This window comes from Vitis riparia, chromosome 13, assembly GCF_004353265.1.
Source record: "Vitis riparia cultivar Riparia Gloire de Montpellier isolate 1030 chromosome 13, EGFV_Vit.rip_1.0, whole genome shotgun sequence".
NCBI classification, from domain to species: Eukaryota; Viridiplantae; Streptophyta; class Magnoliopsida; order Vitales; family Vitaceae; genus Vitis; species Vitis riparia.
This window is the reverse complement of record NC_048443.1, coordinates 13832958-13905046: the sequence shown is the minus strand read 5'-3', so window position 1 is coordinate 13905046 and position 72089 is coordinate 13832958. Positions and strand designations below refer to the sequence as shown.

The following is a 72089-nucleotide window of genomic DNA, read 5'->3' as shown; positions in this document are numbered from 1 at the left end:
CTTCGTTTATTTGATCAGCACTAAACTCTCCAGATTGATCATTTCTAAGTTGCATAAGCTGTAAGGCGACATCAAAGTAAGATGCAAGAAATTTTGAAGGTACATGTTGAAACTAAGAATATCGCTAAGGTAGAATTATGACATGTATGTCCAGAACAAAGATCCTATACTATATTTGAGAGTGAAAATTATATCATTATTTACGTTCATCAACCTGGAACTGTTGTAGTGATTATAAGACTTACATTATGTCCAATCACAAAGAGTCCACCAATCAGATTCGCCAATCCCAAAGCTAAAATTTTCACTGCAATAACAAGACACAAAAGTTGATGATGACATATCATCGATGGGATATAACTATTCAAAAACAAGGAAATTAAAGGTGGCTGTGCTAGGTTTCTATATATGGTGCGTTAAATACAAAAAAACCTTACAAGCGGTAGCATCAGCACCGGCTGCAGATGTTACAATGTTGAGGCTTGCAATTGATTCTAGTAAACCACCATACACAATGCTTTCTAGAATGTCCCATTTCTTTTCAGGTACGCCTGGAACTGGAAGAGGAGTAACTTGTGTGGTTAGGAACGCAATATGCATTCAATGTATATATATATATAGTTATAAAACATTCTTTCACTAATTATAGGTAAATGAGGTAAAAGAGATACTAAGGGGCCATTTAACTATGTTTTTTGAAACTTGTTTTTAAAAATTGTTTTTTATGCTTTCACTTAAAAATACTTTTTAAAAACAAGTTTTAAATATGACTAAATGGACTCCTAATTTTTCGTTTTATTTTTAAAAACAAGTGAAAATAACTACTTTTTCTTTAAAATTATTACCTATTTCATTTTATTTTTAAAAATTGTTTTCAAAGAATACCCAACAAACATTGTTAGAAAACTTTAAGTTGTAATATGATATTATTTTATCAAACATACTTAATTTATTTAATAACTTAAATTAAGATATTAAATCATATTAAGTTATTAAATTGATTTACCAAATATTCTCGTAATCATTTTCTTCCCGTGCAAAGTAAAGAAGTTAATGGTAGTAGCAAAAGAAATAAACAAAATGTAAGCAATGCTACAAATTAAAACAAACTTCCTAAACAAAATGATGAAGCCATCACTTTCCACTTTTTATTTCAGTAAGCACTTGTTGAAAAGAACATTGATACAAACTTTAACAGATTTAAGAATTGGATAAGATATATTACCGGGCTGCGCCGGGGCCGTGCTACATTCCATGGCATATCGATGCACTGTTGAATTGAGGAAAAGAGTTAGACTTTGTTTTTTGGCTTTTTGTTGAAAGTAATTTGTTTTCAGAATTTAGGTTATTTGTTTTTCTACTTTTTCATGACTTATTATAAATTTTTTACTAAATAGAAAAAGTCAAAATATGTAATTTTTTCTAAATAGAAAAAATAACATATTGATTTTTTTTTTTTACTTTTTAATACTTAATAGAAATAAAATACTACAAAAACAAACAACATAATATTTAATACTATTAAGCATTAATGTTATATTTAGAATTAAGTAAAAAAACAAACACCATCTTAGTGCCCTAATTATAATACTTAATTAATCAAAGAAATGAAGGACTTGGAAATTCCAATACTCATGCATGCATACATGCAGGCCATATAGAAGGTCATGCATACAGTTACCTTCTATTATGATAATCCTTCATCCAATACTATTTCCTATTTTTAAATTTTTAATTACAAGAATAAAATTAATTAGATTTTTATTAATAATTGGAATTTTATTTTATATCATCCAATACTCTTTTTTAGTTTTTAATTTTTAATTATAAGAATAAAATTAATTAAATAAATTTTTATTGATAATTTCAATTTTATTTTATATAGCAAAGATCCCATTTTAAAATAAACACAATTTTTAATTTTAAAAAGGATTCAATATTATTCTCATAAGTCATAAATCCATTTCTTTTGTTACCATATTTTGCATCTCAATTACATTTCATCTAATAATGTATCTTAATTTCAAATTTTCAATAAGAATAAAATTAATTAAATAAATTTTTATTTACAATTACAATTACAATTTTGCTTTATATAGTAAAGATTCTATTTTAAAATAAATTCAATTTTAAATTTTAAAAAGAATTCATATTGTTCTCATAAATTCATAACTTTTATTATGAATTAAAAAATAAGAATAATAGAAAAGAAAAAAAAAAGTATTATGAAAATTTTGAAAATATTTTCTTTAATATTTTCCTCAAATAAAATTTTAAAAAAATGAAAAATATACTTGTTAACAAATTAATTTTTATGGATAATAAATTAAAAGAAATTTTATTTAATATTTTCTTTTCTTCTATTTTTTCTTTCTAATTTCTTCGGTTCAAATTTTCTAACTTCCAGATATAGTATTAAGTAATATATAATAAGAAAATCTATGAAAATAAATTATAATGTAAAAGATTACAATAGGAAAGAAAAAAAAGAAAAGAAAAGAAATCTTAAATACATAAATAGTTGATAATAAATAGAAATGATATATTAACCATCATTTTTATTTTTTTATCAAAATCATTTAAACAAATATGGTATACTTTTTAGTTTTTATCAACCATTTAATGAAAACGTAATTCTTATAAATGAATGAAGTAGATGTTATTTTAATTTTTAATTTTATTTCGATAAAAATCAATTAAAAATAGATTTTAGTTTAATATAATTTTTATAAATCAATTAAAAAATTTGATTTCGAAGAAAACAAATTTTAAAATAAAAATATTTATTCTATAGCAATGATAAATATGAAATGCAAAAGGTTATAAAATTTTTAAAAGAAATTCACTAGAAGTGAATCCCATAGATCAATTAAAATAGATAATTTTTATAGTTTTGATTTTATTTCATTAAGGAATTAATAATAAAAATATTTAATTTAAAAGAAATTAAATTTTATTATTAAAAAAATTCAACAATAAAAATCTTTATCTTATTAAAAATGATAAAAATGGTTTGTCAAAAGAAAGATGACTTAAGTGAGTCATACTCTGGGAATATCACAAAGTCCATGTTAACATACTTACACCGGATTATATTTGGTTCCTAAAACATGCTTAAAAAAAAAATTGATTAGGAAAATAATTTTTTAATTTAACAAAGAAAGATGAGTTAACTGAGCCATACTCTAGGAATATCACAAAGTCCATGTTAACATACTTACAACCGGGTTATATTTGGTTCCTACAATGTGCTTTTAAAAATATATATATATATATGAGGAAAATAATTTTTTAATTTTGATTAAATTATAAAAAATAAAAAAATAAAATATAATTAAAATCAATTGAAAATATATGTATTTTTAAATTATTTAATTTTTATATTAAAGAGTTATAATAAGTCAACATATTAAAAATAATTTATTAACTTTAATTTTTTTTTTTCCAATTTTCCTTTCTATCTTATTTCCTTGACATTTTTTCTTAAATGTTTCGAAAACCAAAGCCCTATATTATAATTAGATTGAGTATCTGTGAAGTTTCAATCTTTTATATATGTGATAAAAGGACAGATTCTTCATGATCATGCAAATAAGATAAGCGGAAGGTACAGTAACTTTTAGACAAGGATGGGAATGGGATACAAGACTCTACCTGGAGGGATCAGAAAGTTGGAGACGAATGCGTATTGTATTGGATTCAGTTCTTCCCGACGAACGACATTAATATTTTCGATGCAAGCTTTACAATTCAGACAGAAGAACGTATGTGAATCCGGCTCCTCTAACAACTTCTCAAGTTTGAATTCTGTATCTCCATCAGTTTCTTTTATTAAGTCAATAGTTGCTTGTCCTATCCCCGCAGTGTCGGAAGATCCGCTCCCACCTGCCACCATGAAACAAAGAAACACAGCTTTTTTCAAATCTTTGTTTAATTATCCAAACTTGTATAAAAGATCGAATACAATGAATTTATGTAAAGAATTCTTGCTTTTCTCTTTCTCCCAAATCCACAAACCCAGAACAAAAATGAAGGAAGACTTAAAAAGATAGAGAGATCTTACCACTACCATCCTCCACCTTAATCTCGTACTCCAATAGCCTCACTTGTTCCATTTCTTCTCTCTCTCTTTCAGCTGCTATGGCATTATTCGCCTCCATCATCATCTTCGTCACTGTTAATGCTTCTTCCCATATCTCATCTCATACAAATATAGACCAAAGGTTGACGAGGAAGAGAGCGGCATATTTAATTTTGATCCTTTCTGCCTTCACACTTCACGCATTTCACATGTGCTCCTCTCCTCCCTCTATTAATTTGGCCCTGACTGAACGTGGGAGCTCATACTCCAAGGGGAAGTGTTCCCATCTTCCCAGAGAAAGATCCATTTCAGTTTTTTTTTTAATTTTTTTTTTATCTTTTGAATATTTTAATTTTCAGTTGTAAGGTTTGAAAACAAATCACTGTATAAATTTCTTCAATTTTTTTTAATTCTAGTTTAAAACTAGATATTTTTTAAAATATATATATATATATATATATATATATATATATTTGAGGCTTTTTAACGTAGTTTAAAACAAAAATTAAAACTGTTTTAAAAATAGACTTTAATTATTTTATAAACAAAATTTTACTTTAATTATATTTACTTTTTAATTGGATAGAAAAAGATAGAATATTTAATTTTTTTATTTAATTAAAAATATAGTATTAATATCAATTAATATAACTAAATCGAGTCTATTTATAATAAATTCATTTTAATTATGTTAATTGATATCAATAAATTATTTGAGTTTTTTTTATTCATTCAAAAAACAAACAGCACTCTAAAAAATAATAATATAATTAATAAATTATTAAATTATTATTTATATTTTTAACTAAATTTGTTTTGAAAAATATAATAATGACCATTAATGTTAATAATGACTTAAATTTGTTCCATTTCTTCCTGATCAGTCTCCCTTGCTTTATGCACAAGGAAGAAAGTAAATGTCAACTTAAAGAACTTTTTAACAAAAAGTTATGAAATATTTTTTAAAAATTATAAAGAATAGAATACTATTTTCAAAAGAGATCCAAAGCAAGTCGTTGTTTTTAATAAAAAAAAAAATTGTGTCAGATCTGGAAGATGGTGTGAGAGTGACTGGAATCAGATTAATTGCTTACCTGGCAAAGCTGAGCTGGTCAAGTTGACTTGCTTATTAATTAGAGAAAAACGATCCATCATGCGATACTATGCCATCACATGCAGCCCGAGAGGGCAGACTAGGTCATTAGGAATAATAATAATAATTGGAGGAGGGCTGACGTTGATTGTGAGAGCAGTCATGCAATATATCTCCACTTCTGACCATCTTCGTGGGGCTTTCTCCCTGCCTAATATGACAACTTTTAATTGATAGCTGACGTAGTTTCTCCTACGTCACCCTACAATTTTATATTGAAAATATGTATAAAGGGAAAATAGAAAGGGGATGATGCAAGTTGCAAGACAATATTAATAGCACATGGGCCGGAGCCTTACGTTATTAATTTGTTTTTGTTTTTGTTTATTTGATTTTTATTTTGCTTATAATTACTAAGTAAATCATTACATGTTATGCATGTGAAAGTGCACGTAGATGATGTCCTAATTTTTTTTTTTTTTAATATTAAACATATACATTTATCATCAAAATTTTTACTTCTAAATAATATATTTATTACATAAAAGGAACATGTACTTATTTTTTTTCATCATCATTTAGCATTTTATTTGATCATTATTTTAATTAAATTGTTTAAATTAAAATATATTCCGGTAATTTTAGATATCAAATTATTTAATATTTGAGAATTAATTTTAATTATCATTTTTAATAATTACTAATGTTTCGTATTATATTATTTAAATTATATAATTATTTAATGTTTAAAAATTAATTTTAATTATTATTTTTAATAATTAGTTGAAATAATAATTAGTTATGATTGATATTATATTATTAAATTATATCATTCCTAATTGATTGAGAAATTCAATCGGTATGTCATCATTTAGGTGGAGTGGGCTAGACAAGTTATTTCCTTTGAAACATTTATAAATAATTTAAACTAATTAAGATAATATATAAAATAGCATAATATAAATTATATTAATCATGATATTTTAATGTACATATCATATCAAATACATTATCCAATTTTTATTAAATTAATAGATAAATTGCAGTTTTTACAATAAATTTTAGATATGTTTAATATCATTAATATTATAATGTTTAAAAATTAATTTTAATTATTAAGTTGTGTTTGGCTTAAAAACTATTTTTCTAGTTTTCATTTTCTATTTTCATTTTAGTTTTCAATTATGTTTTTTTCCTTTCTTAAAAATATGTTTGATTATGAAAAGTAAAAAGATTGTTTTTAAAAAATAAATTTATAAAATCTTGTTTGATTAAGCTTTCCTTAATATAAAAACTTGTGAAAAAAAAAAAGAACCAAAATTTGTATAGTTTATATGTAATATTATGAGATCCATTATTATAATGAATAATATCACATCTTTTACAATATACACAATGTGATGATGATAATGATAATAATAATAATAATAATATTGACAATAATAATAATCATAATGATCTATATTATTATATTATATATATTATATACCTTAATATTATATTGCATTTGTTCATTATTTTTAATTTTTTACTATATTTTTTATTTTAAAACATTTTGTTAAAATATTCTAATATATTTATAATTAATCAACTAAATTATTTTGATATAAAAATATATTTCTTTATTGTAATCTAATCTAATAAATAAAGAAATATTTAAGGTATATAATCTTTGCTTTCAAATATATATAAAATAATATTTTATTTATATCAATAATATTTATATTTCTCATATTGGTATATATATATATATATATATGTATATATGTATGTATGTATGTATGTATGTATTGTTTTTGGAGAAACTAATATGTAATCATATATTGTTTTACTGTGAAATATGAAAAATTATATTTTATTCAATATTCTTTTTATTGATTTAGATGTTTTGTAAATATTTTTCAAAATTTTATTAAAGTAATCTAGAAAATATTATTTTTAAGATAATACATAATCAAATAATTTGTTTTATTTTGAAAAGTTGTTATATCATGATTGATATTTATTTATTAATACAATTTTTTTGTAAACATTTTTTCAAAATTTTAATGTAATCATAAAAATGATTATTTTTAGTTTTTTTAACAATATAAATGTTTAGATATTCTTTTAAGATAGATGTTTATATATTCTATTGTAGTGAAAAGCTTTTGGTTTATCATATTATTTCCTTTTTGTAATTAAACTGTATGTATTTTGTAGTAATTTATTAATATTAAAAATGTTTTTTATACTTATGCAACATATTATCAAAAATAGTATTAGAGTCACTTCTTTTTATTCTCATAAAAATATTTTTCACACAAACATTTTAGAAAAAAAAAATATTCCCAATAAAAACACTTCCACTAGAATCATTGTTAAATAGACTCTAAAGGAAAAAAGATGAAGGTCTAACCCTAATAAAATAGGACAAATTATTCTCATGAAATTGTTAAGTTTAGAGTCTCTTCACTCAATCTACTTTTAGAATTCGTAGGAGTTTGTTAAGATATAATTTTAAAAAGCAAGATATAATGTAACAAACTTAGCCACGACTTTCCACTTTTTATCCATTAATTACATTAAGGTTTACTTGAGCATTCAAGCCTATATCATTTTCATTGTAGATGACTTAGATGCATTAAGAGTAATCACAGAAGATCCAAATCATATATTTCTTGCAAATTGATGAGTTGTTCATAACTAGTTCATGGATTTAAGCAATCAATTTGAGATTGTATTGCACTACTTTCTAACTAGAAGGATGACTTGTCTTGGATATCAAGATAAGTTTTCCATGGTAAGTGCACTAATATGCATATATAATTACACATTGAATAAGACTTATGATGAATTATGACAGTGGTTATTAGGTGGTCATTTCAATGGTTTTTATTTATGGGTGAGACTTTAAGGTAATCATAGATTCCTTACAAATTGGGTCACTATTGATTAAGGCAAGTGGCAAAAGGTATTCTTAAGATTGACACCATAACTCTTTCTTCTCTTAAGTGCATTTAGAAAGTGCACCACTTATGATGGGGAAGGGTGCGTCACCTTCTCAAACCAAAGGTGCACTAACCTAATTGCCCTTAACTGTGCCACCGTTAACAATTTCCAGTTGGGAATCAATTGTGAGATTCAAGCTTATCAAGTCTAATTTATCCTATTAAGATGTCAAGTCTCGAATATCAATAGGGTGTAATGAGGTGCACTAGTGTCACAAGGATGCACCAAATCATGATATTTAATTAGACATGGACTAGTTCTATTTATTAGTTGTGTTGCTTTTATTTAACTTATACCTAATTAATGGGGCATTACTTACTTAAGCCAATTAATGGGTTTTTAGTCATCCAAGCCTAACCAATGGCCCCTTAGTAACTAAAGTCGGTTTATATCTTTATATAAATTCATTATGGGTTCAGGGTTAAACATATGGTAATACACACAAGTTCAATTGAATAGAGCCTCCATTATGTTTTTCCCAAGAGGTTTCCCACACTACCTTGTGGAAGATGATTGTGAGTCGAGTCATCATGGTGTGTCTCTCTTAAACTAGCAACACCAGAGCCTGATCAAACAATTTGAATGGAATATCGGGATTACTATGTTGCATACCTTTAAGAGCCAAAATAACCTAGGCAATATGATAAGATCAAATTATCCAAATCTTTGTGGTAAGAAGGAATTTGTTTACGAGAGGTATATGAACAATGGATGAGATCCAACTAATTAACAATCTCAGTGAATATATACATAAAAAAAAGTACACTTGGAAACCCACATCAGGAATGTAGTTACTTATTATATACTCATATCTCCAACCTATTAAACTAGTTTTTTTTTTAATATCCTTTCTGTAGAACCGAGTACAAAAATATATAGATACAGAGATAAAGTTTAGGGAGCTATTCTAAGCTATACATTGTCTAAGGCTAAAATCATGGAAGACCCTTGAATGAAGGGATTTTACAATTAAAGGTTTCCTATAAAAGACTCTATTCGGTTTCTTGTTAATAGCTCACACCAACATTCCCCCTCAAGTTGGTGCGTAGATATCTCTAATGCCCAACTTGTCAAGTGAGTTGTAGAAGTCTTTGTTGGACACTGTTTTCGTGAGTATGTCTGCCAATTGGTCTTATGGCTTGACAAACAGGAACTGAATAATTTTTTCTTGAAGGTTCTGTTTGATAAAGTATCTGTCGACCTCAACATTCTTGGTACGATCATGTTGAACAAGATTATGGGAGATGTCGATGGTCGCCTTGTTATAGCAAAACAAGTTCATTACGAAGCTAGAAGCAAAGCCGATTTTAGTCAACAACCTTCTTAGCCAAAGTAGTTCGCATAGATCTTTAGCCATTCCTCGGAATTTTGCTTCAGTGCTGGATAATGCTACTACCTTTTGCTTCTTGCTTTTCCATGTAACTAAGTTGCCTCCTATAAACGTAAAGTAGCCAGAAGTGGATTTCCTATCTAAAATGTTTCTTGCCCAATCAACGTCTATATAGCCATCAACATTCAGATGATTATTCTTGGAGAACATAAGCCCTTTTCGAGGAAAGGACTTTAAGTAGCAGAGAATCCGAATTACTGCATCCATATGCTCTTCACTAGGATAGTGCATAAATTAACTCACTACACCTATTGCATAAGCGATATTCGGGCAAGGATGAGATAAATAAATGAGCTTACCAACTAGCTTCTGGTACATTTCTTTATCAGCTGGCACCTGATCTGTATGTTCTCCAAGTTTATGATTCTAAACAATTAGAGTATCAGCTGGCTTACACTTCAACAATCCCACTTCGGACAACAAGTCCAATACATATTGTCTTTGCAAAAGAAATATGCCTTGTCTTGATTTGGATATTTCAATTCCCAGAAAGTACTTAAGTCCTCCTAGGTTCTTCATTTCAAATTCAGTTGACATTTGCTCTTATAGTCTGGAGATCTCTTTCACATCGTCACCTGTAATAATGATGTCATCTACATAAATTATTAGAGCTGATACTTTTGTTGAACGATGTTTTAGGAAGAAAGTGCGATCTAAGTTGCTTTTTTGGAAGCCATATTTTCTCATAGCCAATCCGAATCAACCAAACCATGCTCGAGGTGATTGTTTCAATCCATACAGAGTTCGTTGCAGCTTACATGCCATTTTCTCCTCCGAAGATGTGGTGTACCTTGGTGGAATATCCATATAAACCTCCTCTTCAAGATCGCCATGGAGGAAGGCATTCTTTACATCAAACTGATGCAATGGCCAATCTAAATTTTCTACAATAGATAACAAAACTCTAACAGAGTTTAGTCTGGCCACCGGTGAGAAAGTTTCTTGGTAGTCTATGCCATATGTCTATGTATATCCTTTTGCCACGAGTCTCGCCTTATATATCGATCAATGGACCCATCAGCATTGTATTTAATGGAGAATACCCATTTGCATCCTACTGTCTTCTTTCCTTCAGGTAGTGCGACTAACATCCAAGTGATGTTTTTCTACAGAGCATCCAATTCTTCTTTTATTGCTTGAACCCATCTTGGATCTAATAAGGCCTCCTCAATGCTCCTGGGAATATGACACGAGGATAACTAATGCACAAATGCCTTGAAAGGTTCAAATAATCTTTGAGTAGACATATAGTTAGCAATTGAGTACTTGGATCTTTTTTCTCCTACGTCCGGAGAGTACTAATTTGGTGGTTTGCCATGGTTTTGTCTGAAAGGTAAAACATAACTCGCAGAAGTATCCAAGGCATTATTATGTGTAGGTGTGGTAGGAGAGCTTACCTCAGGAATATTCTCAGGAAGAGGTGCTTCAGGTACAAAGGAGTAAGAGGATTCATTAAGCTCCACATTTTAGATTCCATTGATGTAGGTTCGGTTCTTGGAGACATCTCACCTCTTAAAGAAATCTCAACGTTTGGCTCTGACTCTATTATTTCATTTCCAACCCTTTGTTGTATTGAGTTATCTTGATCAAATTCTAGTTCTGGCCACTGAACATTAAGCCAATTTGGCTCTTCATCTCGGAGCACCCCCTAAAGAGAAGAATTGGATACCTGTAATGGGAAAAACGTGCCTGACTCTAGGAAAGTAACATCCATAGTAACGTAGGTTTGTTTAGTGATGAGGTCATAACACCGATACCCTTTTGTATGTAAAGCATACCCCAAAAAAAGGCAACGGACAACACACAGGTCCAACTTGGTGCATTGATTCTTATGAAGATGAACAAATGCAACACAACCAAAAATCTGGGGAGAAATCATAAAAAAAGTGGGCTAGGGGAACATGTGTAGAAAGAACCTACAAAGGAGTCTTAAAATTTAAGACTTTTGAAGGCATATGATTCAGGAAATGTACAAACGTAGAGACGACATCATCCCAATAGCGACCGAGCACATGTGCCCCAATCAATAATGCTCCAATCAATAATGCTCATGCAGTTTCTAAGATAAGTCGATTCTTTCTCTTAGCAATGCCATTTTATTGTGGAGTCTGAGAGCACGAGGTCTCATGAAGAAGACAAATACGCTGGAAGTAGGCCTGAAATTGCTTGTTGACATATTTACCACCATTGTCAGTATAAAGGATCTAAATCTTAGCTGAAAATTGTGTTTGAACCATGACATGAAAGGCTTGGAACACGCCAAACACATCACCTTTACGTTTCAGCAAATAAAGTCATGTCATTCGAGTGCAATCATTGATAAACAACATAAACCACCTAGGACTAAACGAAGTAGTCATTGGGGAAGGGCCCTACACATCAGAATGAATTAGAGCAAAAGAGACATCACTTTTTTTCAGACTCACTGGATAAAGAACTCTATGACTTTTAGCTAAAATGAAAGTATTACACTTAAAGTAAGAGGACTGTAAATTTGAAAACAGATATGGGAACTAAATGTTTCAAATAGCCAAATGATGGGTGCCCCAAGCGACGGTACAATAGCTAAATTTGTCTCTCGTTGTCAATGGTTGTGTGGTGCATGTGGTTAACTCGCCTGCGCTGAAGTCATCCATGTAGTATAATCCTCCCCTCTTAGTACCACGCCTAGTGATATTCTTGGTGAGAATATCCTAAAGAAAACAAAATGTAGGATAAATTAACACCGCACAGTTGAGATTTATAGTAACTTGACTTACATACATCAATATGTTTGATAGGGAAGGAACAAGTAGAGTGTGAAATAATGTGAGAAAGGGTGATATAGTCACTGTTCCAGCCCTTATAATTGGATATATGACCCCATTAGCATTTGAAATACATGTTCTTGGTTGAGTGATATGGGAGAAATCATTGGAGTCAAATGTCATGTGGTCTATAACCCTAGAATCAATAATCCAAACACCATCATCATGCGGAGTAGAGCTAAGAAGTACATGCCCACAGTTACCTTGATTGTGTGGAGACGTGGGATCATTTGGTAACTTTAATTGGGAGAGAAAAGATAACTGAGGTTCAGCATTCACCACAGCAGTGTGACTCGTGCTTTCAGCAATAGCAACATCATCACGTTTTTTCTATGACTGAAAATCATTCCACCAATCTGGATACTCGATTAGTTTGAAGCAAGCTTTCTCGAGTATGTTTGGTGCTCCCACAGTGAGTACATTTTCCACCATCAGATTGGACCTTAGGCTTAGAGAGTGGGTTCGTCTTTCCACCAGTCTTGAATCCTTTAGATGCCATAACAACACCAAGGATAGGATCTGCACCAAAAATCATTACAGCCTGTCTGATATCTTCTCTTCAAACATGAGCATAAGCATGTTTAACTGTAGGAAATGGTTGTAATTACAGCAAATCACTCCGATCCTTATCCAGTCAGTCATCCAATCCATCGAGAAAGATGTAAACTCTATCTTCTTGTGGGATTGAATTATACTGCTTGATATCAGCAACACATTTCATTAGGTTAGGACAACAAAAATTAATTTTGCACCACATACCCTTGAAGATCATTATAATATATTTCAATTGGTCCGCCAGCTTGTCTCGTGCGAGTCACATGACGCCAGAGATCGATCATACACTTGAGACATATCAAGTCCCATCAAAATAAGTTATAGCAATAGAATCTCATACCTATTTTGTTGTTGGGAAGCGAATAAAGTTACCTATCAAGGTAGGATCCATAGAGTTGATCAGCCATCCCTTGACAACAACATTCTTGGTTCGCCATTTTCGAAAAGATGGATATGTTCACTACAAGAAAATTGACTTTCAGTGATAAAATATTTTGTCACTAAAAGTCTAAATTTCGTCTACAAAAATATTTCCCAACGAAAAATGTTTCGTGTCACATTTGTCGCCTTAGACCCGTCGCTAAAAGTATCCCGAAAAAAATCATATTTCGTCGCCCAATATTTTCCCTGATGAAATGAAAATTTTGTTACTAAATATTTTCCCCAACGAAATTTTTCATTAACAAAAGTAAGAATTTTTGCCACTAAAAAATATAAATTTTTGTCCTCAAAGTCGTCAATATTTAGTGCTGACGAATTTATTTTGCTGCCAAATATTTTTTGTAACAATTTAATTTCGTCTCCCTAGGCTTTGCAATCCCAATAAAAGTTCCATTTTGTCACTAAAAGTTTTTCTTGATGAAATAGATATTTCATTGCTAAAGGATTTTTTTTCAACTAAAATATTTATCATTAATACTGAAAAATTCATTTCGTTGCTAAATCCTTTTATTTACAAAATGATTTCGTCCCTAAAACATATGCCAGTGAATTATAAATTAGTTGTGGATGATACAACAATCTTCAACAACAAAAATATTTCATTAGGAAATATCTTTAGTAATAATTTTTTTTTTTTTTTGTCAGGAAATGTATTTACATTTTTTATTTTTCATATTACAAATGTATGGTATTTGGTATTTAAAACATTAATTATAATAGAAAAGTTAATTCTGAAACCTGCTTACAAAAATCAAAATATATATCACATAACTTCATTGGTAATTAATATATGTAACCATAACATGTGATCATAGTAGTATAATATCTATGCTAATATAACTACATAACAAATAAAGTATTAGTTTAACAAAGTGTCTATCACAAAACAACTATATTAGCATAGGCAAAAAAAAAAAGAAATGAACGTCCATCATATGCACATCATAAAAAAATGGATCATGAGGACCCTTGGCTTGATCGTAGATGACGCAATATTTCTTCAAATTGTTGATGATGTTGTTGGTTTTGTTTTTGTACCAAGGCCTCCAATTGGTCAATTCGATCTTGTTGAGTCTCAAGTTGTTGTTGTTGAGTCTCCACAAGTAGTTGAGTCTCAGCAAGTCTATGCTCCAACTCAATTTCACGCTCAGAAGATGATGGTCTAGATTTAGAAAATGAGATTGGTTTAGGGCCAAAACCAAGACCCTTGACATATCCTGATTTTTGTCCCAAAACTTTCTCACAAATTTCTGCCTCAGTCATAGCCACAACTTCTTCTGCAATAGGCTGGCATTGGAGCTCCAACATCTTCTCCTATATATGCAAAATAAAAAATAAAACAAAAAAAAAAAAAAGAACCAAAACATAATTAATAAGTTAGTAAATTAAAATTTCCATTAAATTTGGGCATGATCTCCCATATTTAGTAGATATTTTTTAAATTATACCTACTATATATAATAAATATAAGCATTGGAATTTCAAATTAGTTAATAATCAAATTGATTTTTAGCACAACAAAACATCCAAGTGTCTTAATTTGTTATTATATGGCAAATAATAGTAGATTTCAAACAAAAATATAGTATTTTTTATACAAACATTGTAACATCCCATAAGCACACATAATCCTAAACTACCTAAAAAAGTGTTTATAAATATGTTATCACATAAACAAGAATACTATATACATACTAAAATGGTGAAAATTCAAAAGTAGTTAGAATCTTAACTTAATTTTAAGTAAAGAAAATTATAACAAGAAGTTAGTAAGTTAAAAATCCTATTTAAATTTCAGCATAGTCCCTTAATATTATATTTCAAACAAGAATATGGTATTTTTATACAAACATTGTAACACCTCATAAACACACATAATCCTAAACTTAATTTTAAGCAAAGAAATGCCTAAAAAATTATCTAAACTTGTTATCACATAAACAAGATTCCCATATACATACTAAAATGGTAAAAATTGAAAATTAGTTAGAATCTCAACTTAATTATAAGTAAAGAAAATTATAACAAGTAGTTATAAAGTTAAAAATCCTATTTAAATTTTGGCATAGTCCCTTAATATTAGATTTCAAATAAGAATGTGGTATTTTTATACAAACATTGTAACACCCTACAAGCACACATAATCCTAAACTTAATTTTAAGCAAAGAAATGCCTAAAAAAGTATCTAAACTTGTTATCACATAAACAAGATTCTTATATACATACTAAAATGATAAAAATTGAAAAGTAGTTAGAATCTCAACTTAATTATAGGTAAAGAAAATTATAACAAGAAGCTGACAAGTTAAAAATCCTAATTAAATTTTGGAATAGTCCCTTAATATTAGATTTCAAATAAGGATATGATATTTTTATACAAATATTATAACACCCCACAAGCACATATAATCCTAAACTTCATTTTAAGCAAAGAAATGCCTAAAAAAGTATCTAAACTTGTTATCACATAAACAAGATTCATATATACATACTAAAATGATAAAAATTGAAAAGTAGTTAGAATCTCAACTTAATTATAAGTAAAGAAAATTACAACAAGAAGTTAATAAGTTAAAAATCCTAATTAAATTTTGGAATAGTCCCTTAATATTAGATTTCAAATAAGGATATGATATTTTTTATACAAATATTGTAACACCCCACAAGCACATATAATCCTAAACTTCATTTTAAGCAAAGAAATGGCTAAAAAAAGTATCTAAACTTGTTATCACATAAACAAGATTCTTATATACATAATAAAATGGTAAAAATTGAAAAGTACTTAGAATCTCAACTTAATTTTAAGCAAAGAAAATTATAACAAGAAGTTAACAAGTTAAAAATCCTATTTAAATTTTGGCATATTCTCTTATATTTCTTAGTTTTTTTTCCAAAATTTGACCTATTATATATTCAAGTTAATAATATATTAATCCCTCTTTAATTCTTTACTATTTCCACAAATTTTTACCAACCACATAATCAAATATTTAACAATAAAGATTTATGATTAGTTAATGCCCAAACAAAAGTTTACTTCAAGGATTCTACCTAAGAAGAACCTAATTAGCTTGTAATCACACACTAAATAATATAAAAATTGAAATAAGAATCTAGTATACAAGTTGATATAATAATACTTTACAAGTACTAATAATCTTAAATGTAATTTTGAGTAAGAAAAGTTATAATAATAAGTTGGTGAGATAAATTTCAATAGAAATTTTGGCATAGTCTCCCCTAATTTTTAGACTTTGCCAAATTTTCCCTGCTATTAATCAATTTAACAACATTGAACACCCAAGCAATCAATAACCAAATCAAAATTTAAAGATTTATGAAAACTACCAAGGAAGTGCCTTATTTATCATCACATGGTAAATAAACTATCACGATGACACTTCCACAAAGATTCATAATCCCAAACATGATTTAAACATAGAAAGCTATCAAAATAATCTTACATAATAATCTCTAGCCTCTTGATTTATCCATCCATCTTGACTTTTCCAATGAACTAGTTTGAATAGTTCAATTTGGCCAACCATCTCTCCATTCTCTGTTGACTGTCAAGTATTATGCATTAATATTAAGAATTATAAGTTATATGAATAACTAAAGAACCTTAGTTTTATATTTTACCACTTGTAGACCATGTTGGATAAATGAATGAGAGCCTCCTCAATGATGAAAAGGCATCTTTGATCTATTTACTGAATTGATTGCTGAATGATGCTGTAATAATAGTTATTATTGAAAATAATATAAATATAGTTAGTAGAATATTCAATAAGAAATAGGTTTGAATGATTATTCATTGAAAACTTTACCTTAAATTCTTCACTTGAAAATCTATCACAAAGATAGTCCCAATCTTCCTGATTTGACACAGATTCATGAGGATTTCGCTTAGCCTCCACCACAGTTGGGAACTTTTTGAAGTGCTTGTGCAAATCGCATCTCCAATTTCTAAAGCGGTTAGATAATTGTTTTTCTAAACTTTTCTTCACATGCTCTTATGTCAAATCTAGGGCAAACTTTTCCTTCATAGTCAAACAAGGGAAGAACTAATATGAGGTAAAGTAAGTTTAGAGATAACCAACAATTAGTTATAATTACAAGCTAAAAAAAATAAAAATTTCAAGCAACTTTACTTTGATTCGATCAAGCATTGTATTGATCTCAGCTTGAGGCATTTGCTTCCATTTTTCCACTCTAACAGGTGCATGTTGTCTCACTGTTAACCCAATCTCATTTGACAATTTCTCACAATATTTTCCTGTTTGCTTCCCATCTGATGGCTTGATTGTGATCGGAAGAGGTTTGCCCCCATTAGCTTCAATAAGTTTGTCAAGAATGACACCTCTAGTTTTGCCTCTTACATTTCTTTTATTAGGTGCTACCATGAAATTATTGATTAAACTTTAACAATTAATAAGAGTTAATAAAAAGACTAAAAATAAATTACATCTCATTACAATTTAAAATTAAAAAAATAAAATAAAATATCTTACAAAATTATAATAAGTAAAATATATAAATGTAAGAAGTTTCTTACAACTACTAGTGCCCTCATTGGATGTGTGCATTGGAACATCAACATAAAAAGGAGTCATGGGTGTTGTTGTGGGTGGTTGAGTTAACTCAGAAGGTGACCGCTTTCGTCCAGGAGCCATCTATAATAAAATAACAATAAAGACAAATAAATAATAATACAAAAGGAATATCACAACACATAACATAAATTTAAAGAATTAGACCTAGATTACATTATGTTATTTAACATATAATAAAGTAAATAAAATGTAGCTTACTAGTCTCTTTAATCACTTTCACTTTCACTATCACTTGAAAGCCACATTTCATTCTCATTAGCATAATCATCTAGTGTTTCATCTTCTTCCTCAATGTCATCACATCTGAAGTTATCATCATTGTCATTCATGTTCTCTAAATCAAAACATTATCATTAACAACTTCTGGATCAATGTTTAAGCGGTCAGATCATTGAAATTCAAATCCATCATCTTGCTCTACGAACCAGTTAAGCTCATGAGATTCATTATCTTGGTAAGCTTCTTCATCACTTCCCCCGCACACTTCTTCATCGATTTCTATATTAGTATCCCTTTCAGTACATCCCACATGTGTCTATGATTCACTTTTTGTACTACTTTCCAATTATGACCATTTTTGTAGTCATCTAGGTAGAAAACTTGTTGTGCTTGTGTAGCAAGTATAAAAGGATCATTGTCATACCAGGTGGAGGTAACTTGGATTGTGGTAAAATTATAGTCATGTTTTATTCTCTTCTTCTTTTGGTTTGTGTCGAACCATGTGCACTTGAAAAGAATAACCTTATACCCCAAGACATAGTTCAAAACAACCACATTTGATAAAACACCATAGAAATCAATCTCCTCACCATCATGCTCCCAGAAACACATATCCCACTATTTTGGGTGATACGCCGATCATCACGATCTTTTGTATGGAAGCGAACTCCATTAACAATACAACCCATGTATGTGTGGACTCGATTATCTGGTCCACATGCTAATGAGTATAGTTCATCAGTTGCTTCTGGTGATTGTTTAACACGCAAAGCTTTCATCTACAATATAGATATACATAATTATTTATAGTTTAATATCAAATCTTATTAAAATTATATTAGTTCATTACAACTATATTGTAGCAAGCAAATTACACAAATAAAACTTACACGATCTGCAAGCCACTTAGGAAACTCTTGTTCTTGTCGTTTCTCTAAGTTATGTGAACTTGTCCTCTCCAATTCTTTTGTATGTTCACTACATCATTAAATAGATATTAAGTAACGAGGTACTAAAGAAATATCTTTAATGTTGATTCTAAAACTTACTCTAAGTATGGTCTCAACTCTGGGCAATTATTCATGATATACCAATGTGCCTTAGTTAACTCTTCCTTCGAAAATTGGAGATGTTGTCGACTGCCTAATGGTCGAGCCTGCTGTGAAAATATGGAAAGACATCCTTGTACTCGATGTTCAAATCGATCTTCATTCCTTTCACTTCGATTAAAACGTGTTTCAATTCCAGTAAGATACATTGAACAAAACATTAAAGCTTCATTCACGATGTATGCCTCTGCAATTGAACCTTCTGGTCGAGCTTTATTTCTCACATATCTTTTCAATGTTCCTAAGTTCCTAAATAGAAATAGTGTAAATAAATAAGCCTTAACACATGTATTGTGTAACATAGTTAGATGAGAATATTAATAAACAAAAAAGGTAAAAATGTACCTCTCAAATGGATACATCCATCGATAGCTAACTGGTCCAGCAAGTTTGGCCTCACGTGGTAAATGTACCATCAAGTGAACCATGACATCAAAGAAAGCCGGTGGGAATATCCTCTCAAGCTTACACAATATTAAGACAATCCTTCTTCTAATTTTTCCAAATCATTCACGTACAAGGTCTTTGCACATAACTTTTGGAAAAAACTACACAACTCAACCAGTGTTGTACACAAATCTTTATTAAAATATGGACGAATAGCGATAGGGAGTAATTTTTGCAGCAAAACATGACAATCATGACTCTTTAACCCTGAGATCTTCCCATCATTGATGCTAACATTTCTAGATAAATTTGCAGCATAACCATCTGGAAATTTAACAGACTTTAGAAACTTACAGAACTCTTTCCTTTCCTCTACAGTCAATGTGTAGCATGCATGGGGTTTTACCAATTTGTTCCCTTGTATTTGCAAATGCAATTCTTTCCTTATATTCATATCAGCCAAATCTAAGCGAGCTTTGTTTGTATCTTTTGTTTTTCCTACAATATTTAACAAAGTTCCCACAACACTATCACATACATTCTTTTCAACATGCATAACATCAATATTATGTCTCAACTTCAACTTTGACCAGTACTCCAACTCAAAGAAAATACTCTTTTTTGTCCAATTTAATTCTTCAGGCACCCGCTTTCGCTTTCTATCAACGTTGTTTGGATGCTTACCAGGCTTTCGATGTTTAAGACAACACAATTGTTGCAATATTTCATCACTAGAGAACATTCTTGGGGGTGGTCGAAACTCCGGCTTACCATCGTGTTGTCTACTCCTTCGCCATCCATGATCAAGAGGTAAAAAACGTCGATGGCCCATGTAACATATTTTACTTCTAATACCTAGTGACGATGTGTCTTCATTACAAACTGGACATGCTTTATATCCTTTTGTGCTCCACCCAGCCAAGTTCCCATAAGCAGGAAAGTCATTTATTGTCCATAAAACACATGCATGCATGCGAAAGTTTTCTCCTGTTGACACGTCAAATGTTTGAACACCTTCATGCCATAACTCTTTTAATTCTTCTATCAAAGGACGTAGGTATACATCAATATCTCTCCCTGGGGCTTGTGGGCCTGGAATTAGTAATGATAACATGAAAAACATCTCTTTCATACATCTCCATGGTGCCATATTGTATGGCACAAGAACAATTGGCCACATGCTATAACTATTACTCATGCTCCCAAATGGATTGAAACCATCTGTTGCAAGCCCTAATCGAACATTTCGAGGTTCTTGCGAAAACCAAGGGAATTGGGTGTCCATATCCTTCCAAGCTTCAGAATCTGCTGGATGCCTTAGGACTCCCTCCTCACTGATTCGTTTTTCTTTATGCCACCTCATATCTGATGTTGTATGCCTTGACATGAATAACCTTTGTAGCCTTGATTTTAGTGGAAAATGACGCAATACTTTTTGAGGAATTTTTTTACCTTTTCCATTACAGAACTTATATCGTGGCTCATCACACACTGGACATTTATCAAGAGTCTCATTCTCCTTCCAAAACAATGCACAATCATACTTGCATGCATGGATTGAATCATATCCTAAGCCCAAATCTCTTAACATCTTCTTAGCATCATAGTATGTCTTTGGAATGTTTGATCTTTTGGAAAAGCATCAACTAAAACTTGGAGTAACATGTCAAAAGACTTGTCACTCCAACGATTGAGGACTTTAATATGCATTAACTTCACAAGGAATGTCAAAGCAGAAAACTTTTTACAACCCGGATACAATTCTTTATTAGCTTCACCAAGTAAGTAATCAAATTTTCCATGAGTAGTGGATTCCTCTAAGTTAATATCATTGTCTATGTGTCCACATGCATCATTTAATGCATCCACAACTTCATTAAGGATATCAGCATCAGTAGCGTCAACAATTTCTGTATCAACACCAATATCATTTTGCTCATTAGGTTGAGATTCATGTTCTTCCCCATGAAAAATCCATTTTTGATAACTTCTAGAAAACCCAAACCTAATCAAATGACGTTCAATTGTCAACAAATCATTGAATCGTGCATTTTGACAATCTCGACATGGACAACGTGTCTTGTTATCCCATCGCAAGTGTTCTTTTGCAACTTGAATGAATGACTTGACCCCTTCAACATAATCTCTAGATAACCTATTTGGCAACCACATCCAATCCCTATCCATTCTTATTATCCTGTAAATTAAAAATGAATCTCATATTCAATAAAGATAAAATATTGATTTCTATTTCTCAATCTTACATTGTTTTTCTCATATTATTTCATATGCCCAATATTGAATTCCATGAAATGTCATTTTCCCCAATATTGCACTAAAATTCAATTACCCAACTCATTGGCTTGTTTTGAATAAGATGGAAACTTGGGCTTAACCAACATAAAACTCTAACTCACCTTACATATTTTGTTATATACATGTAAATGTTAAAATCTAATGCATGAGTTGTACTTCCTACATAAATTAGGTGGTGGTTCCTATCCCATTTAGGATTGCATAATATCTAAGAGTCAATCACCAAGTTGCTTAGATCCATTTTGAGAAAAAATCGGCAGCATTTCACCATAGTTCTCCAAGTACACGACTTGGTCAAGGCACAAACAAACTATTAGTTAGCTTAATTAAGCAACTAATAATATGTCACCTTGTCCAAATATGTACCCAGAGAATAATAGGAATAACTGTCATAATCTTTCAATATGGACAAAGCACCAATAAGTGATTGAATAAATATTATGCATTCCTAAACTGTCCAAATGGACAATTCAAACATCATTTAAAGACAAATCACTAATCATATGCTAGACATATAAGTTGTCAACTTGAATTTGGCTCAAAGAGAGTCATTTTCATAATTTTACAACTTATTTGTCTTTAAGTATATGATAAGATACACTTGTCCTACACTAATACTTGAACGAGATATCTAAGGTTTCATGCATGTAGTTTCATTATTAATAAAAAGATGTTTGTTGTTTTTCCTAAACTTATTTTATCAAGTTTAGTTCTTCTAACTTATATTGTCTTAATATGAAAAAAAAAATTATAATTACAAGATAAAAATAATGGTATAATTAACATTCCAAGATATAATACATAATAAATAAAATAATTAAAAATGATTTTTTTAATTACAAATTATAAAGGGAATTATGTAATGTACCATTTTAACATAAGTTGTTGAAACTCTAAATAATTCATTTTGTGATAATAAAAATGTAAATGAAAAGCACTACATTTTTACCTAATCCTTGAAGCAAATCTAGGCAACAATGTGGTAAAGCACAAATAAATAAAATTATATAAACATGTCATTTATAAATTTAATTGATAGAACATATAGATGATATATAATATTAATCCATTATATAATATCTAATATATTGAAATGGATAGGTCAAAGGTAACAAATCAGATTTTATTTATTAGCTTAAAATTCTATTTTCTTATCAAAATGTATTTTCCTTAATTAAATTAACTTTAAAAAAATAACAATTTTATTTTAAATATTATTCTTTTGATTGAAATTACTTAATCCATGCAAAAATTACTCCTCCCTAATAACTACTTTATTATTTCGTATTATTTTACTAATAAAGTGAAATTAAATAAATTAATTAAAATGATGACTTTTATTTATTAATATAATGTTTGGATTAACTCACAAAAATTATTTCATTTTTTAATAGTCTTTTTTTCATTGAAATTACTTAATCCATGCAAAAATTACCCTTCCCTAATAACTACTTTATTATTTTTATTATTTTACTAATAAAGTGAAACTAAATAAATTAATTCAAATGATGACTATTTATTTATTAATATAATGTTTGGATTAACTCACAAAATTATTTCATTTTTTTAAACTACCATAAACTAGCATTATTTTAACTAATTTTCTATAAACTAATTTTTAATAACCTAATTTATATTCTCTCACATCTAGATTTTTCTATATAATTTGCTTGTTTCCACTAGTCAAAAATTTTATTCTACTCTAAAAACCTGAATTTTAACTAAAATTATTTTTACATTAGTTTACATTTTCAATTTCAAATTATTTTTAGCTCAACTCAAACCAAATTATTAGAAAATTTTGTTAAGAAATTAAGTCCATTGGAGAGAAAGAAAAATAAATACTTATTAAATTTAAACACAAATTATTTCAACATTTTAAGTGAAATAAAGAGAATAATCAAGTATTAACAAACATGTAAACAAATAAAAAAACCAATAAAAATTATAAGGGAACATACCGGTGGTAGATTTCTGTAGTATAACAGACCTATGAAAATGCAGATAAGAAGCTTTGCCGCTCGGTAAACTTTGGTGGAGAATGGTGGATATGGCTTGCAAGTGGGAAACGATTTTTTAAGAAGGTAGATGAGATGGTGAAAATGGTGGAAGGTTCAGGAGGTTATGGTAGATGTTAGAGATGTGGTGGGAAGTGATGCTCTTTTCATTTTCAAAGTTGCAGGCAAATGATGGAGAGTTGGTGAGAAAGTCTTCTCACTTTTCAAAGTCCCAGTGCTACGTGGGTGCTTGGGAGATTTGTTTTTTTCTTTTTTATTTCACTTTCTTTTCATTTCATTTCCCAACCAATACTCCACACCATCCATTGTGTCGTCTCTACAACCAAATCTCAGTAGCATGCTGCTACAACTCGGCGCATTTAATGCATTTCATGATGTTATATGTTTTATATTATTTAAAATTTAGAATTAAAATTTTAAAATTAAAAATATAAATTAAAAATTAGATTAAAAATAAAATTGAAACTTTATTATTTGCCTATTATTGGGACTATTTATTATTTAAAATTTAGAAAATAAAAAAAAAAAAAATTAGAATTTATAAATTACAAATTTGACTAAAAATAAAATGTAAGATTTATGAGTTTTGTATTATTTAAAATTTAAAATTAAAAATTTTTAAATCAGAATTTATATATTAGAAATTAGAGTAAAATAAAAATTGAAATTTAAAGTAAGGAATAAAAATCATAGATTAAATATTTTATTAAAAAACATATAAAAGTGTAAAACAATCCTTAACAAATTAGTAGCTATAATAATTGCTACTTTTGTGGCATAATTTATTATCTTATTTTAGTAGTTAAGCTAAAGATCATTAATACATCATAAAATTATTTAAAAATTAAACTAATCAATTGTTAATTAAGAAGTGGTTAGATACCTTACAATTTTTTTTTTATGTATATAATATATTACTAATATATAATGCATTTTTTATTTTCTAAAATAATAATATAGTAGTTATGCATATGGTACAATGTATTGTATCATATGATATTTAACTTACAATCATATATTCATTAATGATATATGATATCTTTATAAACATAAACCATATTTGGAATTTACGTCAATAGAATATCTTGACAAAAATTAGGTTATTATTTGATAATTTCTAATATTAACAATTATTTAAAAACTAAACAATAATTAAAAAAATATTTTTATTAGGTTAATCTAGGTAATTAAATATTAGTATAAATTTACTTTCAAAGTGAATAAGCCTAAGTGCAACAATTCGTGTCAACAAGTCATCTTTATCTTTTTTCATTTTCTTTCTCTTATATTTCAAACAAAAATATCAAATGCAATAAAACACTATAAATATAAATGATATACTATTTTATGATATGTTACAATTATTTTTATAACTATATTTGTTTTACATGTTTTATTAAAAAATTGTATACAAATATAAAAACTTCTTTACAAGTTAGTGTACAACATTTACTATTTTGTGATATAATTTATGATTTTATTTTTAATAAGTAATCATTTATGATAAATTAATATTTAACAATTAAAAATAAAAATTTATAATGAGATCAATAAAGTGTTCAGACTTCCCAAGCTTACAAAGTTAACTATACACCACTAGGATAGTCATTCATTTGAGTTATTAAAGTGCCTACATTATATATAATTATGTTTACACCTAAATTTTATATACATTTTAAATATTAAAATATTAAGATAAAGTTTTAATAAGTCTATTAATTTTAAATGTTTAATTTTATTTTCCATTTAATTTATTATTGAAAGCACAAAAATCATGAATGAAATAAAAATATAATAATTATTCACATATTATAAAGTAAATAAATTATCATTTTAACATTAAATATGCTTTCAAATACTGTTGATTATTATAAAATGTTACAATTTATATCATTCATATATTAATTTCTTCATATACCCATTATAATATGTGTATATATATATATATGACACATTTTTTATTTTGTTATTAATATTATAGTAGTTAGGCATATAATGCCATATATCATATCATATAATATTTAATTGCAATCATATATGTATTGATAATATATGATATTTTTTATACACACAAGTATTATTTGAAATTCTATGCAAATATAATGTCTTTATAGACATTAGGTAATTTATTTGATAATTTCAATTATGAAAAACTATTTAAAAACCAAGTAATAATTATAAAAATCTATTAATTTAAACTAGGTAGTTAAATATTAGTATAAATTTACTTCAGACGACATGATTTTGAATGAGAACAAATTAGAGGATCATTACTTATTCATAGCTAATTTAAGTTCAATACTACTATATTAAACTTGCAAAAATAACTTTTACATTGTATAATAAAAAAGATTTAAAATTATTTATGTTTGGTTAACATCATATAATAATATTGAAATTTAAATAAATTTATATTATATCTTGGATTATTTGTTATTATCTATATAAAAAAAATATAACATATATATTACACTATAAAAATTAATTGCTTAAATAATTTACCTTTTTATTATTTCATAACAATACTATTATTACATAAAAAACATTTAAATTTCTATAAATCTATATTCTAGTATTTAATTTTATGAATCTTTAATTAGTATTATTATTATATATATAAATAAAATATTATAATTTAAATATCAAGTCTCAAAAAATATGTATTATATTATTTTATAGCATAAACCTTTTATCTATTTGTCAATATGACTTATTACTATTACAATTTAGCAATACTATTCAGTGACAAAATTACTCATTTTGTCAGAAAATAATATATTTACTGATGAAACTATTTTGTAAGCAAATATAGATAAAAATTTGTAACTTTTAGTAAGGAAATTATTTTCGTCACAAAAAAATTGTATTTAGTAACAAATATTTTCGTTGGTAAATAGTCTTTTTTTTCATTATAATAGCGTTTACGCCAAAAAAAAGCCGCCAAATTTTCCCGCCATATCTTTTGGCAACGAAAAATTCAAATTAGTTACAAAAAGTTTTTAGAAATTTGACATTAGCAACGATATCTAAAATTTCATCGGTAAAAGTTATTTTTAGCGACAAAATTACAATTCGCCCCTAAATTTTTGTCAGGAAAAATAAGTTTTCTTGTAGTGGTTTCTGGAGGCTGGGGAGAGTCTCCATTGATGTATCCTAACTTATCTTTGCCAGAGATATACATCTCAACAACCTGGGACCATAAGGCATAGTTGGAGCCATCCAACTTAATGCCAATTGGGGCAGCGGGAGAATCTAATGGGTGGATGAGGTCTGGGCTTTGTTCAAAGCTTCTGTCATCTTGATTGTCCAGTTCTCAAGAATGAACGCAGTCAAGTCGGTGAATTCCCTCATGGAGTCCAAGTAGTCAATGATTTTTTTCTGGTCAATGGGTGGGTGGATCAGAGATCTTAGGATCGTGCTCTAATACCATGTTAAACTGGTCTTTTTTCTATATCCTTTCTGCAGAACCGAGTACAAAAATATATGGATACAGAGAGAAAGTTTAGGGAGCTATTCTAGGCTATACATTGTCTAGGCTAAAATCATGGAAGACCCTTGAAGGAAGGGATTTTACAATTAAAGGTTTCCTATAAAAGACTATTCGATTTCCTGTTAACAGCTCATGCTAACACAACCTCCCAAAGAGAATAGGAAACCGTTCCAGAGGAAGGCATTTTAGTCTCCTTTGTCACCTATTTCTTTTTAAATATCAAGTGAAATTAGATGCTCCAATATATACTTTTTCTTCTTTTTCTTTGGTCCTGAAGCTTCTGTCATTTTGAAAAGGGAAGAAAATCTGGAATCTCAACATTTGTCAGATTGAAATGGTTGCTATAGTATCATAGTCTTTTCCTCTGCTTTCCCAGAAACCAAATCGAACATGGGTTTTTCCTCTCTTTTTCCTTATAAGATAGTCTCTTAGTTTACAACTCCATCTTGTAAATTTGAACTTGTTGATTTCTTTGCCACAAAGACTAGAAAGAACAAATTTCCACATTGAGTTGTAAACCATCAACAATAATGTTGTGGATATGGCATTCATCTTATGTAGGTTTTAGCATCAGGGAACGAAGATCATCCAGGCTTGTAGCACATGGAGTTGAAGAATTAAAAGAAAAATAGCAAATTTTCAGCAAAAAAATTAAATCACTAGCATCCAGGTTTGCTCATGTTTCTCGTCCATCTAAACAAATAAATCACAAGCTAACAAAATCTAGACGTAAAAAAGCTAAAGCAATACTACCGATACTAGTATCGCAAGGCAAATATATCTTACCACCAGTCCCAATCATTAATTTATTGGTTGGATCCTCTAGATTTAACAGTCAACTTGCAGCACTCCTCAATAGAATCCCCATCCGGACTCTGGTGTTGCAGTCCCAGGAAGGGACAGGGCGAAAGCTGAACTTGACTCAAACAAACCCAGCTTCTCCAAGAGCTTCTCGATTAGATCACCAACTACGTAAGACACTCCTGATGCCATAAACCCGGGAATAACAAAAGACGACACGGTTTTGATGTACCCAAAAAAACCGGATGCCTTTTGGGTGTAAGCTTTTCCAATAGCAAGCACAGTGATGCACACCAGAGAAGCTGCTGCAACTGCTACGAGCTTGAGATCCTTGTTGCCGCTCTTAAGAAATGAGAAGCTGTAAGTCACAGGAGCCACTAAGCCGAAAAGGAGAAATGACAAAACGGCCACTGTTGCATGACGTATGAAATTCTCTTTTAGACCCAGTTCTCGGTGATAACGACCCGTTTCTTCATTAGCAGTACTAGGCCCTCCAGATTGATCATTTGATTCATTTCTAAGTTCCATAAGCTGTAAGGTTACATCAAAGTAAGATGCAAGAAATTTTTAAGATGAGAGTGAAAATCATATCATTATTTATGTTCACAAACGAAGTGTTGTAGTATTGATTGTAAGCCAAATTATTGAAATGGAAAAGACTTACATTATGTCCAATCACAAAGAGTCCACCAATCACATTCGCCAATCCCAAAGCTAAAATTTTCACTGCAATATGTCCCAAACTGATTATGTACCATCTTATATAGTGAAAACAAAAATGGAAATAGTTGATGGATTTTCCCCTAATCAAACAATAGATGAAAACTTTTGTTACATAAGCTAATTTCATTGCTAGTGAGACCAATTCCAGGTACATGGACTATAACCATATTACATCATTCATGTCATGTTGAATGCTTTGATTTAACATGATTCCACTATCACTATACCTACATATAAAACATTTTTCTTCGTATTGTGTTAGCGAAAGCTTTAATGCCACAAGTTAATTTCGTAATAAGATATAAATAAATTCATCAACACATAGACACAAATAATATTACAAAGGATAATTATTAAGTTTATTTCATCTCTGAATTATAAGCCTCCATTTTATTGGATATCTTTCATATTTTCTCATCTCTCTATCTATTTAGTGTAAACTCTATATCTTCATTTTTATCTCATAATCAATTTTTTCTAATAACCTATAATATTTATAAAGATATTTTTATAAAGAAATTATAAATATTTATTACAATATTCTTTAAAAAGGAATATACCAAATAAAAATTTAAAACACTTTCTAATAGTTAAAAGAAGAAAGTTGATGATGACATATTGTCCACGGGATGTAACTATTCAAAAACAAATAAATTAAAGGTGGCAAGAAAAAATAATAATAGATGGGATTTTGGCTATACCTAGAGTAGCAAAGTTTAACACAATTTGTCAATACGATACGAACTCAACATATTTTTCGTAGGTTTTGGTTGAGTATAAATAGGTTTTGATCAAATTTGTGTCGACTTGCATAAATCATTTAATAAATAAGTAATTTTAGGTCAACCTGCGTAACATGAATTTGATCCGAATTGACCCATCTATAATCTCGATATTAATTTAATTACATCTTTAAATTATTCAACCCATATTTAGCTCATTATAAATTTATTTTTAAATAAATATATTGATTGAGTCATAAACATATTAATTGAAACATTAATCATATAGATATATACAATATCTAACTTAATCTAATTATTAAATAAAAAAATTTGATTATTAAATAGGTAAAATGGAATACACGACGTGTTACCTATTTAATAATTAGATAATATTTGGGTTTATATTTTTTTACATTATTATTATCTGTGTCAAGTTTAGGTTGAGTTATGTAAAAGAATACCTAAACTTTGACATGATATGAAAACAACCCACCATCACGAATTACCACCCCCAGTTATACAGTGTTTTAGATATGGTGTGTGAAATGCATAAAAACTTACATGCGGTAGCATCAGCACCGGCTGCAGATGTTACAACGGTGAGGCTTGCAATTGATTCTAGTAAACCACCATACACAATGCTTTTTAGAATGTCCCATTTCTTTGCAGGTACGCCTGGAAGAGGAGTAACTTGTGTGGTTAGGAACGCAATATGCATCACATAATACAATGCATTCAATGTATATATAGTTATAAAACTCACTAAACATAGCTAAATGAAAAAAAAAAAAATACTAAAGGATTATTTGGTAAAACTTAATACTTATTACTTAATGACTTAAGTTAGTTTTAAGTCAAATTATATTTAAATTATTGATTTAAAACTTATTTAATTCTTATTATAAGTATTAAGGTTGTTTGATAAAATTAATTTAAAATTTACTTTAAATCATCAAATTGACATATTTATTATCATAAATTATAACTAAGATAAACAAAGTCTAATAATAATTGAGGTCGTAAAATAGCAAAGGGGATCGTAAAGGTAATTAAGACAAATAAGGATAAAAAGGTAAAATAAATTTACGAATTTAAAAATAAGTTAATTATTTTTACTTATTACTTAAAATTGTTTTTAACTTTAAATCATACCATTAAATTATTTTATTAAACATACTTAACTTAGTAACTTAAATTAAGTTATTAAGTTATTTTAACTCATTAAGTTAGTGTACCAAACACCCACTAAGTTGTAATATTAAATTAATTTACCCATTATGTTTAATTTATTTAATAGCCTAAATTAAGATATTAAATCATATTAAGTTATTAAGTTAATTTACCAAATACTCTCGTAATTTGTTCCTTCCTTCCCATGCAAAGTAAAGAAGCTAATGATAGTAGCAAAAAAAAAAAAAAAATTAAACAAAATGTAAGCAATGCTTCATATTAAAACAGACTTCCTAAACATAATGATGAAGCCATAACTTTTCACTTTTTATTTCAATAAGTACTTGTTGAAAAGAACATTGATACAAACTTCAACAGATTTAAGAATTGGATAAGATATATTACCAGGCTCAGGCTCCGGGTGCCGCTGCGGGTTACACATAGCGGTGAGTTTATCCCCTGTTGGATTGAGGAAAAGAGTTAGACTTAGTGCCCATAAGAAGAGTCCTAATTATAATAATTAATCAAAGAAATGAAGGACTTGGAAATTCCAATTCTCATGCATGCATGCATGCAAGCCATATAAAAGGTCATATGGTTACCTTTCTATCATGAAAAGAGTAGATATCAATCCTTCATCCAATACTATTTCCTAATTTTAAAGTTTTAATTCTAAGAATAAAATTAATTAAATAATTTTTTTATTTATAATTACAATTTTGTTTTATATAGTAAAGATTCTATTTTAAAATAAATTCAATTTTTAATTTCAAAAAGAATTCATATATATTGTTCTCATAAATTCCTAACTTTTATTACTATATTTTACATCTCAATTAAATTAATTTAATTATAAATAATAAATGAATTATATGTATATTTATGTTAATAATTTAACTCTATACCAAAATTATCTCATAAATAGTTAATAATAATAGTAAATGGTGAATTATTCAAATTTCTTTGCCATTATCTTTTTTTTTTCTTTTAACCAAAATTATTTAAAATATTTGGGTACTTGGAACATAGTAGAAAAGGGGGAAAATAGTAAGATAGGAAATCGTCTAATTGGATGATATAGAAAATAAAATAAAAAATAAGAATAATAGAAAAAGGAAAAAAAAAGTATTTTCAAAAATTTTAAAATATTTTCTTTAATATTCTCCTCAAAAAGAAATTTAAAAAATTAAAAATATATTTGTTAACAAGTTAATTTTCATGGACAATAAATTAAAATTTTTATTCAATATTTTCTTTTCTTCTATGTTTTTCTTTCTAATTTCTTCACTTCAAATTTTCTAACATCCAAATATAGTATTAACTAATATATAATAAGAAAATCCATGAAAATAAATTATAATGTAAATTTTATAGTTTTCATTTTATTTTATTAAGGAAATAATAATAAAAAGGTTTAATTTAAAAGAAATTAAATTTGATTATTGAAAAATATTCAACAATAAAAATCTTTATTTTATTAAAAATGATAAAGATGATTTGTCAAAAACTTCCAAAAATTTATAAATTATTGATCATGTTTTGCTATTAATGTTTAGTCAAATCTTTATTACTAAATAGATTCAATGTAAGTAATTTTAAATTTTAAATGATTTAAAATTTTTGTTATCAAATGGAAGTAAAATCGACTATCTTTTCTTCTTTGAATGATTAGTTGTTTTATCCAACACCTTAAATCTTGCTCCTTTGCATTTCTCCTGCTTGCTCTATGGGGGTCAATCAACCTTAAGAGGTGTATTACCATCCAACCCATTTCATCCTGGACACTTCCCACAAACCCTTTGACTTGTTTTGGAGAACTTAGAGTCCATTTTTCGGTGATTTTAGGAAGTAATTTTAGTTTAAAAAATGTTTTTGAAAAAAGATATGTATTTGATAAAATTTTAAAAATATTTTTTAAAATTTTAAAATTCACTTATAGTATTAAAAAATCATTTATAATATTTTCTAGAAAAAAAATTTGATAGGTAATTCTCGTAAAAATATTTAAAAAAAAAAAAACACTTTCATTAAAAACATTATTAGTAAAAACATTATTATATACACTTTTAAAGAATATTTCACAGTGATTTTAGAAAGTATTTTTAATCTTCTAATGTTTGAAGATTATTTTTTTATATGTTATAATGAGTAGAAACATTTCTTAAAATTACTAATAAACATATTTTTAGAGTCTGTTTGACACTAATTTTAAAAAACGTTTTTAATCTAAAAAATTTTTGAAAAAATATTTTGTATTTGGTAAAATTTAGAAAATATTTTTAAATTTTTAAAAATTATTTATAATATTTAAAAATCACATCTTAATAAGCATTTAATATATGATTCTCCTAAAAACACTTCTTAAAAAACACTACCATTAAAAACGCTTCTAGACGTGCTAATAATAATAATATTGAAATCTCCCCACAATTTTAAAGGTTTTGGACTTGTTATTATCCTATTCAATACTTTCTTGAGAGTTTATGGTGTAATGTTGTTGATAAGGTAGCAACGGTCTAAGTGATTAGCCGGCAAGACTTTGTACCCATTTTACCCTTGGACTCATATACATTTGCATGCATATTATGCAACTCTGCACCACCACTTCAGCCCATGGACTTGTCAACGTGATCATAACAAAGAAAGACAAGTCAACTCCCTAGTACTGTGGGAATATCATAAAGTGCACGTTAACATACCTACCCGGAGTTAGGTTTGATTCATTTATTATATATAAAAATAAAATATATAATAATTAAAATTTTATATATTTTTAAATTATTTAAAGTTAACATATAAAAAATAATTTATTAATTTTATTTTTTTCTAATTTTTCTCTTTATTTTATTACTCTTATATATATATATATATATATATATATATATATATATATATATATATATATATATATATATATATATAATTTTTCAAGAACCAAACATAACCCTATATTAATTAATTAATTAATTTGAATATATGTGAAAGAAAAGAAGGTGCATAAATCAAGTTTCAATCTCAACTCTTCATAAACATCATGATCATGCAAATAAAATAAGAAGTATTATGTAAACATGCATTATTTATAAAATATGGATAAAAAAAGAATTCAAAAAAGTCCATTTTAGGATAAATAATTAACATTTTATGCTCGGGAATAGTGTCTACCTCATATTATCGGGAAAATGTCTTATATATGTTTTGGTTTTAAAATAACACTATTTTTGGGCTTAAAGTATCTTTATTGATAAGATAATGTACCATCCTCATGTGATTTAAGTTGGTATGAGTGGAAACTCATATACAATATAAGGTATTTTCGATGTATGAAATGGGAATTATAATTATTTTCTTCAAAATAATACCTATGAATTTTTATTTTTATTTTTAATTTTCTTTTCATTTGTATTTTGTAAATACTGCATGTTTACATGATTCCCTAAGATAAGCGGAAGCAAGAGCAACCATAAGACAAGGATGGGATAAAAGAATACCTATGAAAACCAGAAAGCTGCTGCAGGAGGCGCATATTATTGGCTCCCGAGGATCACCAGGATTTGTTGGTATTGGCCCCAGAGGATCACCAGGATATGTTGTTATTGGCCCCCGAGGATCACCAGGATTTGTTGGTATTGGCCCCAGAGGATCACCAGGATTTGTTGTTATTGGCCCCTGAGGATCACCAGGATATGTTGTTATTGGCCCCCGAGGATCACCAGGATTTGTTGGTATTGGCCCCAGAGGATCACCAGGATTTGTAGTTATTGGCCCCCGAGGATCACCAGGATATGTTGTTATTGGCCCCCGAGGATCACCAGGAGTTGTTATTATTGGCCCCGGTTCTCCCCGACGAACGACATTAATATTTTCGATGCAAGCATTGCAATGAGGACAGCGGAACTTATGTGAATCCGGCTCCTCCAAGAACCTCCCAAGTTTGAAATCTGTATCTCCGTCAGTTTTTTTTATTAAGTCAATGGTTATATGTCCTATCCCCGCAGCGTCCGAAGATCCGCTCCCACCTGCCACCATGAAACAAAGAAACTCAGCTTTTCAATTTAGTCAAATGGACACTATTTCTTTTCAATTTTTTTGCATTTTTTTTTTTCAAATCTTTGTTTAATTATCCAAACTTGTATAAAAGATCAAACACAATGAATTTATTTAAAAAAAAAAAAAATCTTGCTTTTCTTCTCTCTTTGTCCCAAATCCACAAATCCAGAACAAAAGACTTTAGAGAAATCTTACCACTACCATCCGCCGCCTTGATCTCTTCCCCCACTGGCTTCATCACTTGTGCCATTATTTCTTCCTCTCTCTCTCTCTCTCTCTCAGCTGCTATGGCATTACTCTCCTCATCATCTTCCTATATATAGAGGAAGTCACTGTTAACGCTTCTTCCCCTATCTCATCTAATAAAAATAAGCCGACGGTTGACGAGGAGGAGAGCGTTCACACTCCACGCGTTTCACATGTGCTCCTCTGCTCCCGCTATTAATTTTTTTTTTTTTCGTTTATATATACATATAAAGTCGTGACTGAACGTGGGAGCTCATCCTCCGTTTTCCAAATGAAAATTAATTCAGGGGGACAGGGCCAATTCCAATCTTCTCACAGAAAGATCCATTCTCACTTTTTTATTTTATTTTATTTTTTATTTTTTGAATATTTTAATTTTCAGTTGTAAGGTTTGAATACAAATCACTATAAAAAGTTCTTCAATTTTTAAAATTTTAGATTAAAATTAGATTTTTTTTTATTTTTTATTTTATGCTAGACAAAATATCTAAAACAACAATTGAACAAAATGCAACTTTTTTTCTGAAAATATTTTACAAAAAACATCTTTATAATGAATTGCCATTTGTCATCTTACTTGATGAATTAGTCATTAAAAAAAAATATTATTATTTATTATGTTAATTTTAAGATATTTAAGGCTTTTTAAAGTAGTTTAAAAAAATAATTTTTAAGAACTCTTTTTAAAAATGGGTTTTAATTATTTTATAAACAAAATTTTACTTAGAAAAAATTAATGAATTTATAAATTATCAAATTATTTTTTATATTTTTAATTTTTTTCTCAAAATATTTTACAAAAAAAAGACATCTTCAAGTATCTTAAATTTGTTTGAAAAATATAATAATGACTAGTAATGCTAAGAATGATTTAAGTGGTGTTTAGTTTTTGGTCGAATAGTTTGACTTTTTCTATTCAAGTTAAAAGTAATTTGTTGATGTCAACTAATATAACTAAAGTAAACTTATTATCAATAGGTTCAGTTTAATTATATTAATTGATATCAATATGTTACTTTTAACTTAATAAAAAAAACAAAATTTTAGATTTTTTTATTTAGCCAAAAAAACAAACAACACCTATAAATTTATTTCATTTCTTCTTTTGTCCCTCTCTTGTTATATGTATAGAGAAAGGAATTAACTATTAACTTTTCTCGCCATATAACTTGTTAAGCTATATTCGATTCTCGAAAAGTTTAAGAAAAAATGCGAAGGAAGAAAATAGTAAAAAAAAAAAGAAGGAAATAAAAAGTAAAAAAAGAATAAAAAATAATTTAAATTTGATAAATTATTTTTATATATTTCTTTAAACTCATTTTACTTTTTTTATTATAACAATATTAAATAATTTAAAAATTATAAATTTTAAAATAATTTTAATTATATTTAATTTTTTTATATTTTTATAATGAAACTAATTATAAAAAAGCTATTTTCTTCTAATTTTTTTTTTTTTAATATTTCTCCAAACCAAACATAACCTTAATAAAAAATTATCAAATAATTTTTAAAATTGTAAAGAATAGAATACTATTTTCAAAAGAGATCCAAAGCAAGTCGTCGTTTTTAATAAAAAAAAAATTGTCTCATGTGGAAGATGGTGTGAAAGAGTGACTTGAATCAAATCAATTGCTTAGCTGGCAAAGCTGAGCTGGTCAACTTGATTTGCTTACATATAATTAAGGGAGAATTGTGTTTTGGGCCAGTTGGGCCCAAAAGTTGCATGAATAATGGTGTAATAAAGACAAAAAAAGCTTATGTGAAAGGTCAGAGGGTATTTTAGTCCATCACTATTTTATATCCTTAAAAGGTAATGTATAAAAATTTGAATGATATATTGGAGTGTTCACATTCTTTACACTCATGAGCTCTACCGAAGAGGGGCATATTTGTAGACCCCTCCTTGCATGTTTTGGCTGCCACCACCCGAGAGAGGGGATTTTTTCTTTTTTTGGTCGAATGGGGGGACCCCTTTTGAAAAAGGAGGACAGCTTCATAAACAGCAGGAGATGTGGGCAGCCAGGCGAGTAGGTGGAGGAACCCATGCTGCTGACAGGTGAATAGAAAAAAGGAAACAAGTAGTGGCTTGTTGAAGAAGATACGGGGGAAAAAAAAAAAGGAAGAGGAAGGAAGAAAGGAGTGTCGGGCAGAGGAGCAGAAAGCGAGTTGAAGGATCTTCGCTTGGAGACTCAGGTATGGCCATTATGAGTGCTCTTCGCCCTGTATTTTTTCGACTTTTCCCTCGCTTGGCATTGTCCACATTAGGCATGGTTTGATAGGTATTGTTAATATATTTGCTTTGCTTTGTATTTTCTCTGTTTTCTCTGTATTCTCTCTTAAATAACTGAGATATGGTTTGCTTCCTTTGAGCCTGATGTTTGATCAAATATCTAAAAGCTTGCTGCTCGTTCCACCAACTGACATTTCGTTCATCACTCATAAAACAAAATAGTGCCTGATAGTTTCTTGAGTCTCTCATCTTTACTCTGTTTTAGCTTTTTTTATCCCCTTATACGTTTATGCTCATGTGCTTAACTGTGATAATGCCCTGGACTGAGCATCACCCTTTGAGAAAACCTTGGCTGCTCCCAATCTGGAATATGATGGTCATTCGAATTTATTTGGGCTGAAAATAAGGTTTTGGTTGGCATGGTTATTGGTTTTCATATGAGCCTGTGTCCAGGAATGCGAGAGCTTTGGGCAACTGGGTGGATTCATAACAGAATAAAAGTGATCATAACTTTCCATCCTCAACCCCATCACCATTCTCGTCCACCACGGATGTCCCTATCTACCATATCCATCACTTTCAACTTCATCCCATTATCTCCATGCACGTATCCATGTTGATACCCATTTTTCCATTACCACCACATGCCAACATCTCCATCTCACATACCTATCATCTTGAATCTCTTCAACCGGTCCACCTCTCCCCGCATCCTGTTATTGGCGCACCTCGTTAGTCATCTCTTACTCCACCCCGCCCATCATTCACCTATCCATCTCATCTCTCCCTCTCCGCGGTCGGCGACTTCGACTCCGTCGCCATCTCCGGTGCTCTGCCTCCTCCCAACTCCGACGTCGGCGACAGTTGCAGCAGCGGCAACACCTCAAGTTCCCATGCCACGAGATACTCCGCTCAGAGACCGAGTCTCGTCCAGGGAAGTGTGAGCAACCACTCGCTTCAGCACAACGGCCGCCATCTTCCGCACCTATCTCCTCTGAAGCTGCCGTAAGTGCTCCAAGCCTCTCTTCTTCTCGTCGTCTTCACTCTTCACATCGCAGAATGAAGTCCTGGGTTGAAGCATGCCGTGGTGGTGAAAGTTACGGGTCATCTTTGGCTCCACTCCCATGTTTGGATGGGTGCCCTATGAGTTTTTCAGTTTCAAGCTGATAGTTTTGGTTTTTTTTTAAAATTAAAATGCTATTGGAAGATGAGTTTTGAACCCACCCATGCTAGCATTGGACTCGGGCTTGGGTTGGAGCACCAAGCCCAAGTTTGAGATCCAGCTGGCCCATTGGGCTTGCCCATAGCATCATATAAGGGTTTGTTTTTGGAGCCCAGCCTAGGTCCATGATAAGTGAACCCATATAACTACCTCATGTCCTAACTAAATCTTTAGCTTTAGTAAGTTATTCATTTATTCATGCTTTTTTTTTTCTTTCTTTTTTTTTCACCAATTTAGTTAGCTCAAACTTAAAGGCAAATTATTAATTATATTTTTATCTCGAAATTTATACTATTCAACTTCACCAGCTTAAATATTATGATTATTAATTATTATTATTATCCCGTATGTATCTATATATCACATTTTAAAATCTCATTCGCTAAAACCTAATTCTAATTCTTCAAAATATTTGTTTAAATCATATTTTCATAAATCGAATCATTACCCCGTATTATTATTTATTCAAAGTCCAAGGAAATCAAGTTCACATTTTTTAATTTAATTCTTCAAATACTCTTTTAAATCTTATATTTATCAACTAGAATTATTATCTTATATTCTCTTATCTATCCATGTCAATCCCTCAAAAATCCTAGGTTTAATTTAATATTTCAAAATATTTGCTTAAATCATATTTTCATAATTCGAATTATTATTCCCATATTGGTTATTTATTCAAAGTCCAAGAAAATCAAGTTCACATTTTTTAATTTAATTCTTCAAATACTCTTTTAAATCTTATATTTATCAACTAGAATTATTATCTTCTATTCTCTTATCTATCCATGTCAATCCCTCAAAAATCCTAGGTTTAATTTAATATTTCAAAATATTTGCTCAAATCATATTTTCATAATTCGAATTATTATTCCCGTGTTTATTATTTATTCAAAGTTCAATCTATAAAAGAAAATCAAGTTCATATGTTTTAATTTAATTCTTCAAATACTCTTTTAAATCACACATTTATCAACTAGAATTATTATCCTATATTATTCATTTAATTATCTATACCAATCCTCCAAAAATCTCATGCTTTAATTTAATTCTTCAAGTACATGTTTAAATTTCATTCTCATAAATCGAATCATCACCCCACGTATTATTAGTTGTTCGAAGTCTAGTCCATAAAGAAAATCCCATGCTGTAATTTAACTCTTCAAATACTCGTTTAAATCTTATGTCCATCAATGGGAATTATTACCTTATACATTCATTTATTTATCTAGCCTAACCCTTCAAAAATCCCACGTTTTTAATTTAATTCTTCAAATACTTGTTTAAATCATATTTTCATAAATCGAATTATTATCCTATATTTATTTAGTTATTCAAAGTCTAATCCCTCAAAAATCCCCTGTCTTAACTTAGTTTCTCAATAATTCGTTTAAATCTTATTTTCGTCGATCAGGATTATTATCTCATACTCATTTATTTATTTAAAACCTAGTTCTTCAAAAATCTCATGTCTTAATTTAATTTTTCAATCCTAAAAATTCTATAATTCGTCTAAATTTTATCCTCACCCATTAGAATCATTATTCCATATCTATTCCAAGTCCAATCTTTTGAAAACCCCCTGTTTTAAGTCAATTTTCGATCCCAGAAATTCCATTATTCGCCTAAATATTATTCTCGTTAATTAGTATTATGATCTCGTACATACCTATTTATTCAAAGCCTAATCCTTTAAAAATCCAACACCCTAAATTCAAATTTTCAATTATAAAAATTCCACTATTTTATTCGTTTGCATATTTGTTCATTTATTTATTTCAATCATTAAAATTCAACTCTTCAAAACCGGATTTCCAAATTTAACCTTTAGACTAAAAAAATTTTCCATCATTCACTTTTATTCATTTAAATATCATCTTTGTTATCATTATTATAAATTCCACGTTTACTCGTTTCTTTCTTCTAAAAATTCCAATAATTAGAGTTCAATTATTCAAAGGTCCGACTTTCGAAATTAATTTTCAAAATCCCACTATTCACTATTCATCCGTCTAAATATCGTTTTGATTAATTAGTAACATTATTCCATGCTTACCCATTTATTTCTCTTATAAATTTCAATGATTAAAGTTTAATTCTTCAAAATTCCGATTCCTAAGTTTAGCTATTCGAAATTCCAATTGTCCTATCTCCGAACTTCATTTTCAGTTTCTCGTGCTCCAATTCCCGTATTTATTCCGCTACTTATCATTATCATTGTCACTATTGTTTTATTCATTATTTCTATAAATTTTGCCTTCAAACGATTTTCAAGATTACCAACTTTTTATAAATAGACTCTCATAATCTCTACTTCTCAAATAACTCACAATTCTGTTTTCTTTCAAAATTTAATTCCCAAAGCCCCGATTTTCGCAACTTAGTTTTCCTCAAAGATCCCGAACTTTCAAATAATCCCTCAAAATCCCAATCTCTTTCAAATTTAATTTCCAAAATTCTCATTCTTACATCTAATTTCTACGAATCCAATTTTCAGATAAATTTTAAAGCTCTAATTTTCGAATAAATTTTCAAATGAATTTCAGAAATCCAGCTTTCCTTCGAACAATTTTAATCCCTGTTTAGTGATGCATGTGATATGTTTTGTGCTCTATATGGTGTACTAACCCTCTCTATTGATAGCGCATGGTGGCTCATGGCCCAGGTATGTACCCATCTTCCCTCTAATCGTTGTCTATGCATGTCTCGATTCTTATGTGTGCATGATCATTTAGGATATCCATTGATTTACTCATCAATTGCCAAGTCAGCTTTATTTTATTAATAGAGACCCGACTTTAGGGACTTAGAGGGGTGCTATGGTCTTCACCGTGCCTTCCCGATAAGTAACCTGACCCCTGAGCCCGATCCGGTTTTTCGCAGATCACCTTTTCCAAAATAAGGAGTCGCACTTAGAGTTTTCTTTCTTATTTTGTTACCCTTTTAAAAATAAAATAAAAATAAGTGGCGACTCCAAGTTTTTTTCTAAAAATCGAATTCTCATCAAATAAAATGAAAATCGAGCTCGCCATAGAGTAGGAAACGCATGAGCCCGAAATGCGGGGTCCATAATTGGTCTTTTAACATCTTATATCATTTCCATCAATTACGGAAGTTATATGGACCAAATATTAATTTTTGGGTCCATGGGCGCAAAACACAATTCTCCCTTATTTTAATTACTGCTGCCTTCACATTCACTCATTTCACGTGCCCGTGCCTCTCTTCCTCCTATTGATTTGTTTTTGTTTTTGTTTTTGTTTTGTCTTTATCCATATTTAAAGTCGCGACTGGTGACCGGTGACAGAGCCTGCAAAATGCTCATACTCCACCTAAAAGTTCAAAGGGACGCGGGACCATTCACATCTTTTTAAGAGAAACATACATTTCAAATTTCTTTTCCTTTTTTTTTTTTAATGATTTTATTAATTTCAGTTGTGAGATTGAAACAAAGATCAATAAAAAAACTTCTTTCAATTTTTTTTTTTAATTTGAGCTAAAAATTAAAGAATTAATTTATTAAAAAGTATGAATTAGTTGAGGAATCGTCTAGCAATTCCTTTATATTAAGGGTGGGCTCGATAATAAGAAATTTGATGTTAATATTTAAGTGTTATTTGTTTTTTTATAATAAATTCATTTTAATTATATTAAACGATATTAATAAGGTATTTTTAATTAGATAAAAAAAATTAAATATTTTAATTTTTTATATTCAAGAAAAAAAACAAACACTTTCTTAGCCGAGAGGAGTTGATATGAACACAAAAAAGGAACAATTTTGAGTTGGGTGCTACAAAAATTTGTGTAGTTAGAAGGTGGTGTGAAAGAGACGAGTGGGAAAGATCAGTTAGTGAAGTTGACTTGCTTTTTTAGAATTAATTAGAGAGAAAATACCCATTGGATGAGATTATGCCTTTGATATGCAATCTTTTAAAAATATTAACGAGTCCAAAATGTGCGGATCACTGGATGATTAAGGTCATCTTACCAGTGGTAGGTGTGGGTGATACGTGGAGACGGAAGCAACAAGTACGAAAAATATAATATAAAATAATAATAATAAGTGGAGGGTAGACGTTGATTTTGACTTGGGAGCAGAGCAATGAATAATGGGCATTCACTTCCCACCCGTCTTAACGGGCTTTGTCCAGACCTGATCTCACAGTATTAAATGGTAGAAAATGTAGTTTTTCTGTCATCAGTGTTGTCGGCGTCAACCTACCTTTCCTTCTCATATATTTTAACACACACTTTCCATGTTCTGTTTTTCATAAAACCGTGGGACCTTCCCATTGTCAGGCCCAGACCTTCTCGTTTTCCAAAAAATTGTTAGGTAGAGCTGGTAATAAAATTGTGCTCTTTGGAATTTAGAATGGTTTTTAGAGTTTGAGGCAAAAGTAACATTTAAAAAAAAAAAAAATCGATCTAAACACGTTGAAAAAAAAAATATTTGTGAAAGTAATATGTACGTACCATTTTCTTTTCTTTTTTTTCATTTAATTTTTCTTGGTTTTAAAACTATGGGACCCATATCCATTTACACATAAATTCATTTCTTATTTGAGTATTAAACGGGCAACGGGCAAAGGACTATTATGATAGTATCCATATTCATTGTGTAAGTAATAAATATTCCTAATCATCACAACAAAACTAATCGGTGAATATAAACACTTAATTTTATGTTCGTAAGTTATTATTTGTAAGGCTAATTGTGGGCTCATTTAAAGTCTTAAAGAGGCATATAAAACGTTACAACTATACTATAATAAAAAAAAAACCACAAAATATTAATTTCATATATAAATTAAGCTCTCTAAAAAAGTCATAACCCTTCTAAAAACTATCCTAAACTTCGATGGGATGTGCCTAAAAAAATCACTTGAACATACCTTATTACAAATACACTAACTATTTACACGAAAGAAGTTAGTAAAAAAAATATTATTAATCATATGCCAATAAAAACCACAATTACCAACTGTGGTTTTAGCTTTAAGATTAAAATTACAATTATCAATTATAGTTTTAAGACTAATAAAATTAAATAGGAGTTTATGTGATTGAAAAATTAAATTGATAAATATTTTGAAAAACAACCTAGATGTGACAATTTTTTTTCCATTTTAAAAAGGAATTATTTTTCCACCAAACTCTAGTTGTTACCTGCGTATAATTTGTTTCTTCCAAAATTATCATATCAATTATTCATTAAAATAAAAAAAAATAAAAAATTCGAATTAAAAATATCTTTATAAAAACATGAATTAATTATTTAAAAAAATAAAATAGTAAATATTAAAATAGAAATAATTTATGTAAAATTTGTTTTTAAAAACTGACAATTTTTTTGAAAACTTAATTTTTATTAATGGTGTTACTTCACCGAACAATTTTCTTAAACATTGATTTTTTTAATTAAAGCTAATAATTTATTTAAATGATTGGATGGATTTTAATGAGATTGGAGTTAGGAAATGTGTGTGGTTGACTTGAGATGTATAGAAAGTTAATGTTGAGGCTATGCAGATTAAGGCAAGACTACCAAAACGGAGCTCTAAATAATTTTCTTATGGGCTTTCCCCCAATCAGACATGATTCCATCACAATGACATTATTATCTCATATTGGAGAAAAGTTGACATTAATTTTTTTTAATATAAATGATTCACATTGGCTTTAAAAATCACACTATCATCAAAATTATAGGGTAATACATATTCAACTGACTTAAAATGAGAGAATCAACCTTAAGAAATGTGTATTATTGACTCCCAATATGGGGTAAGTTTGGAATAAGTTTGGAGGCGTACCCAAAATCTTCCATGCTTTTAGATAGAATTATATAAAAGTGATTTTGCATGTTTTTAAAGAATGTGCATGAGAGGTATTAATTATTGTGACCGCCAAACTCCTTGAATATGGCAACTAAGCTTAATGATGAAATTTTTGTTAACATAGTATGCCTAAATAGGGCAACATTCTAATGTTCTGATAAGGAATGAAGGCCTTAATGAAATGAACAACGAAAACAAACAATTAGCTACTCTGTTAACAAATTATAACAGTGAACATGTAGAGGTCGACCGGTTAAATAAGACCTGTTGATACATTTTCTCAACCAATAGACACTGGCAATTTTTTTAAGCAGCACCAAAATGCATCCGGTTAATTTGTAGGTCAACCCCTTTCTTCCACATTATAATAGCTTAGAGCAAGGGAAGAGAATAGATTTAGTTTACGAGGAACCAAACAATTGAACCGATTGTTTTTTTTAGCTCATCAAGACCAACAACACCGTCCCCTACCACTAAAAAGTTGGACAATCCGAAATCTTGTTCTTGCACAAGGACCTCCAAAAGCACTACAACCTTAGCCTCAATGGCAGAACCATGTCTAGCAAGTTGACTTTAACTATTCCTTCACTTGGTTGTCTAAGGTCAATTTAAATTATGGTGCGTTTCTGTAGAGATGTCAGACGTCGATCATTGTCTAACGCCATCTTTTTAGGGTATTGGTGTCACATTTGCATTTTCACAAGTTATTTCCTCAACCTAATGATTTCTAAGTGATATTTAATGATTTTAAAAAGTTTCGCTTATGATTGTCTATAGCAGACAAGTATCAATTTTGCAACAGATGACCTTTTAAATTTAAAATCATGGGGAAATTATCACGTCTGCAGTGTACACAATTTCTCAAATTCTCAATTTTTATCCAAAATTGAGAATAGATGACGTTGTCAAATTCGATTTATCTTCTAGTATGCAATCAATTGATACAAAAGTGATACGATAATTTGTTAAAGTATTATTGGGGCACTTTTTAATGTTATTTATGAAATGTAGCTGATGCAATCAATGAAGGAGAAAACAATCAAACGGGAGCTTGAAGTGAAAAAGGAGGACGTCGTCAATGACGATGCATATACTGGTGGCACTTACCACCTGGGTGGAAACGGTTTGAAAGAGAAGGTGTTGAAGGGTATTTTAGATGAAGAAGTATATAAATTGCAATTCGATTGCATAGATGAGGCTGAAACATTTTACAACATGTTAGCAAAAGTAGCCGGATTTAGTATTCGAAAAGATGATTTGAAGCGAGACAAGAATGAAGATATAATATCTCGAAAGTGGGTGTGTTCTAGAGAAGAACAGCGAGCGACAAAGTTTATTGAAAATGACAAGCGACAACGTGAGCCACGATCATTGACTAGAGTTGGATGTGAAGCTGCATTTCGTATAGGCTTGAATAGGAAAGATGGAAAGTGGATTGTAAAGGAATTTATAGGAGAGCATAATCATAATTTGGTCAATGCTATCAACACACAATTCATTCGGTCTCATCGAACAATAAGTAATCTAGATAAGGCACAAGTTGATGTTTTGCGTAAAGTAGGTGTTAAAACCACACAAATTATGGACTATATGGTCAAACAATCAGGGGGACATCAACACGTTGGTTTCACACAAAAAGATATGTACAATCACGTTGATGCAATGCGTAGAATTGAAATTAAAGACGGTGATGCGGAAGTTGTGTTGGCTTACTTGTGTGGAAAGGTATAAATTGATTTTTTTTTTTATAAATTCAACGTCGATGAAGAAAGTTGACTAACAAACTTGTTTTGGGCTGATTCAACTACTCGAATGGATTATGCGTGTTTTGGGGATGTCCTAGCATTTGATACAACGTATAGGACAAATGTTTATAAAAAGCCTCTAGTAGTGTTGGTTGGTGTTAATCATCACCACCAAACTGTGGTCTTTGGTAGTGCGTTATTGATAGATGAAAGTGTTGGTACATATGAATGGGTGTTGGAGACATTTCTTATTGCAATGATGAATAGGAAACCCATATCTGTAGTAACTAATGGAAATAAAGCTATGCGTAAGGCAATTAAAAAAGTACTACCCCATGTGTGTCATCGCCTGTGTTCATGGAATTTGCAACGAAATGCATTCACGAATGTGCATATTAAGGACTTCACAAGCATCTTTGCAAGGTGCATGTTCATGCATGGGAGTGCAGAAGAATTTGAAAAGGTTTGGCATCAAATGGTTGAAAATTTGGGTCTTAATGAGAATCGTTGGGTCACCGAGATTTATGGGAAACGTAAACGATGGGTTGAAGCATATTTACGTGGAAAATTCTTTGCAGGGATGAGAAGCACACAAAGGTGTGAGAGTATGAATGAATATTTAAATAGATTCTTAAAAATTCGTTTGCGACTGTATGAGTTTGTACAACAATTTGATAGGGCAATATTGAGAATACGGCAAAACGAGGCAAAGACGGACTTCGAGTCGAACAATTCTTCACCCATGCTTTCAACCAAGCTATCCATACTTGAAAATCATGTTGTGACGGTATACACAAAAGAATCTTTCCTTAAATTTCGGGAGGAGATGAAGAATGTAGAGTTATTCTTTGTGGTAGGCCTTGTAAGTGATGTTTCAATGCGGGCATACACATTATCTAAGTTTAGACACCCGAACTTAAAATGGGAAGCCCAATTTTCCCCGAATATTGTAACATTAAAATGCTCGTGCATGATGTATGAGTCAATTGGCATCCCTTGTTGCCACATGGTTATTGTTATGAAGGTGAAGCATTTGGAAGAGATTCCTCACTCATGTATTTTGAAGAGGTGGACAAAGTTAGCAAAGATGCATACATGATCAGCACCAGAGAATCAAACGAATAACGACATGGATCGGTTTGTACGATATGGTTCATTGAGTTTGATGTGCAACAAGCTCTCCTACTATGCGTCTGATACGTCATCTTCATTTCTAGAAGTGAAAAATGAAATAGAAAATTTGACGGTGAGAATGGAGGAACTCTATAACAGTAATTTGAAAAGGAAGAAAGTAGCGGGAGATGGAGCAACAAGTCCAAACCAAGTTCGTGATCCAAATATTGTGAAGACCAAAGGAAATCCAGGCAAAGTTGCAACAAATTTTCAAAAAGGAAGATGATGTAGTTGATGTAAAAGAGTGGGTCACACAATTCGAACGTGTACAGAACCTAGAATCCCTCAAAATAGTCATCAGCGTCAGATGGTATGACAGATTTAGTAATAAAATGCCGCAAAGATGAACCTGTTTAGCTATACTTACATAAATGACTAATATAATTGTTTTCATGGCATTATGAGGACGTAGTAGGAAAACAATTTGTCTTCTCAATGTGACATTCAAATGGAAATGATGCCTTCAACAAATTCATCAGTTGACATGTTTGCAACCTTACCTATATGTATAATTGCCTTGTTATATAAGACCACAAACATTGATAACATCAAATTCAACAAGAATTGACAACACTTACTAGTCGAAAATGCAGGGAATGCAAGGGGAGCATTTGTCGAATGACCAATCTGACATATATATAGATTATGGTGAATTTGGCAATGTAAGCTTAGGAATAAAAAAAGACTTTTGAGATGAATTTGATCTATGCATTATTTAATGATTTGGTTGGAATAATTGGAATGACATAGGACACTTGAATTTTTACAATGGAATGTGCATGTGCAGATAACAGGATTTTAGCAATATGGACAAACAATGACAACACCATGGGAAGGTGGGGATCCAAACAAATATCCAAATGAGAAGGATATGCAACCTTTTTATTATTCGTTAAAGGAGTAAGGGATGCAGGTATTAAATCAGTATATATATTAATGTACGTTGTCACTTTGCATAATATGTACTTTTAACTTAAGTATGTGATGGAAAGGCTAAATTTCAATGCGGATGGAATGTTGTGGATCCTACATATAATATTTACTTAGGGAATTTTATGTTTCTCGTAGTGTATAATTGGATTTTCAAAATATGGAAGCTACAAAAAAAATTTAAAGAAAAATAAAATAAAATAACTAAAAGCATTATAAAAACAGGTTGCACATTGATTTGAAAGCTGAGTTACAAAAAGCTTGACATCAATGTTTAATATCTTGTACATAATATCCATTAGACAAATTTGAAAAGAAGCTCCAACCACTTAGGCATATAGTCATCTTCATCATCATGGCCATCTCCAAGCAAAGCAGAAACGTTAGCTATAGCTATATGCTCAACACATGGCATTTGACTTATTTCATTGGCTTAGGAGTTAAGACTCTGGGAAGTAAAGGGTGGTCAAAGATCAGGCGTAGCGGACTTGCCCAATCCTATATTTCCTTGAAGTAAGTCCGGAGCGGGAGCAACTTCTACAACAAATTAAGAATAAACTTGATGACTTGGAAGGGGAGTTTAGAAGGTAGTTGTAACCGCATGTTTATCATAGAGATAAAGCGGGTTTTGTATCACTTTCCAGAAAGCCAGTCATATTATAACCGTATGGTTCCATGAGGATCATTTTTCAATGGTTGTGATGCCCTTTGGCTACCAAACAAAACTGTAACTTAAAATAATATTTAATTAAATTAAAAGAAACTAACTAATGTTAAGCATTAATGTCCAAGCTTACATGTCATATTAATTTATGAACAATTTTTTCTTGGATGAATTCCAACAAGTATAGTATCCTGGGTTAGGAACTTTTTCCAATGTACGATTTCATAATCTTCCCTCCAATTGTGTCTCACAAGATTATAGGGTTAAACCCATAAACACCTTGATGGATTAGACAAAGTCTCATACTAAGATGCGAAATCAATTTTGATATTATTTATAACCTTTCAATCTCTTTTGTGCGGACATTGTCCACTTTGAGTTCAATGAATCCTCACAACCTGAAAATGTGTCTATCCTATTGAATAGAAACTCTCCATATTTATGATGTTGATTTATAAAGAAGAAGAAATTGTTTTAAATTTTGTTTTACGGGTGAATGGGACCATGAAAAAGGAAAACAAAAAGGAAAAAGTTAGTAGATGTTGACTAAAATGGATAAAACACACACACACACACACACACACACACACACTCACAAATATAAAAAATTCCTCAACCGGTTGAGCAAATTCTCAACCGGTTGCCACTGGTTAAAAAAATTCTCAATCGGTTGAGCAAATTCCTCAACCGGTTGCCACTAGTTAAAAAAATCCTCAATCAGTTGACAAAATTCCTCAACCGGTTGACAAAATTCCTCAACCGGTTGCCACTGGTCAAAAAATTCCTCAACCGGTTGAGAAAATCCGTCAATCGGTTTCCTTAATTCCTCAACCGGTTGCCACTGGTTAAAAAATTCCTCACCCGGTTGTTACAATTCCTCAACCTGTCTCCACTACCTTCACAAGTCGTACCTATAATTCACACCATAACCTATAGTCCTATAGGTACTAACTATATAATTTTTAGCATAGATACATGAATATATATATATATATATATATATATATATATATATATATATATATATATATATATATTTGAAAAGCAACCCAAACTATATAGGGACAAAAAAAAATCTAATTATCTAAAAGATCGTAGAAAATCAAACATGTCGAACATGAATGATGCCTATATATTACAATTTCAATTTGCCGACCATATTGAAAGAAGAGTATAGCAAATCAAAATAAAACTGATTTAATGATGAACAATGTATGGTCATCCAAGGTAACAACTTCCTAATAAACATGACGATATGTGGAGATGGAAATTATAAATATTAGAAAAACAACAAATATCATAATAATAATTTTTTTCATTGCTCATGTCGACGTCTTTGTACAAACAATAGCGACAATGGTTTGTTTTTCTCTATTGCCTTCGTGTAAAACTAAATCACTTGCTATTTCCCGACGTAGTTTAACAGAATTACATAAGTCGGAGACCATCATGGAATCACCATTGTTGAATGTCTGCATATGTTTAATGACATGCACTCCACAGTCCCACCTAAGAAAAATAAAAGAAAAGAAAAACAACTTATTGAATGGTTGTATAATTAAAGCTCAGATAAACAATAGTAATGTGAGTTATGTATTCATACTAACCCATTTTCTTAGGTCGGAATCGAAGGAGCCCAATCAATGGAGAATTGGAAGACATCTTTCCCTATGTCATACAGTTTGAAGAACGTTTGACAAAATTCAACCTAATTTATTATGAAAGTGTTAATAAATATGGAAGAGAGAAAAAAATAGAATAAAAGAAAAATATAAACATGAAAGCATACCACTGTTTTGACACTCTAAAACCGGAACTTGTCTTGATTCTTCGATCGTAATGAATCCAAAATTTGGATATGAGAGTTTTTGAAGTCAATGACGCACAGATACCACCAATGACCGGGGCATTCGTCATGCATTGGAATAAATAGCTGTAAAGTTAGAAAAACAATATATATGAGTTGGGGCACAAAAAATCTACTATATTATAGGTGAAAACAATATATATTCTAAATTTCATATATGCAATTAAACATTAGAAATAATTACTAACCTTCTCGCAATCATCCAATTCGCTAATGTACTTACTCACGATGGATGTTTTTCTATCAAAAAAAGGATGAGGAGTCTCGCACAAAATCATTTGCTAATAATAAAAATAATACAAACATTAGTATATTGTACTTAATACGTAAGTAAACAAGAAGAGAAATATGAGCTTATTGAAAATGTCGTGGGAAGATAGCATCTTATACTTGTAATGCCTATAAATTGCCTCTGAAAATAATTTAGCTTTGAGGCTTCTAGATTTATTACCTGTTGTTAAACAATAACTTCAATAAATTAATTTAATTAATTTAGCACGCAATTGAAATAAATTAAGTAGGTACTTACAACATCCATCAAATTTTGTCTAGGGCGTAAGCACTCAAAATCTCCATGAACTCCATGTTCATGATCAAAGTCAACAAGAAGCTCACTAAAATAATAATATGTTAAAACATTCTTTACTAAATTGGAAGCATATGAAGGCTAAAATTGTAACAAGACATCTATTAATATTCTAGACACTACAAACCTTTTTGACAATGCTTTATTGAAAACATAATCAGCAACAAGAGATTGAAGTACATTGAATGATTGACCATCCACCACGTCTTCACGAATGGACATGGGGATTGACTAAATCGAAAACAGGACATAATTATTACCTATATATGTTGAGTATCCAAAATAAGAACATGATATTAAACTATTTGTATTAAACCTCTGATGCTTGACGTTTTCCCATCTTCCTTAAATTGTGTACAAACGGGGAGACCTTGAATTTACTTGGTTTCCTCTCCCTTGATGTACGTGTTTTCATGACATGATCGGGATAACCACATAGTGCTCGTAATGGTTCCTAATATGGAAAATACCATTAATATACATCTATTTACTATGTAATGGTTAAGTAGTTGTAAAGAAAATATTTTTTTCTTTTGTATGATACATACCTTTCCATAATCTCTTCTACTCCATTTGATTGGAAGTGGTAGAATATCTACATTTTCGTCTGGAATGATATGCACTTCAATTGATGTAGCACATGCATCTTCATTCTTTCCATTCAAGTCCTCAGTGCATAACTTCTCAATTGACAAAGTGCGAACATAATGTTCATTTCCATTCTTATTGTCCTTATCTTCCAAACTTCTCTTGCATGAGAGAATGTCATTCTTCGTTTCCTCGTCGTGCATTCTCAAAGGTTTTCCGCTTGATCCAATGAAGAGACCTTTCAATGTAGTATATTTCTCCTCAAATTCAGTCAAAACTTTTTCACACCTACTACTTGCACCATGACACAAATCAATTAGATGTGTCTTTAATTGTTCAAAGGTTTTATCCATCTCCATTAAGCTCCCATCGTATTCCTAGTGATATATAGGAACTTCATTAATAACATAATAATACAAGGGTTCACTACTAATATTGATACTCACGATGAATATTGTAAAACGTACTCGTTTAATAACATCTTTATTTGGATTGATTTCAAATTTCTACTCCTCATCATTCTCCCTCTCCATTGTCATCACATTTCTATCAACACAATCCCTTATCTCATTTTGTATCACCCATATTTTGACCTACAATATATTCATCAAAATATAACACATATCAAATTAAAAATCACTAAAAACTTAAACCAATATTAAAAGACTTTTGAAACTATAACTTACATTGTCATTTGCATATCCACCGACTTTTTTCAATCTTCGTTTCATGTCCAGTACTTCATCATCTCCCCAAGCAGTAATCCGAGGACAAGGTCGAGTATATAATGGTAAAAATTTCTCTTCGAACGATATATGCTCGTGGTAGAATAACTGCGATTATATTTGACATACATATATAGTTAGTTAACAAATTCGAAATTCACTATAATGTCGATTAATTACAAGTACATTACCATTAAAAACAATAAGCAACCGCAAACCCCACTTTGTTGTTTCATCTTAAACTCTTCAATCCCATGAATAAGATAAGACAACACAAATTCAGCCCAATTCATCTTCTTTATTGAATTGATGTCTTTCACAAGATGTAAGAAAAAACGTTTCACAAAAAGCTTCATTGTTGGGCACAATAATGCACCCAACACAAATAATACAAAACGAACTTTGAAATTGTTTCCACCTTCTTTATCCTCCCTAATTTGATTTTCTAACATCACTAATGGCAATCGCCCATTCTTATCACAATATTTTTTACATAAATCATTGTTATGGCTAACATCTTTGTTCATGCCAATCTTCAACCCTCTTGCCCTCAATCCCATAATAAATTCAACATCAACGAAGGATAATTTGATACAAGCATTATACAACTCTAACTTATAAGTGTTCGGGTTGAAACTATTTATCAACCAAAGACATAACCCATGATCAATTTTCCTACATCGAAGTTGTAAGAGGCTACCAAAACCTATTTCTTCTATGACTGCTCTTTGCTTTGGTTTTAATTCTTCAATAACTCTAATCACTCGCTCGAGTGAGCATTGAGTCTAAAGATATAACTGAAAAAAAATACACAAACATCAAACATGTTTAAATTAATATAATTTCCAACAAATACATAAGTAATGAAATTAAATATTCATTACAAAAAAAAATACCTTTGGAACCACACCCTTTTGAAGTGAACATTGTTTTGAACTTTCTTTGGACTTTGCCATGAAATCTTCTTTTTCTACTTTTGAAAGTTCATTCCACTTCTTGCCCAATTTTTTCCTCAACTACATTAATTGGTCACATACTTTAAATTCTAATTTTAAAATGTAATTATATTAGATACAACAATATTACTCCTTACATCATCATTTATCTTAACTCCTTTATCCTTCTCTTTGATCATGGCCAATTGATCGTTACTACAAAACAATTTCAAACAAATTTAACTATAACAACCACAAAAAATACATTAAAAAACATATTCTTTTACATGTTTCTATTTTTCCTTACTAGTAATGTATCCAAGCTCCAATAGGCCTCTTTGGATTTCGAACAACTTCAACAACATTGCGTTCGCTCCTATAAATTAAATCAAATCATTTAAGTCAATTTTTATAATATGATTTCAAATATAATAAATCAAACATACTTTCACCACCACTACAAAATCCTCCCTAAATCTATGTACATTTTAAATGGTCACAAAATTAGCATATCAATTATTTTCAATCTCCAATTATGGATCTAACCACATTATTTTCATTAATGTCATCAATCCATAAATCTCACAAAAAACATGAAATATAATGGCTATAATATTGTAAAACACATTTCACAATTTTTTTCCTTGATATAGAACTCGGCAAATAATTACAACACAACCGCCTTTCAATTAACAAAAAATTGTGTCCTTTTTAGTTTTCTTTCTCTTAGTACTACACGTCTTTTTCTTCTTCTTCTAGCTATGCCTTCAATTCGGGTCTTCAAACCACGAAATTTAAAAGCCGAAAACACCCCTTAAACAAAATATAAAATATGAAGAAAATACAAGGGTTATGGATAGGAGGGGGGAGCGGGAATATCGTACTCTTTACTTCAAAACCCGAAAAAACCCCAAATATGAAAACTAAATATGGACATAATCAGAGGGGATACGAAAAAAGCCAGAACTCGAAAAGATGCCCCCCGAAACGGCTACAATATCTCACCCGAAAACACCCAATAACACAAAAACATCCAACAATACACGAAGACAATTGAAAGCACCAGAAAATAACAGCCGATGGAGATGAGTAGAAAACACAAGTACCTGGAGAAGAGCCGAGTATGGAGAAGAGAGGAAAAGAGAGGAAAATATCGGGAAACTCGGTAAAAAAGGGAGAAAACAAAAACTCGACTGAAGATTAATGGTGAGAGGGGTCTCTATCTCCTTCTTCAGTGTTTTCTTTCTCCCATTTCTTCATTGTCTCGCATTTGCCTCTTAGGTTTCTTCCGAAGATAGGATTTTTTTTTTTTTTTTCTGGAGTAGACTCTGGTTTTTAGGTTGGTTTTGAGTTTATTCCGGAGTTGTTTGAGGTGGGTTTGGAAGATGATGAGATTGTGAGCCAAGATTGAGAGAGGGTTATGATTGTGGAGGCGGGCTGGAGATGAGAGCACGAGACACAACCAACCATGGAGGAGAAGACGCACGGCTATGGAGAAGAAGAGAGGGGAAAAACGGGAAAAGAGGGGCTGAGAGGGGGAGACAACAGGTAGCCAGTTTTTCTTTTTTCATTTTTTCTTTTTCTTTTGAATGGCTGATATTTAATATCTTTCATCCAACGACTACAAAAAATCTGAGGCATGGTACCTCCCTCGGCACCATAGAATTTTCCTTTCCCTAATTAATTATAGGGAGAATTGTGTTTTGGGCCCAAAAATTAATATTTGGTCCATATAACTTCCATAATTGATGGAAATGATATAAGATATTAAAAGACCAATATATCCTTCAAATTTCTATACATTACCTTTTAAGGATATAAAATAGTGATGAACTAAAATACCATCTGACCTTTCACATAAGCTTTTTTGGTCTTTATTGCACCACTATTCATGCAAACATAATAATTCTATTTTAACAATTTGGGATTTTCATTGTTTTTTAAAAAAATTTTATAAATAATTGAAAATCAACATTATTTTCTATTTTAAATTATAAATAAAGAAAAATTATGTTCAAAAACTATTTTAAAAAATACTTTCTAAAAAATAATAATATGATTTATATTTTCTTTTTGAAAAAACATTTAATTAAAAAATGAAAACTATTTTTAAAAATAAAAATTGAAAACGTGTTTAATACTATTTTTTATATGAAAATAATAGAAAGAATTAAATTTCATTCATTAATTATCCATTTTTATTTTTTTCCATTAGTTATTTTAATAAAATATATATATATATAGTATGTTTACAATTAAACAAAGAAATTGATCGATTTTGTGTTTTTTATGGGACTATTTTTACATGAAAAATAATTAAATAACTAAATTATATATATTTATTACTCCTTTTAATTTTATTTTCTTTATTTATTTTTTGTCTAATAGAAAATTTTAATATATCCATAATTAACAAAGTAATAAATGAATTGTGCACATTTTAATCTATTAAAATAAATTACTTTCTAATTTAAATAAATAAAATGAAATAAGTAAATAAATTTGGGGTTATTTCTATTTTTTAACATATCTTATATCAATATTTTTTATGATTAAATAAATTTTTTATTTTTTATTTCTTTAATTCCAAAAATAAAATGAAATAAATAAATAAATTTTGGAATTTTCCAACTGATCTTATATTCATATTTCTCATGGTTAAATAAATTTTTTATTCTTTTTTCTTTATTTCCAAAAATAAAAGGAAATAAATAAATAAACTTGACTTAAATAATAGTTTTTAAGTAATTTCTTTGTCTTATTTTTAATTACATTTTGCATTGAAAATAAAATAAAATAATATTTTATTTGAGTCACTATACAAGGTATTTACACTAAGTGTACATGACAAATATACTAACTGTACAAGGGTGTACAAGACTATTATTTGTGAAAGATTTTAAGTGATTCTGAAAAACTTGTTTATTTATTTCCCCTAACTGATAATAAATGACATTCCTTACACACATTGGTTAAGTATACATTCATATCATGCACTTTATCTAACTTGTATATGGCCATTTGAATAGGTACCTTACTTATGATGATTGTAAAACAAAATTATACAACAATTTTTCTTCTTTTTTAAAACCAAACCAATGCAAACATGATTAACCGACCTATTATCAGATATTCATGAGATGATATATGAAATTTGAGTTATTGTACAAGGATATTATACTAACTGTACAAGACAAATTTACTAATTATACAAGGATGTACAAGACTACTTTTTGTTAAGGATTTCAAGGTATTTTAAAAAACTTTCCCATTTTTTTCCATTCAAATATTTTTTTCCCCACTCAAATTCTCTCACTCAAGAATTGTTTCAAATTTTATTTTTAAATTTCATCATCAAATTTTTGTAATTGTATATTTTGTTTTTGTAGTTTTAGCAATGTTCTTTCTTTCTACTATTTTTTTTTTTTTTTTGTGAAATTTTATCCAAATGAATCTATATTTAAAATTATAATCATATTTATCAAATTTTTTACTAAGATTATCTTTAATTCTTTTAATATATTTATACTTATTTATTTAAAAAATGAAAAACTAATTTTTTTTTTTTAAACATGTTATATTACCTTTCAAGTAAAAAAATTAGATAAGTTTGAAAGTCAATAAAAAAAATTAAATACCACTTTCAATAATTTTTAGATAAAATTTGAAATTTGAAAATATTTTTGAATATTTTAATTTTCAGTTGTAAGGTTTGAATACAAATCACTATAAAAAGTTCTTCAATTTTTAAAATTTTAGATTAAAATTAGATTTTTTTTTTTTTTTTTATGCTAGACAAAATATCTAAAACAACAATTGAACAAAATGCAACTTTTTTTCTGAAAATATTTTACAAAAAACATCTTTATAATGAATTGCCATTTGTCGTCTTACTTGATGATATAGTCATTAAAAAAAATATTATTATTTATTATGTTAATTTTAAGATATTTAAGGCTTTTTAAAGTAGTTTTAAAAAATAATTTTTAAGAACTCTTTTTAAAAATGGGTTTTAATTATTTTATAAACAAAATTTTACTTAGAAAAAATTAATGAATTTATAAATTATCAAATTATTTTTTATATTTTCAATTTTTTTCTCAAAATATTTTACAAAAAAAAGACATCTTCAAGTATCTTAAATTTGTTTGAAAAATATAATAATGACTAGTAATGCTAATAATGATTTAAGTGGTGTTTTATTTTTGGTCGAATAGTTTGACTTTTTCTATTCAAGTTAAAAGTAATTTGTTGATGTCAACTAATATAATTAAAGTAAACTTATTATCAATAGATTCATTTTAATTATGTTGGTTGATATCAATATGTTATTTTAATTTAATAGAAAAAAACAAAATTTTAGATTTTTCCTTTAGCTAAAAAACAAACAACACCTATAAATTTGTTTCATTTCTTCTTTTGTCCCTCTCTTGCTCTGTGTAGAGAAAGGAATTAACTATTAACTTTTCTTGTCATAGAACTTATTAAGTTATATTCGATTCTCCAAAAATTTAAGAAAAAATGCGAAGGAAAGAAAATAGTGAGAAAAAGTATAAGGAAAAAAATAAAAGAAAAATAAAAAATAAATTTAAATTTAATAAATTATTTTTATATATTTCTTTAAACTCATTTTACTTTTTTATTATAATAATATTAAATAATTTAAATTTTATAAATTTTAAAATAATTTTAATTATACTTAATTTTTTTAATATTTTTTTAGTGAAACTAAATATGAAAAAGCTATTTTGTTCTAAGATTTTTTTTTTCTAATATTTCTTCAGACCAAACATAACCTTAATAAAAAAAAAACTATCAAATAATTTTTAAAATTGTAAAGAATAGAATACTATTTTCAAAAGAGATCCAAAGCAAGTCGTCGTTTTTAAAAAAAAAAAAAAAAAATTGTCTCATGTGGAAGATGGTGTGAAAGAGTGACTTGAATCAAATCAATTGCTTAGCTGGCAAAGCTGAGCTGGTCAACTTGATTTGCTTACATATAATTAATCAGGGAAAACATGTCAGGTGAGGGGGTGGATTTGGTCATCTGGTGGGCGGAGATGGAAGAAAGAAGTACATATATAATTATTGGAGGAGGGTTGACGTTGACTGCCAGGGCAACTGATAATGACAACTCACGCAGTACTTTTTCACTTCACTGGACTCTCTCCCTCCCTAATATGACAAATATTAAATGATAGGTGACGTAGCAAAAACCACGTCACCCTATATTTTTATGTTCAAAATATGTATGAAAAAAAATAGAAATGGGAGGATGCCCTGAGCCGTACGTTATTAATTTGTTTTTGTTTTCGTTTATTTGTTTCAGCTTTCGGCTTGTATATACTAAGTAAATCAACGTATCCTATACATGTGAAAGTGCATGTATACTCAGATCGACACATGCTATACATGTGAAAGTGCACATGGATGATCTCCTAATTTAATTTTTTTTCAATATTAAGTGTGTATATTCATCATCAAAATTTTTACTTCTAAATAACATATTTATTATATATAAGACATGTATTTATTTCGTGTCATTATCTAACATTTTATCTTATTTTAACTAAATTGTTTAAATTAAAATATATTTTAGTAATTTGAAATATCCAATTATTTAATATTTGAGAATTAATTTTAATTATTTTTTTTAATAATTATTAATGATTTGTATTATATTAATAAATAGTTATAATTCATATTATATTATTAAATTATATCAATCCTAATTAATTGGGAAATTCATTCGGTATATCATCATTATATCATTATAATGGATAATATCGTTTCTTTTACAATTTACACGATATGATAATGATGATGATAATAATAATAATCTATATTATTATGTTATATATTATATATTTCACTATTATATTGAATTTGTTCATTTTTTATTATATTTTTTATTTTAAAACATTTTGTTAAGATATTCTAATATATTTATAATTAATCAACTAAATTATTTTAATATAAAAATATATTAATTTATAGTAATGAAATCTAATAAATAAACAAAATATTTATAAAGTATATAATATTTGCTTTCAAATATATATATAATATCAATAATATTTCTATTGCTCATATCTTATTGGTTTCAACTTTTCTAATTAATTTAAATTACTTTTGGAATATATATATATAAAGCATATAGGTTTTAGATATTTTAAAAATAATAAATATTTGTTAAAAGGAAATTTTTTTTCTTATTAATATCAATTTGACTTTCCATTGTATCCTTGCTTCATAGTTATTGATAAATATTTTATAATTAATTAATTTATTAAATAATATGAATTCTGTGACACAATACCATATTAAAAATAAGAAAATACAATCTTTAATCTAATATAATTCTAATAATGAATATAATACAATCTTTAATCCTTTTACAACATCAATCTTCATGAAGAGGATCAATAACATTGGGTGCTATATATGGTAGCCTTAGAGAAAAATCATAACTACGAAAAAGAATGGGCATCGAGCACCAACCCTTTCCTGAGAGAAAAAGAGAATTCAAAACTATTAATGCCTCCATGAGAGGAAAAACATAGAATTTGAACCCTTAGGAATCAAACAATTAGAATAAGGAAAAATAGAGAATTATGAGGCGAGAATCCGAAACTCTAGTAGAGGTTAGGTTCAACCACAATGTGAAAAATAAATGGAGCATCTCACATGGCATCTTCACAAACCAAGAAATATGATATTACCCCTTTCATTCAGAGGTGACATAAGAATCATGTATTCAAGTGTTTTTGAAATTATGGAAGATGTTTCTTGAAAAAAAATACTTTTAGTATAAATTTAATTTTTTTATTATATGACGGATATGAAAATTACGGAAGGTATATTTTGAAAAGGCACCTTTTATATGAATTCAATTTTGTGTAATTTTGGAAGACGTCTTTTCAAGAGAAACCTTTAGTATAAATTCAAATTTTTAACCTGTTTGACCGATAAAAAAAATTATAAAAATATATATAAATTCAATTTTTTGAAATTGTGGAATGTATCTCTTCAAAAAACACCTTTATTTTAAATTCAATTTTTTTATAATATTTATCATTGATATGAAACCGGTGAAAAGTGTCTTTTGAAGAAAAACTTTTAATTTAAATTTTTTTTAGCATGTGTCATTGATACGAAAATAAACAAAAACATGCGTTTCTCTAATACATCTACAAAATAGAGCAAAAACAAATTAATAACGTACTGTTCACGCCACGTGGTATTAATATTGTCTTGCATTATCCTCTTTGTGTTTTTTTATATATATTTTTGAGAGTTTTTTTTTTTTTTATCAAAGTAATATGTTTTTATTTATTTATTTTTAATTCTCAATCTAAACTTATGTTAAAAATATTTGTCAAAGTAGTGTGTTGGTACAACATCAAGTTCCATTTTATTATTATTATTATTATTTGTTTTAAAACCACATAATTAATTTTTTTATGACTAAGATGACAAATGTCAATTCATTGTAAAGATGTGTACTAAAAAAATTATATTATTTCAAGTCTATGGTCCGATTTAGGAATTTTGAAAAATGATTTGGCAATGAAGATTACTTATTGAAGCCTTTTTTTTTTTTTTTGTTAGCAAAGTACTGGCTTGCAAGAAATGAGCCTTAGAAGAAAAAGAGTTTCATTTTTTTCAATTGTTATTTTATATATTTTTGTCTAGCATAATATTTTTTTTTATAAAAAATCTAATTTTAATCTAAAATTTAAAAAATTGAAGAAATTTTTATATTGATTTGTATTCAAACCTCACAACTAAAAAATTAAAATATTCCAAAAAAAAAAAAAAAATGGATCTTTCTCTAAGATGGGAAGGGGCCTTTGTTATCTCTGAATTTTCATTTGGAAATTGGAGGATGAGCATCTGTGTTCAATCACGACTTTTTAAATGGGTTATTTAATTAAAAGGATCATTAAAAACCCAAAATATGAAATTTAATCATTTATTCTATTTTGGTCTCATTTAGATAAAAATGTCTTTTATTATTTTTTTGTAAAAATAATAACCCTCTCTTTTAAAACCTACATGTAAATACTTAAAATGGTGAATGATATTTATATAAAAAAAATTAGTTATTTTTTAAATAAAACTATGAGAGGGGTTAGATTCACAAATCGAAGGATCATTACATCCCATTTAACTAATTAATAGATATATACAAAAACGAAAAGAAAAACAAATTAAAAGTGCCAGAAGAAAAGATTCAGGTGGAAGATGGTAGTGGTAGGATCTTTCTATCTGCAAGTCTATTCTTTATTTTCTCTTTTATCCATTTTTTTATTCTGTAAATTAATTTGTTTTTATTTCTTTCTCATATTTTTCTATTTTTTTCTAGTTTTAAATATTAAATTCTCATAAAGTGTAAAATGTGGTATGAATGTTGGAATTGATTTGTTTGTAGGGATTTATTTTGGAAGAATTTAATACATAATTAAACTCAATTAAAAATAAATAAATAAATTATAAATTATAAAATAAATAAACTAAAAAAAATCCAAAAAAAAAATTGTAAAGAATTTGTGGCCATTTGATTAAATTGAAAAGCAATGTTTATCTGTTTCATGGTGGCAGGTGAGAGCATGTCTTCTGAGACTGCGGCAATAGAACATGTAAGTATTGACTTAATAAAAGAAAGTGAGGGAGATAGGTAATTCAAACTTGAGAGGATATTAGAGGAGCCGAGTTCACATAAGTTATACGTGTTTTGGGCCAAAATGGCTTATTCAGAAACTTAATATTAAAAGTGGGCTTCTTCCAAAACTAATGTTCAAAATAGCCCCCATCAATCCACATAAGCATAAAACTCAGTTTTTTTTTATACTATTTTTGTTTACTTTCCCAACTTCCCATCCCGTGCTCTATTCTCTGTGTAATTTTTTTCTTCAAAACCCTAGCCCCACCAATGGGCCACTGTAAGAGAGACATTGTTGGAGCTACAAAGCATCAAGGTTGAGGTTGGTCCCAATCTTCTTTTTGGCTTGTTTTATGTAAAGTTTTTACCACTTTCCTTTTTTTTTTCCCATCTCGGAATCTCAGTTTTCAGAAGAAAAAAAAAAATTCTCATTGCTTTTGGTTTTCTCTTTTGTTTACGTCCTTCATGGCTATTTTAATATAAATGGTTTGTTATCATCCAAAGATTGAATCTCTTTAAGATGCAAACGTTTGTTGAAGTTTTTGGGGGAAATCAAAATTTCTGGGTAAAATGAAATTTTCTGGGGAAAAATGACAAATCCATGATTCTAATATCTGGCATTTATTCTAGTCTATTTTTTTTGTCCCTTTTCTATTGGGACTTTGGGATAATGGATTTTATATCATTCCTTAAAGTTACTTTCCAATGCATCCTAACTTAAGACATACATGTGAGCTTGGTGTCTCACACAGGGCCTACAATTGTATATTGTGAAGATTAATGTCTTGAGGGTTGGTTTCAGCTTCGGCCTTATTAGCTTAAACATCATATAAGGTAACCTGCATGGAAAAATAGGGCTCGATTTTGTAGCATCTAGTTCTAGATCTAGATCTGCAACGCACTTAAATGTTCCAATCTTGATTTCTCCGATGAATCAGTTCAGTTTTTTTTTTTTTTTTTTTCATTTTTTGGTTGGTAATAAAATGTTTTTAAGTCTTAATTGATTTTTAGCTTGAAGATGCCCATTACAGTGCCTGATAGCTTGAAGCTATAGTTGAGTCGTCGAGTAGCAAAAGAAAGGGTTTGTTTAAGGGTTTTAGGTCTTTTAGGTCAATTATTATTAAATTAACACTACTTATAATATAATTTATGTCATCTACATCAAAGACTTATTATTACTTATTAAAAAAAATTACTATATATTTGTAATATATTTTACTATCCTAAACTCGCTTTTGGATTTTTCAGGGGCTTAATGTTAAGTTTTTAACTTTTGTGAATTTGATAATATTATTACTAAATTTATAAAATATTTATATATTTGGATATTTAAATGAATAAATGAATATAATAATTAAAATTTGAAGGCATAGTAGAGTCATTTTTATAAATATATCATATTTAAATACTTCATTTTTAAATAAACTTTATAAAATATACTGTTATTTATTTTTATTTTCATATTTTCAATTGCTAATTTACTTAATACCTTGTTTTTTTAAAAATAATATTATTTAATTTTATGACAAGTCAACACAATACATGAATAATATTTAATAATTAAAATATCAATTGTATTTATTTTGACACATTAAAATCTATATATAGACCCGATGTGATTTGATTGGTCGTGTTTTTCAATATGTATCAAATCAATTCGGTAGTTGGATTGAGATCACAACGAAAATTTGGAGACATGATGGGCCCTAGACATAGTAAGAAGAGTAAGAAAAAAAAAATGTCATTCATCACTTCTTACTAATTGGATCTTTTCATGTATGGGTTTGTGAGAAACTAACCAAGAAATGCTTCCCAACATTATCCCTTCTATAAGATAAAAGGGACAAATCCTTCGTAGAAGGATGAGTCCATATCACCCGAGGTTTGCTTTACCACTAGCTAAAATAAATGCTTGGATGTTGGAGGAAATAGCCAAAAAATAATAATAATGAGTAAATATTAGTGCTAGTAAATTTCATCAAAAAAATATTCTTTTCTTCCTCCCTATTTTTAAACAAACAACAACAACTTTCTAATGAGTAAGCAAACTAGAATAAAAAATGAATGATATTCCCATTGACTATTTAGATATATACCATGTCCCATTCCCAGAACCTCCACATACAGAAAAACATAGTTTTCAGTATTGGGAATTTTTTCCCTCTGTTCTCAAAGAAGGAAAAAGCTTTTAAGTTTATTCCATGTTATATGCATCGAAGCCACTCTATAAAAGCTATTGTCCAACCTACTTGTAACTTGTAACTTATAATGTTACATCCTTCTTAATGTATGATGCATCCTATCCTATATTCACAAAATACTAGATGCTAGATCTTGTTTTGGTTCTCAATTAATCGATACTGTTAGGGTACTCAAGCCCCATGAAAAGAACTTGAATCTTACTTAAACATTAACGTCTATATCATTGAAAGTTAAACTCATGTTTTAAGGGTGTTCATACAGAATTTTAAATCACGGTTCCCAACGTACATTTTGTCAAAAAAATTGACATATTTAACATATATTTATTTTAAAATTTAATTTTTAATATAAAAATATTAATTTCATTTTATCAATAAAATATTAAAAATTAATCTCATCCTAATTATCAAATTAGAAAAATAAACTAAACGTGTTTATAACCCAAACACATGTAAAACATTTTATTGGACAAAAAAATAAAATAAAATAAAGTACGTCAAATTACACAATAATAGACATAGTAGTAAGCTCAACAGTTTCTCAACATCCAAACAAGAAAATTACCATTAGATAGTTTTCTAAAAGTATTTTATAAATTTTTGTATTGTATATAAGTATGTTGTAATTTTATGAATAATAAGTTGAGAAAATTGTATTTCATATTTCAATTCTCGAACATAAATTTGTTTTTTTTTAAACAATTTTTAAGAATTATAGAATAGAGTTAGTTGACTAGTCTTTTTAGATGTGATATATGTTATTGGAACTCGGGGAACTTCCTTAGTTGCCTTTTATTTTTATTTGTTTCATGTGTTTGTACAAATCGTTAATGGAGAAACCGTTAGGTAGAAACTAGTATTTAGGGAATGATGAAATAATTCTTATCCATTTCAAATATACTACCACCCCAAACAAGGGTCCTAATGCCCATACTGATGTTTAGTATTATGACCAATGCTACAATTTATTGCCATTATTTAGGCCATCTAAGACATACTCATGATTTTTTATTTAAAAATCAATAAAAGAAATTGAACCTAAACCCTATGCTATTTTATTTTATTTTATTTTTTTACTATAAAATGACATGTTAATTTGTTGTCATGAGTTCTTCATCTCTATGAGTTCTTCATTTTGAAATATTTATTGATATTATCATATTAATTCATAATGTCATCCTACTCTTTACTTATACACTTATTTGCTTATAAATTGCTTTCATTTGAGTTGAACTTGGTATTTAGACATGAAACTTTATTACATTCCAATATTTATTTGGTTTATTCTTGTCTTTTATGAATCATTGACTGTAAAGTATTACTTTTTACTTGAATAAATATTATTTTTTATATAATAACCATTTGTTATTATCTATATGAAGGCAATTATGACTAATTCCACGGTAGAAGTGTTATGTTATTAGAATGGAACAATTTTGAGGACAAAAATGGATTTGAGATATATTGGAAATAATGTAGAGATTGAGCCTATATATGTTCCCATTCATATGACCTTTGTGGTGTTGTTGAACATGACATATGATATCATTGGTGTTGACAAACACTATCAGTTGGTCTTGAAATGTCGACATCCAACTGAAATGAACAAATTTAAACCATTAGTGGTCAGGAATGATCGGACAGTTGCACGTATGCTAGTGATGCCATCAAAGTATGGAATGTCTTCAATTTAATTATTCATCGAGCAAGATCCCAATTACAATCATTTGAGTAATGAAATGGATCATTTGACACGGTTGTCGGCAGGTGATACTGATGTTGATGACGAAAATGAAAGAGATGAGGAAGATGATAGAGATGATGCAATCAATACAGATAAGATTCATTTACCTAATGATGATGAAAATTGTTGTGAAAGATGAAATATTGATTTGGTGATGGTCCAACAAGTTATGGAATGTGAAAGCATAAGATATGTAAACTTTGAAGTTGGTGATAGGTCTAATAATCTCGAGGTTGAGTTTGAGGTTGAAAACACATCACCAGTTGCCTTCCCACATGGCACCCAAGTTAATATCTCTAATGACAACCTAGAGGCAACATTTGCACCCATTTCATACCATATGCCACATACACGAAATTTTTTTAATATGGACGAGGCAATTAATTGTGTTGTAAGTGATTAGACTCCGTGGAAAAACCCAACTTTAGGAAATCTTAATGGGGAGTTATCAATTGGCCAAATGTTTTCCTCAAAATCAAATTTTCAACATGTTGTGAAGATGTTTTCCATAAGTCGCACCAAGAGTTTACTATTTATAGATCAAATGCAAGTATGTTAGTTCTTAAATGTAAAAAAGCACCAGAATGCCAATGGAGATTAAGGGCAATGAGGGTGAAAGATACAGGTATGTTTAGAATCACAAAGTACAAAGGTCATCGTACATGTATCAATCCATGTATAAATCAGGATTATTCTCAATTGTATTCTAGCTTTGTATCTGAGTATATTGAAACATTGGTGAAGACATAAATAGCCATTACAATTGCTACAATTCAAGTTGTTGTTTCCAAACAATTTGGTTACCAAATTTCTTATCAAAAAGCAATGAAGGCTAAAAGGAAAGCAATGACTCAATTATTTGGTGATTGGTACAAGTCTTATGCAGAGTTGCCTCGCTTCTTCCTTGCTTTGGAGCAGTCAAATCCTTGGTGTATTATGTATTCCAAAATGGTTCCTGGAAACAACCCAAATGAAGAAATTTTCCAACGTGTTTTTTGGGTTTCGCTCCATCTATTAAAGGGTTTACTCACTGTCGACCAGTTCTTAGTATTGATGAGATACATTTGTATGGAAAATATAAAGGGACTTTATTGATTGCTATGGGATGTGATGGTAATAACCAATTGTTCCCACTTGCATTTTCCATTATAGAATGAGAGCATACAGATAGTTGGAGTTGGTTCAGAGTTGGAGTAACACAAAGGAAAGGCTTGTGTCTAATCTCTTATCGTCATCCTGGCATTATAGCTACTGTGAATGAAACATATTCAGGATGGACTGAGCCAAATGCTTAATATAGATTTTGTATGCGTCATTTAGCAAGTAACTTCAACACAAAGTTCAAAAATAAGACTTTAAAAGATCTCATGTGTAGGGCTGCTATGGAGAGTAAAGTTAAAAAGTTTATTTCTCACATGGATACAATTGGCTGAATAAATGTCGAGGCTAGAAATTGGTTGGAGCATATTCTTTTTTAAAAATAGGCACTCTCACATGATGGTAGGCGGAGATATGGGATTATGACAACTAACATGTCTGGAGTTTTTAATGGTGTCCTTAAGGGTGCTCATAACTTACTAATAACAGCTTTAGTCCAGTTAACTTTCTATCGGGTTAACAGTTACTTCATAGTTAGGTGAGAGCATGGTGCTAATCGACTCACTTCAGGTGAAGAATTCACTCCATATATTAAAGCCAAGATGAAGGTTAAAGTTGTCAAGGCAGGTTCACATGAGGTTGTTTTGTATGATCATGTGGTGGGACGTTTTCATGTTAAAACTAGACACTCTGTTGGAAACAGTAATAGGAAACCTCACACATATCATGTTACCCTTCAAACGGGGTCTTGCACATGTAACAAAACACTTTTGTTATGATTCCCATGTTCACACATTCTTGCTACTTGTCATTGTCGAGCAATTGATTTTCAACAATTTGTACAAAGTTATTACACTACTTGTGTTTACCTATCAACATGGGCTCCCTTGTTTTATCCCATATTTGATGAGTTGGAGTGGCCTCAATATAATGGATCAATAATTGTAGCTTCAGACTCAATGAAACGGCTAACTTATAGTCGACTAAAATCAAGTCATTTTTATAATGAGATCGATGCAAGGGAAACTAGAACTCCACAAACATGTGGGCTTTGCAAGCAATCGGGTCACAATCGACGTTTTTGTCCTAATAGAGAAACCAATGATAGGAGAAGTTGATGTACTTCATGAAAATCTTATTGTACTATTTTTTTTTTTTTAATTTACTAGTATTGACCTTAATCGTTTTAAGATATATGTAGAAACTATCTTATTGAACATCTTATTGATGTTTGCTTGTTTGAAATTGTTATTTTTTGTCAATTCATTCTTATTTTGCTTATACCAGGTTACATGGAAAAAATATTAATCTCTATTGTTTAAGGGAGATGTTGCTCAAATTTTTAAAATTTTAATCATGAAATTCATATTGTTAGAAAATGTTGTGAATTCATTCATATTTTGCTTATATCAGGTTACATGAACAAAAACTGAATCTCTATTGTTTAGGGGAGATGCTACTCAAAATTTTAAAATTTTAATCATGAATTTCATGTTGTTAGAAATTGTTGTTTTTTGTCAATTCATTCATATTTTGCTTATATCAGGTTACATTGAAAAATTTTGAATCTCTGTTGTTTAGGGGAAATGCTGCTCAAATTTTTACAATTTTAGTCATGAAATTCATGTTGTTAGATATTATTGTTTCTTGTCAATTCATTCATATTTTGTTTATATCATGTATTGATGTACATACAGACATGGAAACTCCGTTGTTTCCTACTAGTCCTGACCCTGAGGATACATCTGTGCTTACTCTTCAGCGTCGACATCGATCATCCACCATTCGTGTTGATCCAAATATGGGTAATGTTTTGACTTGTCGACATAGGTTTCGTCAAGAGTGGGTTTTGGATGATCATGTTCGGCCATACATTATACAATCAAGATTTTATGTCTTTCATCGAGTGGGCCATGTTAAGGTTGATTGGCCTTTGATTATTGCACTGGTAGAGAGATAGCGTCTAGAGACACATACATTCCACATGCCAATTGGTGAGATTACCATCACATTGCAGGACATAGCCATCTTATTTGGATTATTTGTACATTGTCATCCTGTCACTAGTTCTACAGATATTGATTGACATGCACTTTGTGAGGAGTTACTGGGTGTTCAACCGACAGAGACTGATATTCTTGGAGCATTCCTTAGAGTTTGTTTTATTACTACCCATTTCTCCCACTTACCACCAGGGGTTGTAGATGAGGTCACGTTATAGAGTCATGCTAGAACATATCTTTTATTGTTAGTTAGTGGTTCATTATTTCTAGATAAGAAGGGAAACTACATCCAATTAGTAATTATACCCATGTTAAGAGATTTTGGTGAGACTGCACAATATAGTTGGGGGAATGCAACACTAGCACATCTTTATCGAAAGTTATGTCGAGCTAACTTAGATAGTGCAGAAACCATTGCAGGACCATTACAGTTGTTGCAAGTATAACTACAAGTCTTATTAATTATGTAATTTTATCATAATTATGTGTATTTAAACATAATTTTGTTTCATTTTTAATTATGGTCATGGGAGCGATTACATGTGGGTCATCCTAGTAGATCACTTCCTCATGCACAAATGCCTATAGATGAGAGATTCCTTCTAGATGCACTAGAGAGTAGGTGGAGAGTTCCCTTATCCTATACATACACTCCTCATCATGTGTTGGTCACATACAGAGTTGAGTTTGATAGACAACGATCTAATCAGATTTGGGCTAAATATTAGTATTCTTTAACAAAATTATTAATATTAATATTATAATTTAAACTTTATTAAATACATACTAAGATTTGAATATATCAGGTATTATGGAAGCCTTACACAGATGATATACTAGTATTGCTTCTAGACATTTGTTTAGCTGATTAGGATATTTGGCGGACGATGTCACCACTTTTTTTTTTTTATATATTATTGAGTGGCATCGTCTTGAGCTGTGTGTTGCGACAGTTTGGACTCATACAAGGTATTCCTTCGACATCCCCTGTAGATTCTAACCTTCACTCCATAGATCGATGTGGTTGACCTCAGTTTGATTGGAGGTTGTATCATGAGCACTACATGGCATTATGGGAGGCTAGGGGGACCACATTGTCACTGCGGAGCCTATAGAGCCTCATATGGACTACCATGCTCCGTACATGACATGGTATCGTCGTATTACACGTTGTTTTATTACACCTATGGATGATTTTGGACCTATGCAGTACCAGGCTACTGCCTTATTTGCCCACTTATTGGTTTGTATCACTTTAATATTATGTACATATTATGTATAATATTTATTCCAACAAATAATTATTTATCATTTTATGTGACGGATTGAGACTATGACATCTATCATATCTCGAGGAGGTCATCCATTGGAGGACTCTGATAATGATGCTTGTCACACTGGTATTGTTGATATTATTTGTATGGCCACTAATGTTATGTGCATTATTTAGGAGGATTATCGTATCCCACATGTAGAGCATGGAGGAGGTAGATCACCAGCTCAGTCAATAGTTGCTCGACTACCACTTGTTCGAGGTTGGTCGACATCTCGAGGGAGAGGTAGATATATTAGTTGTCAGCTCATCACATTGTCAGTATCAACATCATTATAGCCCTCTACCTTTTTATCCTCATGATTAGTATAGTCACTCATATCTTCAGACGTACCATCAATGCAACACCCTACTTATTCAGACCTACCATCAGTGCAACCCCTTACCTCTTTAGATCCACCATCAGTATAACCCCCTATTTCTTTAAACTTATCTTTAGTTCAGGCCCTTACTTCTTCAGACCCACCATCAGCACAATCCTTTACCTCTTCAAACCCATCATCAGTACAACCCCTTACCTCTTTAGACTTACCTCCATTACAACCTCCTATCTCTTCAGACCCACCATCAATGCAAATTGACACATATACTCAGCTAGATTTACCACCAGCCATTCCAAGGGGTAGGTGGGGCCTACGTCAACCTAGATTACTACTTCCACCACCACCTCTATTTCCAACTCCAGCCCCATCATAGACAGATGTTCTTCATGTGTCACATGTAGTGCTTGCTACAGTTAGAAAAAAACGTCCAAAAAGGAAGAAAGTACCAATTACACATAGGTTCTCTCCTTGTGGAGGCATGTGAGATTATATATGTTTTTTATTTTCCACTATATTAATGTTTATTGGATATTTTTTGAGACTTTGATTAAACTACTAAAAATTACATTTTGTAGTAGACTTTTTCTAATTAATTTCATTAACTAATTTTGTCAAAAAATCTATATATGACAATTGCGGCTTAAGAGTATACTATTATTTCAATAAAGATAAATTTGTCATAATACAAATAAATTAGTATCTTAAAAAACAAAAAATTAAATATCTTAAATTAATAAATTATACAATTTTATATATTATTTATATGTTATATAAGTTTATTATTTTAAGATTATTAATAAATAAAATATTCATTTATAATATCTTATATTTATGAATTTATGTTTGTTGAAGTAATACTAGATTCTTAAGTTTAAATATAAATAATTTATTATTAAAGTATATATTTTTAATTTCAATAATAAATTGTAATTTAATAGTTTTTAACTAAATTTGAAAGTAAAAAAAAATTATAATTGAAATC

General features: G+C 29.3%; 4 protein-coding genes across 5 annotated transcripts in view; 2 read left to right on the top strand and 2 right to left on the bottom strand.

Annotated features, from left to right (window-relative positions):
* The window catches only part of LOC117929147 (membrane protein of ER body-like protein), a 4873-nt gene extending 575 nt beyond the window's left edge, over positions 1–4298 (bottom strand). Inside the window, exons 1-6 of the mRNA XM_034849366.1 lie at positions 4064–4298; positions 3655–3885; positions 1226–1270; positions 438–557; positions 246–307; positions 1–58 (exon numbers count right to left, since the gene is read on the bottom strand). The exon at positions 1–58 is cut by the window's left edge and continues 575 nt beyond it. Of these exons, the coding sequence (XP_034705257.1) occupies positions 1–58; positions 246–307; positions 438–557; positions 1226–1270; positions 3655–3885; positions 4064–4166 (619 nt within the window). The 5' untranslated portion in view covers positions 4167–4298. The remainder of the gene's footprint in view (positions 59–245; positions 308–437; positions 558–1225; positions 1271–3654; positions 3886–4063) is intronic.
* A 23836-nt stretch (positions 4299–28134) lies between these two features.
* Positions 28135–35270, bottom strand: LOC117928003 (membrane protein of ER body-like protein). Of its 2 annotated transcripts, XM_034847745.1 has the most exons (7): positions 35182–35270; positions 34749–34955; positions 34428–34550; positions 31342–31395; positions 30328–30441; positions 28983–29044; positions 28135–28849 (listed from the first exon to the last, which is right to left on the bottom strand). In XM_034847745.1, exons 1-7 carry the CDS (start codon positions 35234–35236, stop codon positions 28370–28372), a joined length of 1095 nt encoding a protein of 364 aa, XP_034703636.1. In that variant the 5' UTR covers positions 35237–35270; the 3' UTR covers positions 28135–28369. The 2 variants fall into 2 exon arrangements, with proteins under 2 accessions (XP_034703636.1, XP_034703634.1); XM_034847743.1 differs by having other exon boundaries at positions 34428–34955.
* Positions 35271–45550: 10280 nt separating this feature from the next.
* On the top strand, positions 45551–46258 carry LOC117928340 (protein FAR1-RELATED SEQUENCE 5-like). The gene has a single exon (XM_034848236.1). It carries the CDS (start codon positions 45551–45553, stop codon positions 46256–46258), a length of 708 nt encoding a protein of 235 aa, XP_034704127.1.
* Positions 46259–46339: 81 nt separating this feature from the next.
* Positions 46340–48247, top strand: LOC117928339 (protein FAR1-RELATED SEQUENCE 5-like). The gene is made up of 4 exons (XM_034848235.1): positions 46340–46869; positions 46951–47059; positions 48039–48107; positions 48233–48247. Exons 1-4 carry the CDS (start codon positions 46340–46342, stop codon positions 48245–48247), a joined length of 723 nt encoding a protein of 240 aa, XP_034704126.1.
* Positions 48248–72089: the final 23842 nt, after the last annotated feature.

What these genes read in the sequence shown, in the direction of transcription:
- LOC117928340 (XM_034848236.1), top strand. Translation starts at nt 45,551, where the DNA reads ATGAAGGAGAAAACAATCAAACGGGAGCTTGAAGTGAAAAAGGAGGAC.
- LOC117928339 (XM_034848235.1), top strand. Translation starts at nt 46,340, where the DNA reads ATGGATTATGCGTGTTTTGGGGATGTCCTAGCATTTGATACAACGTAT. An exon ending in GGGATGAGAAGCACACAAAG is followed by an intron (nt 46,870 to 46,950) that starts GTGTGAGAGTAT and finishes ACAATTTGATAG; the next exon opens with GGCAATATTGAGAATACGGC. An exon ending in TTGAAAATCATGTTGTGACG is followed by an intron (nt 47,060 to 48,038) that starts GTATACACAAAA and finishes TCGAAAATGCAG; the next exon opens with GGAATGCAAGGGGAGCATTT.
- LOC117928003 (XM_034847743.1), bottom strand. Translation starts at nt 35,236, where the DNA reads ATGGCACAAGTGATGAAGCCAGTGGGGGAAGAGATCAAGGCGGCGGAT. An exon ending in GCACCCGGAGCCTGAGCCTG is followed by an intron (nt 30,442 to 31,341) that starts GTAATATATCTT and finishes CTCCTCTTCCAG; the next exon opens with GCGTACCTGCAAAGAAATGG. An exon ending in CGGTGCTGATGCTACCGCAT is followed by an intron (nt 29,045 to 30,327) that starts GTAAGTTTTTAT and finishes GACATATTGCAG; the next exon opens with TGAAAATTTTAGCTTTGGGA.